The sequence below is a fragment of the Pangasianodon hypophthalmus genome, chromosome 16, assembly GCF_027358585.1.
Source record: "Pangasianodon hypophthalmus isolate fPanHyp1 chromosome 16, fPanHyp1.pri, whole genome shotgun sequence".
NCBI lineage: Eukaryota > Metazoa > Chordata > Actinopteri > Siluriformes > Pangasiidae > Pangasianodon > Pangasianodon hypophthalmus.
Genome location: NC_069725.1, coordinates 6836213 through 6901300, shown reverse-complemented (window position 1 = coordinate 6901300; position 65088 = coordinate 6836213). Strand labels below are relative to the sequence as shown.

The window sequence follows — 65088 nt, the reverse complement described above, 5'->3', positions numbered from 1 at the left end:
TCCTTCAAAGCTTGAGGAACTTCAGTCTGTTTTGTGTTATGAGGCCTGTTTTGAGGATTCTGCCAATTCGCATTGATGTAAATGATGTGTTTGTATGGCTGCAGGCCTCACCATGCAAATACAGCTCTGTTTGCTTTGCTTACTAAGCGTGACCTTTTGAACACAGTTTGGAGTTCCTAACAGAGGTTTGTAATTTTTTTTTCTTCTGGTCCTGCTGATGTGTATGAAATTACTGAACTACCTCACTGTTGCTCATGCATTTATTTAAATACTTATAGCATATATTCAATGCCTTTTCATGTTTTGTGTTTATGTCTGACCAACAACCTCGATTAAACCTGCAGCGAAGAGTTGCATCAAAACTACATGCTGCACTGCAAAAAATTACAGACGGCCAAGTGAGTACTCTGTTAGAGGCACAGGAAAGCACTGCAAACCAATTTCTTAAAATTCTCAAACAGAGATATGTTATAAGCTTTGCTTTAAGACAACAGGACTTTTGTCTGAAATGCCGTTTCTCTGGAAACGTTGTGTACAATGCTTAATTTTGACCATATCTACTATTATTACTGACGTACAGTGAAGCTATGAAATTACTTTCATATCTACATACACAATGCACTATAACCTATATATACGCTATACGTGCATACCATAAAACTGTCATTAGGTCACTGCCCTCAGATGCATGATAACAGTTGCTGTAAGTTTGGGCTATTTCTGCCATCTAGTGGCATTAATATAACAGTACACAAGTGAGATCCCTCCATCCATCCATTTTCGGTACTGAGTCAGAGGGTAACTTGGAGCCTATAACAAGGGACTTGGGGCACAAGGCAGAGGATACCCTGGACGGGGTGCCAGTCCACAGCTGCGATATCACATTAAAGTGAAATAACAGCACCATCAGCATAACACCCAGGTTGTCAGTGAGGTTAAGGGCCTTTCTCAAGGTCCCAACTGTTGCTCTCTGGCAGTTCTGTGATTTGAAATTAGCCTTGCCACCTCAAATACCACTCTAATACTGACCTTGAATTACTATGTGTCATTATGTGGCCATTCATTTTGCACCAAGGAGCAAATCAATTTGATATTTCCCAAATGCAACTAATGCATAATTAGGTGGTACAACCCCCACACACCCCCGGTTGCCAACCCATGTATAAAATGAAAGAATATTCCCAGTAATATGCTAGTCCAAACACAACACCAAGCACTGTAGTGGGCCTCCAGTTTCCTCAGAGAAGAACTTTCAGGACAGGTTGAATTTGATCCCTAGACCTCCGGATTATCCAGCTCACTTCCACTGCTGTGCCATCCCACTGCGTGAACAAGCAAATTTAAACTCAATCCCACAAGCTCTGTATTGAAGCCTTTAAAACAACTTTTATGATTGAGTAGAAGAGTAAAAGGTTCAAGATTCAAGGTTCCGAGGTTAAAAGTGCCTGGTTTTGTTTATACATTTTGTTTGGAAATTTGGTTGTGAATCATGCATTTATGAGCTATTACACTGGCTTGTATATTGTACATTTGGAAGTTCCCAGCTATAAAAATAGGTCGTAATATACAGTAATGGTTTGAATCCATGAGCTGTTTACCCTGTAGCCTGCTCCAGTGAATCAGATGAATCAAAGCAAGCACAATTCGGTTAATTGAATACATCTTCGACTCACTCAAGAATCGACTCACTGAGGTCACGCCCATTGAAATTAGCGACAAGTGTTAGCTCGAATGAAACCGCACTACGGGGGCGAGTCTAAGAGAGAAAAGTCGTGGGGGTGCAGAGAAATATTTTGTCCATTTTCCTCGTCGACGGAGGGTTTAATATTAATATAACACAAACGACTAACGTATTTAAGTGGACTATAAGCACAAATAATCACGTTCTGTTAGAGAGATGTTGTTTGAGCCGTTGGTATTTTTCGAGAGATGGTACACCACCCCTGCCCAGAATGTACACACACATAAGCCAAACACGGAGTGAGCAAATAGTGATGGGAATTCCGATTCTTTTTAATGAGTCAGATCAGTCGGCTCAGCTGACCAAAAGGAGCCGATTCTTTCGCCTTCTAAACGGCTCTTTAGCAGCTTTTTGCCTGGACAACAGTCAAGGTTGTTCATCTTGCCTATCTATCGCTTCCTGTTAACATTATATACATGTAAAACTCGCAAGATGCTATCTATTTGCACTATAAAATATGCATTTCATTTTTATTCAAGATGAATTTAAAGATTTCTATCCATTATTGCTTGGGTTCAAGTCTCCAGAATATTACAAGACATACATCATTATACTGAGCATCTGTTTTGCTGTACGAAACAATTCAGATGTTATTATTCACTGCAGTCATGAGTAAAGAAACCTGGGTTTATTTGTCTAATGTTCATTTACAGAATAAATCGCCTCCTGGTATAGCCAACGCTCAACTAAAAGAGTCGGTTGAAAGAGTCGATACATTAGGGAATCACTAAAATGAACGAGTGAGTGGTTAAAAGCAAGTTCCTGGGCTGTTTTCCTGTCTGAAATAAGTCACATGTTAGGTTAAAATAGCCAGAATGGAGGAGTCAGTAACACACTAACATACAAATACTCATTATATCGTCCACATGTTGTCGAGGTCTTTTTAATTAATAGGATGTAAATGTGACTGTTTTTGGATGCAGTGTGAATTGGGCTGATGGGAAGGAGGCTGTGAGTGAAGGAGAGGAAACGGTGTGTGTTACAGCAGACTGAAACTGTGTGAGCTAGGGCACGTTTAGGAGCTGCATTTCACCGTGTTAGAGGAGGAAAGTGAGCCATCTCCTCACATTTCCTTTAGCTGTGGGCTAAAGCGGATGTCCGTTTAAAATTCGAGCATTTTTGGGGGGGTTTGGGGGTTGCTAAAAGAGGTCAGTTCGGTTTTTCACCGTATTTGTTGCTGTATGAAAATAACATGTAGCATGTTGACAGTCTGACACACAGAAGGTACTTTCACACATGCAGCTACCGGAGATTATTCATTTTCAATGAGAGCTCGCGACTTCCGGCCACATGAGCGACAGTGACTAGATGTGGGCGTGTCAAAGTTGAGAAAAGTTTAACTTTATGCAAATTTGGAGCGACTTGGTGCAGCGACTATCAATGGGAGTGAAGATTGTAGAGCGCACGTGCTCCGTGGCTTTAAACGACGTAAATTAAGCTAAGCTAATTGGCGCTTGCGCGAACACACCGCTACACACACACACACACACACACACACACACACTGGTAAATTTTATATACAAACGCTTTCCCTCCCCCCAGAATGTTTCATTTTAGCGGCAAGAAAACTGGTTTGTTGTCAAAAGTGGAATGCTGATTGCGCCGCCCACTGATAAATGTTACTATGGCAACCAGTAGTAGGAACGCCTACTGGCAACTTAGATCTGCAGTGATAAAAATCGCTGTATGTGTGAACTTACCTAGAGAGAGAGAGAGAGAGAGAGAGAGAGAGGTGTAAAGTGGAAGAGCATGGCATTTCTGCAACAACAAGATGGAAAATGGACTTTAATCTTCGTGTGAATTCATGTTGTGGTCACTAAATGGAGGTTGAGCTGTGTGAACTACACCCTGTCAGAAATAAAGGTATAAAACTGCTCTTTTCCACTTTCCCAGCAAACATGCCCATGCAGGCCCAACCGTGGGCAGGTGTGGGTTTACTGTGGGGCAGTGTGAGCAGGGCAAACCCACATTAATCCCACATGGGCCCCATGTGGGTTAGTCCACACAGGGCCACAGCAGTTTTGCCCTTTTGGTCCTCCATATAGTGACATTTACAGTCACCTACACTGCAGTGTCAGTGTCAGTACCGTCACTAAACGAATGATATCTGGGCAGTGGTTGTACTGTGAAGGTCCCTTTTCACTTGTATCTATAGATACAAGGTAGGTGTGTGTAATAAACTGCCAATTCTGTCTATCCATCTATCTGTCAATCTGTCTAACCTGCTGCAGCGATACTTGAGATAGCTAACCTGAATGATTCGCCTTAATCAAGTTGTTTTAAAGAAAATAATCAAATATTTTTCATTTGTCAACATATGTAGCTATATTTCAACTAGCATACTTTGATCTATCTACCGTATATATAGTCGCATTATTGCATGAATTTGTAAGAATATCTTGTTGTAAAATTAGTCATTCATTCATCTCTATAGTAAGCTCTTTATCCTGGTCAGGGTCACACCAGATCCTGGGAACAATGGACGTGAGAATGCACCCTGGAAGGGACATAGTCTATCACAGGGTACCATGCACACACATTCACACATTCATTCACACCCAGGGGCAATTTAGAGTCAGAAGTTCACCTACTGGAATGTTTATCAATGGTTGTACTGTGAAGGTCCCTTTTCACTGATGCTTGGGGCAGTAATTGCACACCTAAAAGTTACCTATCTGTTATATGTCTATAGATACGAGCTAGGTGTGTGTAATAAACTGCCAATTCTGTCTATCCATCTGTCTAACCTGCTGCAGCGATACTTAAGTTTCCATCACATGGTAATCACACGGTAATCCGGCTCATCAAAGCATTGAGCTCAGATGATGTGCTAAAAGGGGCGACTGTTCAGCAGAGCTGAAAACCGCTGATTTATCATGCAGCGTGTCACTCTTGTATGTCTGCTGAAAAAAAGACCAGCTCTTCACCATTACTTTTTAATGATGCTCCTTCATCAGACCTGAACATTGTATTTTGCTCTAAGCGTCCAGCGTCATACTTTCCAGGCAAACCCATCTGTGCCCTCAACACAATTAGTAAGCCTACAGGTGTTTCTGCCTGCTTGGCATCTGTGTGGAGTCAGCTGTTTCATGTGTGCTGTGTGCTTTCCTCTTCTCTCCCCAGTGTTTGCTCCCCTGGGAGACAGGAAAACAAAAAGAAACACACTTTACACTGCACCTGACCACACTTTCCTACCAGACAGCAGATTTTAGACAGCACATGGGCAAATCCTGCTTAGAAATGTATCAGTCAAGGCAACTTTAGCACCTTAAAGTTCCAGCTAATTATCAGTTAGTTATTCACCTTCAGTAAGGAATAAAAAATAAAAAAGATGTTCTGTTGTAGGAAAATAATCGACAACAGGATGGTGTGTTCTAAGTGTTCTATTCTTCGTATACCACAGCATTTATTTTAAATTTTTTTACAAAACGCCACATTATAATTTTTTATCTGTTTCTAGTTGCATTTAATGTCATCTGCGAATTATGTTTTCACTTTCATAGTAGCAGCTATAAACTGTCGTTCTCTCACCAGCCTTTATTTTTTTCTATCTTGAAGTTAATAAAAATGCAGCTTGTCATCCATTCTCTGTACCTCTTATCCTACACAGGGTTGTGGGGTAGCCTGGAGCCTAGGGGACTCGGGGCATGAGGCAGGGGACACCCTGCATGGACACCCAACCCATTGCAGATCCATTCACAGTTTGGAAATGCCAATCAGCCTGCAACACATGTCTTTGGACTGGGGGAGGAAACCCCCAAAGTGTGAGGAGAAACTCTGCATACATAGGACAGAGGCGGGATATGAACCCCCAACCCTGGAGGTGTGAGGCAGCAGTGCTAACCACTAAGCCACTGTGTGCAGCTTGTCATGTTACCATTAGTTGTTACTATAGAAACGTAAACATATTAATAAGCCCATTGATATAAACCTGTGATTTGCCTTGCAGCTTCGCTACTGTCAGAGCTGCTGCTGTAGCTTCTGACCGGTCAGAATCGAGAATTCAACAGTGCTGTGGTATAAAGGATATTATTCTACTATTAATTATTCAGTAACTACTGTGAAGCTAATAGGAAAGTCATGTAATTACAAGAGTGAGGAATGAGAATGGACACACTGACAGGTTCAGGGAATTTCAGGGGTTATGTAAGCTCTTTAGTTCTGCATACACAGTGACAAGATTTGAAACAAGATTACACTGTAATCTTGTAATAATAATAATAAACTGTAATAATTAGCCTTGTTTATATGGAACACATGATTGTCCAAGACTATAGTGCTGTATGTATGTCTAAAAGGCACTTTGATTGATTACTCAAAAGCATTATGACAACATAATTACAATATTATTGGGTAATTTTAACTTCATTAACCCGTGTATAATTTAGCCAATTGAAATAAGAAAGACAGCGAACCTGAATGAACCTTAATCAAGTTGTTTTAAAGAAAATAATCAAATATTTTTCATTTGTCAACGTACGTAGCTATATTTCATCTAGCATACTTTGATCTATCTAATGTACATATAGTCGCATTATTGCATGAATTTGTTATAATATCTTACTGTAAAATTAATCATTCATTCATCTCTTTTATAAGTTCTTTATACTGGTCAGGGTCACACCAGATCCTGGAAACACTGGACGTGAGAATACACCCTGGAAGGGACATAGTCTATCGCAGGGTACCATACACACACATTCATTCACACCTAGGGGCAATTTAGAGTCACCAGTTCACCTACTGGAATGTTTATGTTGGGAGGAATGAGTGGGAGAGAACATTCAAAACTCTATGGGGACCTCTCAGGGGACCCTGGAGCTGTGAGGCGCGATGCTCCCTGCTGCAACACTGAGGCTCTCTATTACTGTATTATCTTAAGTAAAGTTTGTTAGTGGAACGGTTAAGTTTCATAAATGAATTAGGTCCATACACTGTATATCAAATAAGCAGGAATACACCAGGCTGATGCAGAGTAGGCTGAAATGCTGATTAGTATCAGAGTGGATCTGAAATCTTCCAATTAAATGTATTATTCTGTACTAAATACTGTATTAAATGTAAATGTAAAGATATTACAAGTACATTGTAATACATGTGACATTTTCCCCAAATGTATTTATATTTAAATCTCTAATTACAGCTTCGGCACTATTTAAGGCTACAAATACCTTCCTAATATGTGTTAAAGGGCCCATTTCCTTCCAGCTATGATTTTTTTAAAACTACATTGGAATTAGCCATCTTTCCTCCCTCTTTAACTCCAGAAGGCCTTAAAACTGTGGTCTCATGTAAAATCTATGTGACAGCATTTAGGCCAGTGAGCAAACATGGGGGTACACGCTGATTGAGATCGATACTGAGAGCGTCAGAGAAGCCTGTCTTCCCTCTTACCTCTCTAGCATTAGATAACATTGTGAATTTCTTACTTTGAAACCCCTCTTTTCATGTTTTATTCACATGCACTACGCACATATAGAATCTGAAATGACCCGCAGCTCCTCTTCTCTCTTTGCCTGAATGTCCTATTCTTCCATACCCATATTCTGATTTATTATAGAACTTAAATCTTTAAATATCAAAGCTGGCCTCCTTGGCACGTGTGCACCACATTATATTATCTATCTGTCTGTCTGTCTATCTGTCTGTCTAAAGCAATCAGCATGTCTGACTTTGAATCCCAAGAATGCTGTTGCTGTTTTGGTGTGTTTGAGGGCACAATGATGGGTTTGTTGTGTGATGGACTGTTCAGACAGTTTCTGTGTCCAGCTCTGAGTCAGTTTTGAAAGGCAGAGCCTCGCAGCACTGAAGTCTGCACAGGGGAGCCCTCCACCTATCTGACATGAACACAACAAAACAAGACACCTGGCAACCCAGCGGCTCCTCCCAACCCACACCGCTGCCAATACAACTCACACGATTGGCATTTGAAAGTAGAAAACTCCTGCTTGGCTCCTCAGTGCTGTTCAGAAAGTGTGTCTGAATCCTAAATGTGCAGCAATAACTGCAATAACCAGTAACTTTTATCTGGGTTAGTTTTGTCATTATGAGATGATTTGGGTTGAGTTGTAGTTTTTAAAGTGACACTATGCTTTACTCATTATGTCAGAAGGTTACTGAAGCAATTGCCATCTTGCTGTTTCACTTTATGGGACAGAGCAACAGAAAAGAGAGAGAGTGTGTGTGTGAATGAGAGTGAGATAGAGAGAAGGAAAATTATGTGTGAGAGGAAGAGAGAGCAAGTATGCATTGAAGTGGCTAATGGGGGAAGAGTTACTGGGGGTGAGAGAGAGAGCAAGAGACAGACAGAGAGAGAGAGCGAGAGAGAGAGACAGAGTGAGAGAGAGAGAGAGAGAGAGAGAGAGAGAGAAGGAGGGTGGTAGGAGCGGTAGGATTTATCCTGCATGCATGCTACAGTGCACTTCACTTCTACCCAGGAGAGTGAGCACACCATGACTGACTAGCTGACGAACAAACAGAGAGAGAGTGAACACTCTCTTTTACCTCCAACTGAGTGAGTATGCAAGTGCAACTTTCCACTCTTTTATTTCAGCAGAACCGAGTTTAATGCATCTTTACTGAAATACCTGATGTTTCATAGGTTAGTGAACTTTGCATTGTCACTTTACAGCTGTTACATTTCGATAATTTCAGTTTATAAAATATTCATTGTGATCAATTTTAAATGGACCCTAGCAAAGAAAAGCACAGTGAAAAGCAGCAAGAGCTGGAGGACAATGCAGTCACTTTCAAAATGAAAAACAACTTCATACATAAGTGTGGATAAAGGATTATCATGCTTCAAGGACGGTATATTTTTTTGATTGTTTTCAGTGTAGATTTGGTTAATATGTTTTTCTGGTAATCTAACAGGTCAGAGTAGGGTGAAGTGATAATCGTTTCATATGAAACATCTCTAAGGTGGATTCTGTGGAGTATTTGGAGATCAGTATGTGTTTGTTTCAGTGAGCAGTGTGTGTTCATGGAGATCAGCATGTTTAAGGCAGCTGCAGGATCACTCTTTAGCACTCACGGCTTCTCTTGTCTCGTGTGCCGAGTGCATTTGGAAGAGCCGGACATCCTGCATGGGATCAATTAAATACTGCATGAGACAGCACTAAAAGCCTCAGTGGAGTGCTTTCTGCAAGTGTGTGTGTGTGTGTGTGTGTGTGTGTGTATGTGTGCGTATGTGTGTGTGTATTGGAGGATCAGGGCAGAGTGCCTTGATTAAATTTGATGAACCACCAGAGTTTCGAAGGGGGGAAACTTGAGTTTTCCTTTTCTCAGAATTAGAGTCAGTTTTATTGGACCAGTGAGAAAGACTTAAGAGGAATGTGACTTGGTATCTGCTGACATTACACTTCAGCACAAGAAATAACGACAGTATATTGCAGGACAACAGTAGGACAACATGACAGGGGCTAAACTTGTAACCATTATTATTTTCCTTGCAATACTATAAGGAGCAATAATATAAGGAACTTTTATTGCACTTCCTGATTTTATAAAAAACATTTTTAATACACAGATAACAACCTTTTCTTTTATATTTATTATAGTATAATTATAAGCCTATACTCTTTTAAACGTAGAATCAGAAACAGACCACTTCTAAGTCGATTAATTGAGTGAATTGTTTAAATGCTAAATGTATATAATATTGGCTCTAACTAAATATATACATACACACACATGTACATCACAGCATGATCCACAGCACAGTTCTTGATTCTGATTGGTCAGTAGGTGTGTATATTAAAATATAAGTTGTTGTTTCTATAGTAAGAATTTAAACATGTTTTTCTCTTAATTCACTTCAAGAGAGAGAAAAAGAAAGGCTGATGGAAGGACTGTTTATAGCGGCTATAACGTAAAGGATAACAGAACCTAACTTGTCTCGCAAATAATCCACAACATTAAAATTAACTATAAATGGTTAAAATGCATTGTATCATTTATTAATAGATTAAACATTTGCTGTGGTGTAAGAGGAATAAAACACTTCATGACATGCTGTTATAGGAACATAATTGTCTTCGGAGTGATATCTCAACTCTGAATATACTGGTATATTATCATAGGATAATTATAGATGTACATTCTATAGCCTTTAAAATGTACACTTATCTGGACTGTAACATTGCTAGACATGTCATTTATATAATGTGTAGAGAGTCTAGTTTTAAATTTGGATGATTCATATCATTTATTTTTGCTTGTCATGTAATGTCTCATTGTAATATGCGATAGTCATCCTATTTATATCATTATATACAAATTACTGGTGAAGAGCTCTTGGTGGAACTTAATATCTATGGTACAATGACACAACTATTTGAAGTAACACAAGAGAGCTTATTTTAGAATGAAAAAGGTAACAGTAGCTGCATATGGAAGACAATCCATGAGGCAACTTTAGAGGAAAGGAGAGGAAGTGCCCCCCCAGGACAGGAAGAGCTATCAGTGTCCATATTGCTGCTATTGATTGACTATGATCTGCTCTTTTTGTCTTACCAAAGGATCTGCGAACTAACTGAACTCTCTCTGCAACTGAGACGGAAGGTTGTTGAAGTTCACATTGTTCTGCTGGATTGACTTTCGGCACCTCAGAAAAATGTCTCCAGGCTGATAATCAATTATTCAATATACCACAATATTCAACTCCCACAATATTGGTAAAATATCATCACAAGCTCTGCATTTTTTATTTTTTTTTGTCAGGAGGATGCTTAGGTAGGAAGTATATTTTGGTACCGGGTTATATCTGGAAACATAAAAGGTTCTTTAGTTTGTCTCTTGAGAGAATCCCTTAAAAGTTCTATGTCGAACCCTATAATAGTGTTTTCCTATCAAACAGGGTTCCAAGTAGAACCCCATTATGAATATAAGAACACTTAACTGTCCAAAGAGCCCTTAAGAAACCATTTTTTTCCCCAGCAGCTGTTCTAAGGCTAACTGGACAGTTTTGAATGCAGTATCACATTCGTAGTTCTCAGGAGAAGACCTTTTCTACAGTACAGTGCAGAAGTCTTAGTCACATGCAAAGAAATGCTGTAGAGCAAAAAACAATGAAATCAAATGTTTCTACATAAAAAAAAAGTATAAAGAGCAGTAAATGGTAATAAATGAAACAAAGTCAATATTTGGTGTGATGACCATTTGCTTTAAAAAAATAAATATATAGTCTCAGGTACAATTTGTGCAGTTTTATAAGGAAATTAGCTGGTAAATTTTACCGAGCATCTCGCAGAACCAGCCACAGTTCTCCTGGAGACTTTGAGTGTCGCACTTGCTTTTTTTTTTTGCAGCAAAACCCAGCAGCCTTCATTATGTGTTTTGTCTGAAAAGTGGTCTCTTATGTAATATGCTGCTTTCTTTACTGACCTACAAACATTTTTCTGTAACATTTCATTTTGTGCTGGAAAACTAATGTTTGGAAATCTAAAATGTTTTTGTACTGAATCAATAATGTAGAAGTCATAAAATAAAAATCTACAGCAAAGTTTGTACTAAAAAAATAGGGTGCCTAAGACTTTTACACAGTACTGTATGAAGGCATTAATGTTTGAAAAACATGTTGAACAGAACTGCTGTCACTGAATCCCAAATGGGAGGTGGACAGGGTTGTTGAAGCAAGACAAAGTAGCAATGAGAGTTATTTAAAGGGAGTAGTGAGATTGCACACTGGTGAGTTCCATTAGTAATTCAGGTGACTGAATGGGGTTAGGAGCCCCTCTTCCCCGGCAGTTACTTTGGGGATATTATCTAGTGGACCAGGAATGACGGGGAAACAAGGAAGCCTGGGGATCTGCAGTGAAGTGAGGTTTCTAACGATTCATTGCTGGAAATTTTCATACCCTAGGAATCTTTGTAGGTTCTTGATGATGGGGATGGGGCCACTCTGCCACTGCTTGGACCTTGGCTTTGCACGTGACAGCAACCTCTTGACTTATGATGTAACCCAGGAACATGTCTTGACATGTGGAACTCACATTTTTGTCCTTTGACAAAGAGATGAGTCTGTCCAGCACACTTTTTACATGGTGGATGTGCTGGGTTAGGGAGTAAATTAAAATGTAATCTATGTAGGTAATCATGAGTACGTTTTTAATAAAAACGTGGAAAGAAGTGGGGACATAGGCCAATCCATACAGCATTACTAATTATTCACAGAGACCTGAGGCCGTACTGAATCTTCCATTTATCACCCTTTCTAATTCAAACAAGTTTGTAAGATAGAGCTTGGTGAAGTCCTCAAAGCTTCAGAAATATAATATTCAATGGCCTTCCCTGGCCTTGCATCTAACCACTAAATGCAGTGAGTGTGGTGACTGAGAGCAGGTTGATGGGACAGTCACAGGATCTGAGTTTAGATAAGGTCAATGCTCTGGATTTACTAAACACCTCCTTAAATTCAGCATATCACTCAGGGATCATAATTTCTGTGGTGGTTTCTCAGCTCTCTACAGTTCTGGAGACTATGGTAAATGCGGGATGAGACAGACAGTTCTCATGGGGTTATTAGGGGATTCTGCGACCAGAACAGACATCCTCTCCATATGGATGGCACTTTTGTGGATTTAGATCTCAACAGTTTGATGGGTTATAACCCCCTTAACCCACTTATTTTCCAACCAATGCTTGGACATGAATGGGTCCTTTAGTGGATACACAGGAATCCTGAAATGATGAACTGTGTTGTCATCTATCAGGTTTCCAGCTGTATAGCACCCATGTAGCAGACAAGGCAGAGGGCTAGGCAATACTCAGAAATATGAGGCAGGCAAATGATAAGGCATCTGGCAAACAGGCATAAACTAGAGAAGACTAACTCTGTAAATATGAAGCAGGTTAAACAAGACAGGCAGATAAAGGCTTGGAATTTGACAGACAAACACAATGCTGGAGCAACACTTCACAGAGTATCAATTCGAGTCTGGGTTATTTAAAGGGAGTAGTGTGATTGCAAACAGGCGAGGTTCATTAGTAATCAGGTGACAGGGATAGGAGCATATGATGAAGTTGCAGGACTTAGTTGAGATTTCGGGACTTGCAGAAAGTCCTGAAGTCGGCCATTGCAATAGTAAATATTATGTAGTATGTGCATTAACGGGTATGGCGTATACCTTTTAAGCTCCTTTGATTTTTGAGCTGAAAATAGGTATGTTAGGAGGATAGAAACAAGTTTATGATGTTATGAAGAATCTCCTACATATCTCTGCTGAAATATGACTCCATTTTGCATTGGGATGCATTATGAATTACTAAATATATATATATATATATATATATATATATATATATATACACACACACACACACACACACACACACATAAGCGTGTGTGTGTGTGTGTTCATTCGGCCTTCACTCCAGCCTCTTTCTTTCTTTTCCACTTTCTCTCCCTTTGCCTCTGAGTGAATTCAGTGACTTAATGCATGCCCAAATATAATAGCTCTTATATAAGGTAAATGCATCACTGTATAAATGAAGTATGCAGTCACTCTACTCTGAAAGGGGTTCTTTGGCAGGTCTGACATGATGAATGTGTTGGCTTTTCCTGAGCTTTTATGTTAATTCGAAAATAAAGCATAAAAGAAAGATAACCCCAAGTCATTCTGGGCCAAAATCTGTGGCAGAGGGCACTTAGATCTCAAGCAGCACAGACTGAATAAGCAGGAACACATGCTGCCAGGATAATGGACTCCAAAGTAGGGCTCATGCTGCCAGGGGCCAGCTAGTATGACTGCATAGCCACACAGGCTACACAGATTGAACAGAGGCAAGGAAAGTAATGTGGCGCTGTTGGATTTAACGCAGTCCCACTGAGAGGTTGCGTAGATTCCTGGCTGCTGACACACCTTGAGTTTTTGGGGCGTCATGCATCACCCCGTTGTTATAGTAATTATGCTGTGAGGGCTCTCGTCCCAACAGGGACCTGCTCTGTCCTCAGAACATCTCGGCTCACTAGTCAGTTCTCAGTGGGATCACGCCTCAGGCTGTAGCGGATGCTGAGGTCCTATTAGAATGAAATGCAAAAAAAAGCTTAATGTTGTGGAGCATTCAAATAGAAACCTGTAGCGTAGCCATCACCTGTAGTGTTGAGCCTATCTGCTCACCAGTGGATATAATGTCACAGCGACCATATGTCTCAGATTAGGAAGAGAGCCCCCTGAAGTGTGAAAGAAGCCAAATATGCTAAAAGCCAAATGCTGTTGACTCTTTCTGAATTGTGAAGGTCAAGAAAGTGGAAAAAATGATGTTACTCATCTCAATTAAGCTCTTTTACCAGTCCTAACATCCATATATTCTTAAAAGCAATTGGTTCGTAAAAGAATGCTTAGGACAGGTTAGAAACTGCTCATAAATTACATTCTTTGGCTAATAGTGTACATGGCCAGTGTGTTTACACTGATTTGACTGCTCTAGTATATTTTATGGGCGTCTTTTCCCTTTGGCGTACCATTGGCGTATCATCTGGCTTTCCTTGAGTTTGTGGAGCAACATGATGTCAGAATGATTATGCGTCTTAACTGGGATCTACTCAAAACATCTTCATTGAGAAATTAGTCAGATCAGACATAGCTGATACACGTGGCTATGATTTCACAACAAAAAGAGCACTTTTACACTTCTCTGGGTTTTTTCTGGACCAGAGAACTCTTGCACAAAGACTTTTGTTGAGTGTGAAAGCTGTTCTTGAACCCAGGTGTGGTCTGGGGTTCACTTACTGGAGTTTGGTTCGTACCATGTGTGAAAGTGATCCAGTACCAGGGCTTGTCGTTGAATAATATGATGGTTCAACTTGTTTTTTCACTTCCTGTTCCAAGTTTGCTTGTGGCACAGAAGAAACAATGCATTCTATGCATATGCATTCAGAATGCAAATATATGGAGCAAAGAAGGTTTTCGAACACAAACGAGCAACTGAAATAAATTACATTTTATTTTAATTCTATAAACTGATGTGATGATACAACAAAAGTAAGGAGTTTTTACACTTTTTCTTGGTATGTTTAGTCAAGTATGAAAGCTTTTTTAAACCCGGGAGAAGTCAAGAAATCTCTCTGGCATCCCATGCACCAACCCCCATCTTCTGCTGTTAGAATCCAATCTCCAAGAATCCAATCTTCCTCCTCCATCTCATGTGGCTTCAGTGCCAGTTTGAGGAGCAGGACCAGACAGAGCCTGTGTGCTTGTGTGAGGAGACACAGAGCAGAGGCGGCAGAAAGCAGCAGCAGTGGGAGGGTGTATGTGTGTGCGCGCTCGCTCGGCTCGGCTCCACTGCTGCAGTCGGGCATCAATTTCATATAGGCACTGTGCAGAGAGTTCTCGCTAGCATCAGATCCTCAGCCCTGCTCTCCTCTCCTATCGTCTCTTCTCGTCTCCTCTCCTCCTGTCTCCTGCTGCTGGTCATGGAGGACAGCTCTCAGCCTGCAGCTCTGTCTGCCTCTGAGCCATGGAGGCGAGGCAGAGGCTGTGTGTAGAGGCATGTCGGCATCTGATTCTAGTGCAGCGCTTCTCAGCGCCAAGGTATGGGCCTCTCTCTTTCTCACAATCCTTTTCTTTTTTTCTATGTATCTCCTGTTACTCTCTCTCTGTCTCTCTCTCGCGCTCTCTCTCTCTCTCTCTCACACACACACACAATCTTGCATTCTGTATCTTTCTCAAATCTACTGCAAATGAAATTTTGCATGCAGTCACTATAGGATGTAGTCTTATAATAGCTTTTTTAAATCTTGTTTTTGTAAATGCATGATAAATTATACAAGAAGATGTTTAAGCACTACAGCTGATCTATTACTTATGAATTCATGGCCGAGAGTAGACGTTAAAAAGATAGTTCTGTGCATATGCAGTCATTAAGGTGCTGGGCTGAGACAAGATTAAAAAAAAAATTCAAATATGTATGCACACTAATTTAAACCCAAATATTGTGATTTATTGTGAAGACGTTGTAATCTGAAGACAAATCTTCGATAATGCTCAGAGCTCTTTATCGGTGGTTTGATATCTTGATATCTTTATCGCTTTATTGATAGTTTTTGTTTTTGCTGCACATCTTTTCTCTAAGGTGCTGTTGTTATTGTTTTTTTTTTTTTTTTTACGTGGAAAGGCAGTAGCTACAGTGTACAGTGGTTTAGCAGAATTTTTGGGGCCGTATAAAGCGTTGAGTTTTGCACTGAATTATGTTTTACCAATCTACTTTCTTATCTGATGTGTCCATTCGGATATTTTTCCCCCTAGTTTTATGAAATTGTGCAAATTTTGTGCATTTTTAATACAGTACTGTAATGTCGGCTAATTCTCATTTTCACATCTTCATATTAAAATAGCCTCAGAATGACCATCATCACCACCAGAACCAGATTCTGAATGAAAAAGTGGTTGAATATCTGGATGTAAAATCTGAGAGGTTGACTATATTTCTGCGCTACTTCCTTGGCTCAATGTGTATTGCAGCGTGACATCCAGATCTGTTCAACGCCACTGGAAAGTTCAATACATTTTCCATGACACTTATGAAAAACTTGCTTCAATCACACCATCTGAGTCAGAGCACAAATGCTCCTGAATGCTTCAAATGCTGCAGTTGTTCCCAGATTTTTCTGCTCTGTGTGAATTTCAGTGCAGTATTGAAAAGCCTGCACGCAGTGTGCAGAAGTGCAGATGTATAATGGGTGAAATGCAGCAGTTATGGAAGCACTTTTAGCGGATGAAGTTGCTGTGCTGTGCTGCGTGTCTTTTAAGGGATTGCATTACGTTATTGATCGCGCTCTTGTGCGGCTAAATGCTGAGTCTGGCGGGTCATCTGAAAAAAGGTTGGCCGTTAATGCACAGTATATGTGTATGGAATACAGTGGGCTTGTGTTTGTGTATGTGGGTGTGTGTGGTCTCAGACACTGCTTTATTTTAAAGTGCTTGTTTGGACAACGTGTGCCTTCCGCTTAGCAGGATTGCACTCCTCTTTTATGGGGTTATGCACGAGTCGTTCTCGTAACATACACTAATACCCCTTTCTGCTCTAATCAGGTTTTTGATAATATGACTAATCTCTTTCCACTGGCTTTATTAATGGCTTGCACTGGTGACGCTAATGGAGTTTAACTTAAAGCAAGACACTACAGGTGAATAGTGTAATTGTTTTTTAAGTAGTAGATATCACAATCAGTCTTTGTTGCTGATATTCTTACAACTGTTTTTTTTTTTTTTTGTATTAGAACTTCTTTGAAAATGTAATTGTTTTAAGCAACTGAGGCTTCATCTAATTAAAAATGAATACATTTACATTCTTGATAAAAACAAAAATGTATTGTTTTGATGTTGGTAGAATTAAAATATTTATTTCACTGTGAATACACCCTCAAACAAAAGACTGCTACAGAACTTTTGTTTATTGTTTAATGAAGAAAATACTATTGCACTGTTATAAAAAAGTATTTTCTGCCATTTTCAGCATAAAGTCTAAAATAAATCCAACAGTAATCAACATTTTAGAAATAAATCTGTAAAAATTTGAATGAATGTAGATCATCTCGAAACTGAAATTTTTGGATATAGTGTATAGAAATATAGAATAATCATTTTGAGAAAATTTGGTTTTGAAAATACAATGTAGTTTGATGTTTGTTTTGTTCTACTCTAGTAAGTGTGCTTTATAAAACTGACAAAGGAAATCAAAGGACCAAAAGTTTGTGGACCTGACCGTCACGCCCATATGTGCTTGTTGAACTTCCCGTTCCATATTTAATCCCACATTGCTGTTGTAATAACCTCTACTTTTCTGGGAAGGCTTTCCTCTAGATTTTGAAGTGTACGTGGCTGTACAGATTGGTGATCATTCAGCCACAAGAGCATTAGTGGTGTCAGGCGCTGATGTTGGTGAGGAGGTCTGGGGTGCAGTCGGCATTACAGTTCATCCCAAAGGTGTTCAGTGGGGTTGAGGTCAGGGCTCTGTGCAGGACACTTGAGTTCTTACGCACCAATCTTTTCACACCATGTCTTCATGGAGCTCACTTTGTGTAGAGGGGCATTGTCATGCTAGAACAGGTTTGAGCCCCTTATTGAGGGGAAATTGTAATGCTACAGCATACAAAGATAATTATGTGCTTGTGGCAACAACTTGGGGAAGAAGCACATATGGGTCTGATGGTCAAGTGTCCATAAACTTTTGACCATATAATGTATATATCAGGAAACAAGATTTTCAGGCATACGTGACATGAACTGACTGTGAAGTGGGTGGAGCTTAAAGCCTTCTTTAAAGGCGTTTAGTTTCAGATGATATAGTGGTTGCTTGTTGAGTGTACAAAAATAGTGAAATAAATATTTTTCTGTTGCGTATTGATAATTTTATTACCACAATCTAAGAGAAGATATATTATAAATTGGCAAAATGATTGATATGACCAAAATTGTCATTTACATGTCTTGCTTTGAAAAACTCTTTTTTTCAAACACAGATTAAGATAAAGTTTGGATTTAGATACATGCTTAAGGATTAACTATTAAAAACAGATCTGATATAGGAGCTTTTAAGTATCTTTTGTGTACAATTTGTGTTGCTCTGGCTCTGTACTTGAGCACACTGGAGGTTAAGGTATGAATAGATCAAATGTAGGTCTGCATGATATGGACAAAAATAGCATTTTACTGATCTAGAATTTTCATATTGCAGGCCTCTGTACTGCAGTACTGCATCATGATGAACAGCCATATAGGAATCACGGCACCTTTTATAAATAGTTTTAGGACAAATGTAATTAGATACATTAACAATCTTAGTGGCCCAGTTTCCAAAAAAGCACCGTAAGGTTAAGATCAGATTACTTAGTAGAGAGAGAGAGTGCTCGATGTGATGCTCACTGTAACATTAAGTGATGATCTTTGTGCTGCAGTGAATTTTGGGAAACTCTGTGGGAAGCCCTGTTTAGTGCTTAGATATCTGTAACACATGGACATTTCCAGACACTACTGGACGTGTATTTTTAGTTTATATTCAGTTTCTAGAATTCTGTACCCAAAACAGTTAGTGCTCAAGGCACTAAAAAGAAACCGGAGACACTCGCTACTGCATTAAATTAGACTCAGTTTACTTTTATTAGAGCATCTTACTCAGCTGAATATCATTGTATTGTGGTTTTACTCTGGTTTTTTTTATTAATATTTTTATGGTCCTACTTTAGTTTATTCTTGTTTCTGATTCAGTGTTATTTTTCCTGTAAAACATTTTGTAAAACTGATCACGAAGGTTCACTGTGCTACAGCATATAAGTGTATGGAGCACAAGGGGAGACACATAGCTGACATGATTAACTGTGTGAATTGTTAACCCAGATTTTAATAGTTAACCCATATTTTAATCCATATTTTCCTTTTTTTAACAGTTTTTTTCTTCTGTTTGTATTTCACATTTATTGTTTTATGCACTTTGCTAATTATTATTATTAATAATAATAATAATAATAATAATAATAATAATAACAATAATAATAATAATATAAATAATAATAATAATAATAATAATAATAATAATAATAATAATAATAATAACAATAATAATAATAATATAAATAATAATAATAATAATAATAATAGTAACCCCTGTGAAGTTGACACCCATCCAAAAAAAGAATTTGAATAAAACTATATTCATAAAAATTGTAATAAAATTATTTTGTGTTACATTTCTATTTACATTTACATTTCTACAGTCTGAGGTCAACTGTGGTCACAGTGCAGAAACTCAAAACACAGCTCAACCAACAACCCATTTAACCAACCATTAACCATTTAACATTTAACCAAATTTGTGTAATTACTTTGTGCTTTGTTGAGCTGTGGAAAAAATATTTTGCACCCATTTTTTTTAACATATTACACGGTGCCAGAGATAAACTACACTTCCCATCAGCACCAGCAATTCACATGACCCTGTCTCGAACCTTCCTGATCACTCGCACCTGTTTTGTGTTTCCCCTAATTAGCACCCCTATTTAAGTTCTGTGTTTTCTGTGTTTCTTGGCTAAGCTTCTGTTGTGTATAGCCTGTGATGCCTGCAGTATGTTGTGTGTTTCATGCCACATTTCCCTAGCTCTTATTTCAATGTAATTATGATTATGCTCTTATAGGAAAATAAACAGTGAAGGGTGGGTGATGTGGTAGGTAGTACATTACCACCCCAAAAAACTGATTATTTTCCTATAACAACACATCCTAAGTGTTTTATTCCTCTTTTATCACAATAATTTGCAAATACATAACCTTGTCATATTTGTATCTGTTTATACTGTAGTTATGTTTAATGTTGTGGAAGTTATTTCCTGTTATCACATACGTTATAGGAGCTATAAACAGTTGTTCGATCATCAGCCTCTTTTTTTGTTCTTTCTCTCTGAGGCTACTAAGAAAGCACTCTCTATCCTGAGTGATATTTAAGTTTTAGGAAACTTAAAGTTACAGTTTCAAAGCCCTGACACTGGAGACTCCTTCCGAAAAATGCTAAACAAACATCTTCTTACAGAAATCCACACAGTTTTTAATCTGTTTATGTTGACGTAAACCATATAAGTTCCTGCACAAGTTTCTGTTATAGAAATGATATAAACCTCACATTTGAGATATACTGTTATAGAAAATGAATCAACACTTTCTGACCAATCAGATTGGAGAAAGCAACATTGCTTGTGGTATAAACTCTATATCTGCAAACCCATAATGGCACAAATGATCATTGATATGGCACAGATGAGAATGGTTTTATTTAATTTCTTTTTGAATGGTGAGTACTTCACAGATGTTATTGCATTATTGGACTATCTTTATGTATACAGTATGTAAGCGACAGAAATTAGACAAAAAGGTTCCATTTTTTTTTTCCTCCTGTAACTCCCAGTAGAAACATCCAGAACAGATACATTTAAGAAATGAACTATTATTCTGGTTAATCATTTTTGACTCTCTATGTTATTAATTCCTCTCATATAAAAGGGCAGTGTAATAGTCATTACTCTTCCAGTACAGTTTGTGATTTCATTAAGGGAATTAATGAAATTATAATGATTTTATTTTTTTTTTATTTAATAATTTCCTCTCAAATTATACTATGAATAACAGCATTGTGCTTTTGAAGTGACCTCATCAGTCAATATGGAAAAAAAAAGAAAAGCAAAATTCAATTTTCTTCTTCTCATGATCTTCAGGAAATTTGGATGATGCAACTTCCTGTTGACCATGTGACCTGTGGAATATTTTTTTTTACATTTGGAAGGGAGATATATATATTTAATCCCACATAAGAATCGCATATGTTGTGTCTAGTTAATTATGCTTTGTCTGAGGCGCCTGAGCTGTCTTTAATATTTTAATGATATCCACAGGCTGCATGGAATGATGAAGGGATTTTTTGGAATTGAACAGAAGAGGAAGAGGAGAATAAAACAGTAGGAGGAAGAGAGAGGTGGAAGCAGCTCAGGAAAAATAGCTGCAGCTGTTAGGGCACTATATTTAGGAATGATATGTGGGTGCTGCTGCTTGCTTTGTAAGGAGTCATACACCTTTGTGCTCTTCTGAGAATGCGGGTCTTTTGGGAGTGTCTGCAAGGCAGAGTAACTCTGCTGAGTACACACAAGTGAACCAGGATGCAGTGTGGCGAAGGTTTGACAGGATGCTTATGTGTATCTCTGCACTGAGTGCGTAATGAAAAGTGATTTATCTGGACCCATGAGACACCGACTATCTCTTCTTATCTCAAACATTCTTTCAGAGGTTTATTTAGTTATGACTAGGTTCTTACCGCGTGCTGTTTAGCCCTAACTCTTAAACACGAAACAATGTATTTTTCAATCACTGAATCTATGAAAATATGCATTTAACCATTCAGAATAAATGACTTAACACATCTCAGACAACAGTATTGTTTTACAAGGTTTCTTTGCTGATACAAGCTACACTTTGCTTTTAAATAAGAAACTGGGTTGAAATCAACAGATTTTTTAACACCGTTTTTTTGTAGCATAGAATTAGCAAATACAAAAAAGTGGTTGACTAGCATCCATGCTAATGACATGAGGACGTTAATGACATTCTAATGATTTAGTTACTTTTTTTAAATTCATAATTTATTTTCAGTCTATAATTTGGGTTTTACATTCAAAGTGACCTCATTAGGCAGTATCACTGAGTATTAATATCACTGAAAATAAAGAAAAAAGAATGAGTGATTTTAATTTTCTTCTTCTCCTGATCTTCAGGAAATTGGGATGATGCAACTTCCTGTTGAGCATTGGGGAATATTCCAAATATTTAATAGGGGTGAATGAGTTCAGGTAACAGAGTTAAGTGAAAATGAAAATGAAAACCTGAAATGGATGACTCCAGGACAAGGATGTTTCAAGCTGGGGAGGTTAAATGGATTTATACATTAATACAAAAAATAAGATTATTTGTTTAATTTTACTGACTTTATTTCAATGTAAAGTTTAGTTGTAGTGGGTTGGACCAGGCAAAATGTTGTTTTCTAAGTGCTCTAAATAGGTTTGATTCATATTTTAAGTTATGTATCTGAAACATGCACATAAGTTGCTGTGAAGGACACTTAACCTATGCTTAAAATGTCTTTTACTTTTACATAAATAATTGTACATTTGTAAATGTAATGTCAGTGGGGCACAGTTGGCACCCCAATCATGGAATAGCCCAACTGCTATTTAGTATGGATTGGTATGTCGGGCACATTTTATATTTTTTAAGATTGCATTTTTGTTTTGGCTATTATTGTGTTTAGTACATTGGTGTTTCTATAAATGAGTGATTTTGCTTTTGCAGTGAAAACATTAGCGAGCCTTCATATTCCCCACGACCGCCCTGGCCCTGTATGCCTTGTGGGTTTTTTTCTGTTTAGCAAAAACAGGCAGAGCTGAGCAGGTCTATTTCAACGTAGAGATGAAGCTCATTTCAGGACAGAAGACTGAAATGCTCTTGGGGGAAAAAACAGTCCGATCCATTGCCTGATAATATTGTGATTTATGCTATCCTTAAAATTATTATAGGCCTAGAAAATCTGCACCTTTAACCCCAAATATCTCTTTCATATTATTTAATCGCCAATATGTCTTTTGGTACTTTGAGGAAAATGTTATCTCTGTCACATGCTGCACAGTGAACACCTCTACTAAGAATCCACATCTGCAAGATATAAGTTGAAAGCAGAACAATGTGCTAAGTCACTGCAGATTAAGAAGAGAGAGATACAGAATGTGCTCGACCAGCCAGTTTGTCATCCTCACTGAGACGTCATCAATAATACATTACACTAGAGTGCTTCCCCTCCCTGACTGATTAGCAATGCTATTCTTATAGCTATATAAAGCAGGTAAGGTTGGTCAGGTCTATACCCTGAGCTCTACCTCTATGAAAGTAGAGAAATGTTGTTTCCTTGCTCAATTCAATTGCATTACTATAGCGCTTTTAGACTTTGTCACAAAGCAGCTTTACAGAAAGGGAGGCTTAGACGATTAATCCACGAGCCAAAAGTGACAGTGGTGAGGAAAAAACTCTCTTTACATGATATTAGGAAGAAATATTCAGAAGAGCCGAGCTCAAAAGTGGAACCGTCGTTTTCAGGGCGACACAGGATAAAAGGATTTTAACTTATCTTAAAATATATTGTCTAGTAGGAGACTTTTTTCTTTTAATTCTGTGTTTATAAGTGTACTCTGTATTTGTAATAAAGATTAAACTTGTTGACAAAATTGAATCACATCAGCTTACATTTCTTAGTTTTATTATGTTATTTCAGAAAGATAGTGTTCCTGGTGGGTGAATGTGATTTACACCACATCGCTATTAAATTCTTGATTCTAATTTTTCAAAAGCTGTTGATTAATTTTCTCTAAAAGCGGCTCTGTTAATAGTTCTGGCTGCAAGCAATATTAACTTATTCTAATATGTTATCATTTCTGTATAAACAACTTAAATTTTTTTCAAAAAAGTTTAGATGGTGAAGATTTTTGTGAGGATGCATTTTAGCAATTTAATGCTCAGGGGTAAAGCTGTTCCTTTCATTCTTCTGACACAAGAAATCTTCAAGATAGAAGGCTTTAATCTTTGCAGTTTGTAACACGACAAGCTGCATTTTTTGTCTTATTAAGTTCAAGAGGGAAAAAAACAGGCTGGTGAGGGAACGACTGTTTACAGCTGCTATAGTGGAAGTGATAGGTACTAACTTGTTTCGCAGATGTTCCACAGCATTTAATATAACTATAAATAGATTAAAAAGTGTGATGTCTTATTCTTTAATTTTTTTTAAATGTTAGTGATTGTAAATGTTGAAATGTTAGTCAAATTGCTGTGGTATAAGAGAAGTAAAACATGACAGGATGTGAGGTTATTGGGAAATAATCAACTCTTATGTAGTTACTCCATCAACTCTGCTGTTATATATTTTCCTATAACACCACACCCTGTTGTATTGCTTACTGAACACTGGCATGCTGTAAGGAGGCAGTGGGAGCAGATACCTCGAGACACTGCCTCTGATAGCGCGCCGGTGTTCAGTAAGCAATACAACAGGGTGCGCTATCAGAGGCAGTGGGAGCAGATACCACTGACACTGACAAAGGTCCAGGGGCTAATATAACTGAAGCATCATCATCATCATCATCATCATCAATTGCCACTATAGCAGCCTTCCAATGATAGTCTATATATCAGATTCAGAAGATAAAAGACACAAGAACTGAGAGTAGTCTACATGATGTTTTTAGTCTGGATGTATACTGAACATTCTCTGGAACAATTCTCTTAAAACAATTAAAAACATTTCTCCCTCTCACCCTCTGTCTCTGGCTTTCTATCTCTCCTCTCCTGTCTCTTGTTCTGAATCTCGGGGTCTCTCACTTTACTCGCTCTATTTCTCTGCCCCTTTCTTTTCTCTTTCTACCTTTGGCGCCTTCTCTTTCCCTCTTTCCTTTGCATTCATTATGTCAACTCTCTCTCTCTCTCTCTCTCTCTCTCTCTCTCTGGCAGGGTTCGGCTGATTCCTACACGAGTAGACCCTCGGACTCCGACCTGTCCCTGGAGGAGGATAAGGAGGCGTCTCGGCGAGAAGCCGAGCGCCAGGCCGTGCTGCAGCTCGAGAGAGCCAAGGTGAGCTCTCATCTTCTCATCATCTCTTCATCCTCTCCTTATCGTCTCCTCTTCTTTCATCCTGCTATGTTACACTGTATTTCGGTTACACCTGACTCAGGAAGCTTGTTCTCCTCTTCTTTACAGTCCAAACCTGTGGCTTTTGCAGTGAAAACTAACGTGAGCTACTGTGGAGCTCTCGATGAGGACTGTCCTGTGCAGGGCGCCGCCATCAACTTTGAAGCCAAAGACTTTCTCCACATCAAAGAGGTGTGTGTGTGTGTGTGTGTGTGTTTTTTAAACCAGCAAAAGAATAGACAATGATGGGATGCAGACTACTACTACTACTAATAATAATAATCATCATCATCATCATCATCATAAAAAAATGTACTGTATAAATAAATAAAATCAAAAACACGTGAACAAAAACAGTTTTTCTTTAAACAATTGCATATTGTACGGTTTCAAAATATAAACAGTGCGTTAAAATATTATATCCATAATGCTGCATTGTAAATAATTGTTTTAACACTGTCTGTTATGTTTTTAAATTAATTAACTAATGCTAACCTTTTTAAATTTACCTTGTCGTTTGACACTTACTTTCACTGTTTCGTTCACTCTTCTTTCAACTGACAGTTTTAGTTCCTGTAAAATTCCTTTCTGATTTTTTATGATGCAGACTAACACCTCATCATAAGTCTTTGGTTTTGCCAGTTTGTTTATTCCTGTGTGTAAAAAGACATAAAGAGTCTGGAGTTTTTCATTTATATGGACCTTTAAACTTTTGGTTGATCTAATGGTGATTGACATCAGTGTTTCTGCTCCATGCAGAAGTACAATAATGACTGGTGGATCGGACGGCTGGTAAAGGAGGGGGCTGACATCAGCTTCATCCCGAGTCCAGCTAAACTGGAGGCCATGCGTCTCAAACAGGAGCTGAAAGCTGCCCAGAGGTCTGGATGAACATTTTACACATCAGCACCCCAAAAGCTGCTAGCAGTACTGAACAGAGAGTAGCACAACATAGCCTTCCCCTGGATGTATTAGGGAGGATTTTTTTTTTTTTTTTTAATACAACTGTTTTTAGAAATCTAAAACAATCTAAACTTGGGGATGTTTTGTATCCTTGTTCTTATACTATCTGTAGGAAGGCAGGAGGGAATGCACAGTCAGGAGGCTGGAGGTCAACTCCTCCTTCATCTGGTAAGAATGTTTAATTTACTCTCTAAATATCACTTGTATCTGTCTCACAATCACATAGTGGTGGTGTCTTGATTCATATCAGCTTTCTAATAGGGAAACAGCCTAACTTTGACAATGTTTGTTCTTAAATCTTCTTTTCTTGCCCTCCAAAAGCCAAACAGAAGCAAAAGCAGGTAAGCTGCTTATGCTGCTCTATTAATATTGCACCCTCACATTTCCTTCCTCTAGAGTACATTCATCAGATTGGGAATGTTGGCTTCCTTTTCTGTGTATCAATTCTGCCAGTGGATCCCAAACTTGGTTTATTCTATTCGTAGTGTTACCCCTGCTCTAACACACACACACACACACACATATCATCTTAGGAAGACTCTATTAGTTAGATAATTAGTTGGATGAGTACTAATAAGCACACTTGATTGACATCTCTTTGTCAGATAGTCTTTGTTAGGGCACTCAAGAAGAACTAAATAGAATAGAGCAAGCAGTGGAGCCATAATTGTTCAATAAAGTTGGCAAACAAATTAAAGGTTGTCATGTTTTCATTTTGACAATTCAATTCCGTTTTATTTGCATAGCTTTTTTATTAACAATAGTAGCTTTCAGAAAATTGGAACTTTAGATCCATAACGATCAAGTCAGAGGCGACAGTGGCAAGGAAATCTCCCTGAGACGACATGTGGAAGATTCTAAAAGGAACCCATCCTCTTCTGGGTGACACCAGATACAAGTGTAGAATAGTAAAGTCAAATAGTACTAAATATGTTGAAAGGATGTTCAATGTAAGTGTATTGTTAATATGTGCCCTGGGATGAGCACAGGACAGTCTTTATGATTACAGCCGCAGTTTATAGGTACAAGTTTACATTATCCAGGTGAGATTATCCACTGGAGCAAAGGTGAGAATTGGACACAAACTGTTTTTGGGACACACAAATACTTCGGGTGTCCTTGTGAGACCACCCACAGCAGAAGACGAGTTATCTGTTAATGTATAAAATGCTTCTTTTATGTGTTTTGGACTCACTAAGGGCCCTCAAAATGATCCTTGGTGATGATCCTTGGTGCTTAAGGAATACGTTATGTGGCCCTGCCCATCTAAATCAAATTAGCAGTTTTACTTGTGTATTTCTTGTGTATAGATACAATACAATGTCAACAAAATGCTAGCTTGTGTAAATAAAGACTTTAAAGTTTAGGACGTTAGTCTACCACATTGTTTGTAGTACTTGAAATTGTAGTATTGAAAAAGTACTGAAAAACCTCTGACACATTGTGCAACAAATCTACTGAATCCTAACTAGGTTAAGTTTTAATCACTAATTTGGTCAGACTCAAAGAAACCTTTCGAGCGGTACCAAATAATTTTGGAAGTAATGCTCTAGTACTCTAATGCAAGCTTGTTTTAAAAAGGAATTCTGGCAAAGTACAGGTAGATGGTGAAAAGTAGCCAACTATTCATACTTTGGACAAGCATATTGAGTGCCCACAACATTTACCTAATTAAAAAACAGTCATGGATTTAGATTCCCTGGGGCTTTAATGGCAAGTGGAAGTCAGCAAGGGTACTGGAACACAGCCAGTCCACACCACTACTCTATTAGGCATCAAACAGACTTTGTGTATGTGTGTGTGTGTGTGTGTGTGTACGCGCTTGACTGTTTCAGACAGAGCACGTTCCACCATATGATGTCGTACCCTCCATGAGGCCGGTTGTGCTGGTTGGACCCTCGCTGAAAGGCTACGAGGTACAGGAAATTTAGTTATCTCATATAAGAAGTAAAAAATTATTCAGCCGCCTGGTATTTCAGCAAGAATGCCATCTGTATTTGAAAAAGTCACTTGTGAGCTGCTTTGTGTGCTTGTAGCTTTTACTGTATGAACAATATGGATGTCATTTTTGTGGGAAAATTGCTTTTTGCTGTAGTTTCGAGGATATTATTTAAATTTTGTAGTGTGTTATAAATTTATTTTCATGGCTGTAGATAGCATGTTTTGGGATATTAGTCTCACTAGGAACTGGAACTTTCTCAGTTACTCCTCACAAGATTCGTAGATATGTTAATGGACAAAATATAAATCACAGGTACGAGCTGAAGGGCCCTCAATGTTTAGTGTGATCCTTTCACTGTTTTCTCAACCTGTTAGTAGACTATAGTTTTAAAGAGCACAAAAAACAGTAAAGTACACTGACCTTCCACTTTATTAGGAACACCTGTACAACTGCACATTCGTGCAGTTATCTAAACAGCCAATCATGTGGCAGCAGAGCAATGCAAAAAAAAGAAACCTTGCAGATACAGGTCAAGAGCTTTGGATAATGTTCACATCAAACATCAGAATGAAGAAAAAGTGTGATCTCTGTGCCTTTGATCTCTAGAGTTTACACAGTAAAAAGCCACATGATTGGCTGATTAGATACCTGCATGAATGTGCAGTTGTACAGGTGTTCCTAATAAAAGGGACAGTGCGGGTATATATCATGACCAATCCTTATTTGTCCATTTTCTGACCACTGACAATCCACCGCAGTGCCATTCAACTGTTTACGTAGGTTAGGCCAAGAATGTAGGTGAAAGATATCAACTGTGCCAAATCTCTTTTTAAAGGCCACATAGAAGTTACAATATACTAAATATTAAAGTTGAAAATTAAATTTGTAACATGTCAAAAACTATTTTCTGTTTTTTCTCCTCCTGTGTAGGTGACCGATATGATGCAGAAAGCACTGTTTGACTTCCTAAAGCACAGGTTTGATGGAAGGTGAGGTTAAAATGTTAAGGGCTTGTTGTCATTGCTCTTACTGGCTTGATTAGGATACTTTGTGAGAGCCTTCAGCAGGGAAAAGTGCTGCTAGGTCCACTCCACAGTACCATTATTCACTCTTGGTGTCAGTCTTAAGCAAGTTCTAATAACCATACAACTGGAATCTTTGATACTGGGCTGGTGGCCAATAAAAAGACTCTTGTTCTGCATTTTCTTGGCAGAATCTCTATCACACGTGTGACTGCGGATCTATCTCTGGCCAAAAGGTCTGTGCTCAATAAGAAAGCCATTGTGGAGAGATCCAACACACGCTCCAGCTTAGGTATACGACATTCTATAACTTTGGACTAACAACTTGAAATGGGCACTAAATGGGATCTAAGTGACTACATTTAAAGGTTTTTCTTACATGTTCTCATTGTGTTATGTTTTTTTAGATGATTAAATTCTTGACTTGGCTTTTTATTTTGTAGCCGAGGTCCAGAGTGAGATAGAGAGGATATTTGAGCTGGCAAAGTCCTTGCAGTTGGTGGTACTGGATGCAGACACCATTAACCACCCAGCACAACTGTCAAAGACGTCCCTCGCTCCCATCATCGTGTATGTCAAAGTGTCGTCGCCAAAGGTAAAAGACAGATCAATCAATCTCTCAGTGAAGGCCAATGAAGGACACCTTAATATGTACAGTTGTCTTTCATGCACCACTTTGTCCTCTTATATGATAGGCTCACTCACTTCGTTTCAGTTACTCAACATGTTCATTCGTAGGTTCTCCAAAGACTTATCAAGTCCAGGGGAAAGTCTCAAAGCAAGCACCTAAATGTACAGATGATGGCAGGAGATAAACTCGCCCAGTGTCCACCAGTGGGTGTCGTTGCATCAGTACTTTGCATATACACTTTTTTCCCTGTTCATTTTTTGGCTTCATTCCCCGTGTTTTGCTCTGCTTCAGGAAATGTTTGATGTCATCCTGGATGAGAATCAGCTGGAGGATGCGTGTGAACACTTGGCCGAGTACCTGGACATCTACTGGCGTGCAACTCATCTGCCAGGCTCCGCCCCTGCAAACCCCCTATTGGAGCAAAAGGTGGTAACCCCACCCTCAGGCAACTCCAGCCAACAGGTGAGGGTGCTCAAAAAGAATATTGGTCATAATCTCTTTTTGTCAGTAATACATATAAAGTAGGATCCAATATACCGTGTAAAAAAATGCAACTTTATCAAATGGTTTTATACAAAAGTTTGGGAATGGGAAGTACAAAAGTACTTAAAAACTAGGCTGCTAGTTTGGAAAATAGACTAAATTCAGTAGAAAATATCTCTGTGTGAGCAGGATTTAAAAAAACAGTCCAGTGCACATCCAGTGCACTCTAGTAGTTGAGACCAGTAATGACTTTGAGTGATGTAGCTGAGGTTGAGGAACTGTCAGAGCCAGAATTCGCAGAGCATGCTGACACTGCTGGCATTTCTTCATTTGGGTTTTCCCAGGGTGTTTTCCAGAAAAAAACCTTCTGTTAGGCCATGATTAATACTGATACGAATATTTGAAGCACTAAACAGATAGAGATATAGATAGCGGCATTGCGCTACATCCCTATAACTGTGGAGGCAGGCAGGCACAGATTTAAAGAAACAGTCCCACGCACAACTCTACTTTTAAGGGATTACATCATTTAACACTGTGCATTAGGAGCATGCAGTATAACCAATAATATGCTGTCACAGCAGTTTTAAAAATGAAGCAAAAGATTTGGCACATAATTTGCAATGTTGTAAATAATGAATTCTTTGAATAATAAGCAAATGAGTAAATTTAGATTTTGTATTAGTTTTTGATGAAGGTTTTTGGATTCTACCATATCTCACAGCTTCTCATTCTGATACTTTCTTTCCCAGTTCTCTGAGACACAGGAATTGATTGAATGAGTGCTGTCAAAGCTCTGGGTAGGTACCTGATTTCATTTCAGTTCTTCAGTTTCAATAATGCATTTCGTTTCTGTAGCTTCCCTGGGTGAGGATAGAATATTGAGTAAAGCACTGCAGCATCATCAAGCTGTGCTGTGCTCATGTACTGACTGCAGTCTATCCTCAGCTTACAGTACATGTGGTGGAAAGTTCCAGAGCCTCCCTCAGTCCGTCTCTCAGAGGTCAGCCCCTCTCGGCCCCTGAATGGAGCAGCTGCCCCCTGAGGCGGAGGAGGATGGAGAGATGAGGGTATATTAGGAAGAGGACGAACTCCACCATACCAGGCACCGAGGAGGCACCACGTCGATCTGCACCTAGCACAGCCGTGTGTGCCCTGTCTCCACGTCTCAGGACCGCTCCACTGCAGCACAACTTACACACACAGACGCAACACAATACCTGGCAGCACACACTTGAGAGCCCTATTCGGATAGGATTAATTCTACATGGGCCGTTGATTCTTCACAGGTGCTACTCAGTGATCTTATTTTTGTCCAGATTGGCAGTGTTGGTGTATTTCTCTGTCCTCCCCTGAGAAAATTCCAGCCCAAAATACCTACTGGTCTGATCATTTTAGTGCTGCCCAAAGAGACATTTCTACAATTTCATCTTTTGTGTTTTTTTTTTCAATCACTTGTACATGCTTCTACATGTGTTTAGTCTTCTATGCACAGACACACTTCCTGCAGTTTCAATTAGTGGATAGTTTGGGAGAGGTTCACCAAAAAAGGTCTTTCAACCATCATTGGTTGCCCATTAGACAGTAAAAGAAAGTCAATCAGTGTGTAACGATACAGACTGATTCAACTGCATATCATAATGAAAGATATAAAGCTTCATTTTATTTTCATGCCACAATATCATGACTGTAGTTTATATAAATAACTCCACTTTATAACTATTGGTAAGCAAAACTCCTCTACTGCCCAAGGTCCTTGGTCCCCTTCTTTTCACCATATATATATATATGCATCCCTTGGCCAGATCATTCACAGACATGGTCTTAACTTTCATAGTTACACAGACAACACTCTCAGAGATTTATCTCAGTACAAGTCCACTACTGGTCTTCTTCCCACCTCTTTAACTGAATGTATTCATGATTACATGATATAAAATCATGGATGGACAATTAGACCCTGGCAAGACTGAAATCTTACTTGTCACCCCTAAAACACTTATCTCTAAAACTGCAGAATTCTCATTTGACATTGATGGAGTCACTGTTAAACCTTTTACAAATATAGATATTATATTTTGAAACACATAAGGTCACTAACAAAAGTCCTGCTTCTCTGTTACAAAGCACTACGTGACCTCGCCCTGCCTTATCTGTCTGAGCTGCTACAGCCCTATACCCCTGCCCAGACTCTCAGGTCCACCAATACTGGTTTGCTAGTAGTGCCCAAGACCAGACTGACATCAATGGAAGGTAGATTGTTTAGTGCTGTAGCCCCCAAATTACGGAATGCCGTCCCCCAGGACCTTCATGAATGCACTTTCTTCCCTCATTTTAAACATTTGCTTAAATAATTTCTTTCTTCCCCAATACTTTTCCCTTCTTTCACCCTAATAGGAATTTCTTTCTTCTTTTCTTTTTTCTTTCGACCTTGAGTGTAAGAAAGACACTATATTAAATGGAAAGCATTATTATTATTATTATTATTATTATTATTATTAATTCATGATCCAATAATGTGATCATTTTACCATGTATCCATGGGAAATGAAATGTGCTGCAAACTTGGACATCCAGCATAAATTCACAGTCATCCTGATGCAAATGTTTTCATGAAGGAGGCATACAAATATTTTATTACAGACATCAACCCGAGAAACCCATGCCATCCGAATAGGGCTATTCAAACTCCTTCCAGTCAGCACACATTCACATACAAACAAACACACATAACCACATACACAAACACACACACCCCAACCCTGGTCTGAATGGTCACACTGAGAGCTGGATTGAGAGCCACAGGGCTTTTCCCAGCTCCTGGGTGAAACCTTCTGTCAGCTGATCTCTGCCAATCTGCCACTGCTCTCTGTGGTGAAGTTGGCACTGGCATCAGAGGGTCACCACATTTTCCCACAGAGAGGAGTACCTATCACATCCTCTTAATGCACTGCCGGTCTGGTCACACACACACACACACATACACACACCATCTCCTGCCCAGCTACTGCCCTGCTGCTCGCCCAGGCCATCTTCCTGCTCACTATAATTTATTTATGTGCTGAAATTGCCCAACACAACTGGCTCTTCAATAATAATGCATAAACCTATATTTATTCAGCACATCCACAGAGAGGATACAGCAGTGATAAGAACCCAGTCAGTCATTGTCTTTGTCGCAGAATCATTTATGTAAGAATTTAAGTTCGCAGAAGTCTCCAGTTCAATGAATGATACAATTATATATACATAAATATATACAATATCTGAATCTTAGAAGGAGCTAGAAAGCCCCATTTAAACAAGAAAAGTCCATTCCTTTTTCTCTCTCTTCTAGACAAAGAGGCCATCCATTATTATTGTTACTTTACTCTTTTATGTTGTTTTAACATAAGCTGGAAGTACATGAAGCACCATAGTTGAAATAATTTCATTGTAGCTTATAGATGCAAGTTGGTCAAAAGAAAAATATCTAAAGATGCGACAACTTTTAAATAATAATGCGGTAAGGAGAAAATTCTCTCAGCAATCACCTGGTTGTTGAATGCACTACCTATGCTAGCCAGCTAATGGGAACTACATCTTTGCCATTAAAATCCAATCTAATTCAATTCAAGTCAACTTCTCTGTCATACTTATGTTCATGTTCAGGTTAAATGATTTTTGGCTAGATGTGTTAACACACTAGCACATTCAAATGGGAAAATAATAAATATAAACAACATTAAATACTAGAACTAAGCATTATATACACGATAATTAGTTATATGGCAGCAGTGCAAGTGTTGCTGTATATCTAAGTAATAAGCTTAGTGTGTGTCTATGAGAGTATCTGTACTTTAGGGTTTTTAAATATATTAATATGTAATTTTTATCAAAAAATTTTATCAGTATTTTTTTCCTTGTAGGCATTTAAGTAAGTACACAATTCCAGTTTTATAAGGCCTTCCTTATATGGAGTTACACGTTACTCATGGTTTGGCTCTAGTGCAACCAGCTACAAGGCTGTAGTGAGTAATGAAACCAACTGCATTCCTCATCTTTCTTTTAATAACCAGCAACCATTTACTTCCCAAGCAAAGGAACCATGTAAATCTGGTAATTAGTTTTTCCACCAGTGAATAACAAACCAAATGTATGATACAAATGGGCCTTCTCCTACCCAGACACCCTAAAGGCTAGAAGAGGAGGTGGTGGTAAGACTCCAAAATGGCCCCATTACAAGCCATTGAAATGATCTGCTCCGTGTGAGCAGCATCTGAAATTAGATTAAATGCCAGTGGATGGTTACCTGCTAGCCCAGTTTTTAGTAAAAGGCTCACCATTGTCTGTAGAATTCAGGGTGCCTGTGGCTCTGTGAGTTGCAGCGCATTGAAAGGTTTTGTAGCAGCTGGGACATTGATGGAGCTGAAGATACTGAGTGCCAAAACTCCAGTGTCCATGGGAAAGAGAGTGAGGAGGGGTGGCCAACGTATCCAGACACAGAGGGCGTGCGGTAGCATCAGTAGTTGTCCACTAAACACATGAGGATATTATGGCAGTTGCATAGGGTATTGGGCGGGGCTGAAGGTGCACTGCTGCTGTTGAGGCTCACATCCTATTGAGCAGAGCTGCAGGAGGCCACAGATGGCCTTCAAGTCAGCTGGTACTCTGAGCCAGGAATTGCTGCTTGCTCTTAGGATTTGTTGAGGACTACATGACGTTTGGTCTGCACTGAGGAAATCCAGTCGCATGCTTGCATTTTTCTGATCCTGAGCTGCTCATTCAGCACTGGTAGAAAGAAATGCTCTGGAAGAAGTGTGCAGGAGTGGCGAAGAGTTCTGCTGGCACTTTGCGCAGGTTCTTCTTCTTTTTAGAAATCTCAACAAGAAATATTTTAGAGTTCAGTTGACCTGCATTGTAGGGAAGTAGCACACTGTCTATACATGGCATGAGATTTTACAGGTTTTGTGTTCTTCATGAAGTTAATATTGTCTGGACAGAACGGAGACTTTTCTTGGCCTCCTGGTGCCACTCATTGAGCTGAAGGACCTGTCTTGAGTTATGCTGGCAGTCAAGCATGTCTTGTCCAGTACATTTAGAGTCTTCCAAGGTACTCTTCCAGGAGTTGTTGCATTTTCTAATATTGCAGACCTCCACTTTTAGCTGATCCACCTTATCCTCCACCTGTCGTATATCTGCCTCCAGCTTGTACAACAGCTCTTCGATGTCTTGTGCTTAATCATTGATACTTCATTAGCAGGTGCCTTATGTCATTCTGATGCAATTCCACATCTCCAACACCATAGCCCTGGCTGACTGCACAACTGGAGAAGCAGCAGTACTGGCACAATTACTGCATATCCTCGACATCTATGAGCAGATGCCTGGAATTTGTTTGCTGAAGGTGCGTTTTAATGTGTGATTGGCAACAGGGTGCATTGCAGCACAGGCAAACCTTCTGCACTGATAGCACTGGTCCCATCTTCAAATCATGGCTGGTTCTTTTTTTGGTCTTAATGGCATTGAACTTCTTGAAGATATTGGTTAATTTTAGTTTGATGTTCTTCTCAAGACTGGGCCTGTTTGTAGGCCTGAGAAAACTCTTGACACTACAAAAGGTCCACATCTTTGACCCAGACCTCTTTAATACAGCTCTGGCAGATGTTGCACAACAGCTGCATGAGGTCTACAAACACAACCAGATATATGGGGCAGATGAGCTCCTCCTCAGAACAATTCTTTGAGGTCTCAGCTATCTCAGCTGCCTGGGTAGAAGACATACAGGCCAGTTTTATGGTAGAGGCTTTTAAACTGTTTGAAATAAGTCCCTATTCAGTTGGCATGCCATTTCAATTACTCTCGTACACCACTCATACCACATAAGAAGCATGCAGGTCTGCATAAATAGCTGTTGATAAGCCTCCATGAATGGGTTTATGGAGTGTCTCTTCCACCCATGTTCAATCAAATTCCATAGCCAAGCCAGAAATCAGGGATCTGAATGGTGCAATCAGATTACACTGGACATGTTATTGAAAACCTGTGGTGCTTTATAAGAAACTAAACTGGAATCCTAACTCTCCAATATGAGAAGGCTCTCATATTGGCTCTCCAAAAAAAAAACTATTTTGGCTATGAGAGTGCTTGTTAAATGAGAAAACAACTGCAGAGATTATTACTCTGATATCCCAGGCAATTTTGTAGACCATAAAAAAAAACCAGACAACCTAGCACATAATAAATAGCCAAAACATTACTGTACACATTTAAATAATGAGTCTAGTATTTGAATAATTGGATTATGATCAGTAGAGGTCACTGAAATTTATTTTACAGTTAAAAGGATTCCTGGATGCAAAACGTTTGAAAACCCTTGCTTTATCAAACACCAATCTAACCTCTTTAAAGTTATTCTCTTGACAAATATTAAAGGGTTTTCCAAAATATACTGCCTTTCCATAGGGACATTCTAAAATGTTTAATGAGAAAAAAGCTTAACATGGCTTAATGTACCAAAACAACGATCATGTGACACAAAATCTCTCATACACTTGCCTTGTCATAAACACTATCCACTGCCCAAAGGACAAAACAGTATTCAAAAAGAGAACACAATCATCTTCACAAACCTGTATGCAGGTTTAAGCAAAAGTCCAATGGTAGGAACTCTTCCCACAGCTACATAACTGTGTGGTACACATGACAAGAAAACTAAATTGTGATATTGAAATAATGGGACAGAAATATCTATATAATAATGCATGGCCTCTCTGGACTTAGTAGTTTTCATTCATTATTCAGAACAGTACATATAACCTTTATTGCTGAATGAATAATAAAGGTAAAATATAGTAGAACTTTAACTTCTAATGTGGATTTATTACACACAATGACCCTTTTATTGGTCGCTGTGGATTTCTGGTAATACTGAGGCAATAGGAAAACCATTTAAAGGAATAGTGGCAACACATTACAATACTGATCAAGTACTCTAAGCAGGAGCAAATGAGTAGTACTATATTAACACATAAGTCACCATTATTAACTACTAATGAATACTGGGCAATTACTTAGTAAGTAATAATGATGGAATGGTTTGGTAGTTAATTGTGTACTAAGTAATAATTACCAAGTCTTATATTTGTTCTGGAGAACTACTAGCTACTGGGCATTAGTTATCACTATACAATATACTTTTTTTTTATTTTATTGTGATTGGTGATTATTCAGGAGGAACAATGACACAGAAAAGTCTGCAGAAAAGAATGATGAGAGGTACAAACTCCATTCTACTAGACCCTAGAGCTTTAGCTAGAGTCTCGTTTGTAGGCATTTGTGCAAACTGGCTCATACTGTTCCTGCTTAGCCCATGTAAAGCTATCTAGGAGTTACTGAACAGTATTGTAAAGTGTTACCAAAATAGTTTAACAAAGATTTACACAATTTACACAATTTCCCCAAACCCCATATGTAATATACCAGCCAGGACTTCATCTGCTTCTTTAGTTTTATGCTGGTTCTACAAGAAGCTAACAAGTAAGGGAAGTCTATCTCAAACAAAATCTTTTCCATAAATACATGCTCAAACCTTCATATACTTGCTTCAAATGACATCATTAAGCTAAATCAAGCTACTATATACCACAGCATCACTGAATTCTTGAATCAGAAAGTGTTATTTAATTTTTTTATACCCTCAGCTTTGACAGTATTTCCTGAGCTCTTTCTAATATGTTATCGTTCCTTTAGTAACAGCTCACACACAGAGACTTGGCTTTGCATAATTTAAGGCTAATAATAAACAGATTTTTAAAATGTGTTGCTATTTTCAAAAGAAAATGTATAATATTTGATGTGATTACGTTTTCTGTTATGTACCAATTAAGGAAGGAGTCTCCAGTGTCAGTGCTTGTAATAGTCAGTTACACAGTTCTCCACAGGAGAGTCTTCAGGATAGAGGAATTTGCATTTTCTGGTTTCCTGTTAACATATCAAGCTGTGTTTTTTTTTTATTAACTTCAAGAGAGAGAAAAAGAAGAGGCTGGTGGAGAAATGCCTGTTTATAGCTGCTATAACGTAAGTGATAACAGGAACTTATTTGTCTCATGGATGTTCCATAACATTTAATATAAACTATACCTATAAATTTTTAAAAAGCATGTTGTTATAAACTATACCTATAAATTGTTCAAATTAAAATTTTTAATTGTAGGCAAATTGCTGTGGTATAAGAGGAATAATACACTTCAGGCTGTGCTGTTACAGGACAATAACCCACTGCGGATTGGTAACAGTATCACACTACCCCAGTCTGGATTATTTTCCTATAACAGCATGGCCCAAAGTGTGTTAGTCCTTACTTATCATCCATACAACTTCCAATTTAACTGGTACAACTCTTGTCTTCAAACTTTGCTAGACTGAAGGTGAAGTGATGATGCCAAACTTCATTAAGGTGAAAACTGATTCCTGTTATTTATCTTTCTAGATTACAGTAAGCCATGGAAAAGATTTTGGATGAGGCTTACTTGCATGACTTATTATCTATGTTTGCCTCATACAGCTACAGTGTCACACAACATATCATATTTAATGGACTACATTTAGAATAATTGTAAAGTTTGGTAAATTTGATTTTTTTCTTTTTTTTTACTGAATAATGTTTAATGCCACTGCTTATAAATATCATAATCATTCATCTTCAGTAAGCACTTTATCCTGGTCACGGTTGTGGTGGAGCTGGAGCCTGTCCCAAAATTCATAATTCTTAATTCTATCATGTGTTTAAATACACTGTCAGTCAAATGTTTTTTGAACGCTTGGAGTTTTTTATGTTTTATTACAGTTTAATCTCAGTCCAAACAATATGATACAAATAGCAGTTGAATAAAGAAAGCTAAATCTTTGTGGAACTTGTTAACTGTTTGCTCAGATCGTAATGGGACTCTAAATGAGTGTTTTATTAAAGGCAGGCACACTTGGAGGGTAAATCTGTTTAAACTCTATAAAAAAAACAACTTATAGACAGTGCTAGTATTAACTGTAAACCATAAATATGTGCTATGCTATGAGTGTAATGATTTTAGACATCTCTGATTTGATTAGATATAGATTGTTTCAATAGAATCAATAATCCATTTTTTTTTTAAAAATTCTCAATTCCCTAAGCATTTCAGTTCTTAATCCTATGGTCCTGGTTAGATTTTCAGACTTTAGAGTATTCATAATAAAAACTACAAAAACTTATGGCTGGCAGTGTATAGTTATTTGTTTAAACACAGAGATTTAAAATGCCAAGATTGTCCACTCGTACCTCCGTATGCTGATCTTTAGTATTTCATTTACTAAAGCTCAGCATATGGAGATCTTTTTGGATATGTATGCTATAAGTCTTAATACTGAAGGAAAATTCACAAATGTTGCTTGATATCCAAAGTCGTAGACACATATCTGCTGCTCTTGTTCGTTCATTCTTGCCTGCTTCATTCTGTTCATTCAATCTTACCTGCTGTTTCCACGCAAAGCAAATGCACATCAGAGGGAATGTATCTTAAAATTCACAGGATAAATATATTACTTGCAAGACAATCTTTCAGCTAATCTACCACTAATGTAACCTACCGTATACATGTAGATCTGATCATTCTGTATAGTATAGTTCATTAAGAGCATGCATTCATACTTCACTTATTCCAGGGGTTTTGCAGGTTTGCTTCACGCCCCACATGTATAGAACAAGCCTGCCAGGATCATCAGAGATGACTCAGTACAAACTGCTTGTGTATATACATTAAACTGTTAGTGTTAAAGGAATATTGCACCCAGAAATGCTATACTGCTTAAATGATTCATGATTTCACTTTTTAACTAAACATTCTCCATTAGCTTTTAATTCATTGTCATGTTAAGCAATCATTTTTAGCATTCATGAGTAAAAATATTCCTTTAATATTTTTAGCACATGTATTTATGCATATAGGCACATCCAAAAAAAATTTATTCTAAACTTCTTCCTACACATGTACTATATCATTATTTATCTCTGGCACTAAAGTTGTTTGGGACCATGCAAATCTACTGCTAGTTCTTCTTATGAAATGATGTATGTGGTTTGAAAAGCAACATGCAAGTGACACTTGAAGCACAGCAAAATCTGTTCTTCCTACTAGATGGCGTCTACAAAAATACCACAAAGTGATGTCTTTTGTGACACAAAATGCATTTGAAATTCTAGGTTTTTGTTTTGGTTATCTATGTTTTTCCACACAGATAAATTCTGTATGCAATACAAAGACAAGCAGAGATAGATGAATAGTTAAACTAGATAAAGAGATGGAAATCTATACAATTGCACTGTTTTCTTTTTTAAAATTCTGCTTTACAATGCAAGAAATGCACTATGTATATCTATATGTATATCCTCTTCTGATAGTTTGTACAGTGTATGACAGAAAAGGCATCAACTAATAACCACTTGAACACAAATTCAGATAAAATGCTACTACCCTAGACCCTGCACTGTATGGATTCTCTGCTCTGAAAGTTTAAAAAAATATATAAATAAAGATGAAATACAAAGTGATGCAGTTTTCATTTGTCTGGTCTTTTTTTGACTCCTCCTTTTGATTTTTTTTTTTTTTAATTACAGGGAGCTGTTGAGAAATAAATGGCTTTCCATTCTCCACCCATCCACTAGGAGGCAGTGTTTGCACAGTTTAGCATTGCATGGTTGTAAACAAGTTTGCAGTGTGTATGGGGGGATTAAAGGAAAACTCCACCCTGAACTATCATTGCAATATTTATAATTAACATGCGATCATCAACGAAATCTAACATTTATTTAGTAATGAAATTCTTTTTTTTAGTTTGTGCCAGTGGGATTTATCCCTCGCTTCATCTCTACCTGAAGAGAGCGATGCAGCAGCGCTTTAGTCCTTTAGCCTGTCCAGCTTTCTTTCCTCCTCATTCGTACACTCTGCTCAAACAGACGAGGTTCCAAAGCTTCAACATTCATGTTAATACCACTGTCAACGCCATTGTGCTCATCATCTCACAGATCGCTATTGAGCCGAGTCGAGTCTTTGTTGTTAGACAACAGCGCAGCTGTATCATATAGCTGCATTGCATTTTGGAACTTTGACTCCAACGTTTGCACCACTGTCTCCACTAATTTTACGCTGGATTTCTCATTAAGAATACATTAAATGTTGCTGGACAATGGGGAGTGAGAAAAGAAGCTCCTGCTCTTTTGTGTTTAAATGCTAACGGCAAAACCTGACCATTATCCCTTATGTTTGAGATTGTTGAAATTTTTTTCTCCTGTTAAACGTCATTGTAACTGCACCAACAATGTCTCCTCTGTGACATCCACACGGCATACAACCACAGGAATAATGAAACTACAGCCCCAATTAACAAATAGCACCAGAATCACTAAACACATCACAAATATTTCAATAAAAACCTTTCCTGTGTTTCAGTGTGGACTTTTCCTTTAAGTGTTACATCTTGCACTCAGAGCACTGTTAGGGATCGTGTGTATGTGTGTATTCAGATTTGCACTTTTTGTATCAAGCTCATGTTCACCTTGTTTGTTGTTCTGTTGACACGAGTGAAGCAGGGGGATCGTAGCTCCACTTTTTTGCTGCACAGTGTGGAGTGTGTCACCCTGGCACAGTATCTCATTAGCAAATGCTAATTAACTCCCTACTGCGACTCTGCTGGAGCAAGTGAAAGGTTGAAGCCAGGTCAGGGGGTACTGCTGGGATCTCTCTCTCTCTTTCTCTCTCTCTCTCTCTCTCTCTCTATCCTTTTCCCAGTTGATGCAGTACAGCAGAATCTAATTTCCTATGCCACACTTGCACTCCTCCCCATCACTAACTACTCAGCCGGGCTGAGGGCAGAACTTGATAGTGAGATTCATCCCCTGAAGAGAAAGAAAAAAGGAGAGAGAGGAAAGATATAATAATGCATTGGACTCTTATGCTAATCTTGCACACTTTTACAGCTTGGGTTTATTGTTAATTTCTTATGTTTTTCCATGAGAACTCAGAGATTGCCTACAGGTTAGAAAACCCGTCATGTCCAACACATGTTGAACAATCCATCTCTAGATTTATGTAGCCTCTACCTTTAAAACCATATTATGATTTTCTATTGGGCTTTTGAGTTAGGTTTTATTATATGTAGAGTAAAGCATATTTTGGTTTATTGTACATATGTAAAAAGATTTACTGCACTTATGCATAGGCATCAACTTAAGTATATTTATTTGGCTTAGAAAGATCTGTTTAACATAAGATCAAATTAGATCAAATTAGCTCATGGTTAGTTCTAAACATAAAATATTAATTCTGTTGTCTGTCTTTTTAATATCTTCTACTTATTTTATTGGTTTCACACATTTTTATCAGTTCACGCTTTCACTGCATTAAGTACCTGAACTTTTGACAAGGATATACTGGAACTGTACTTTTTTTTAATAATCTACCACCATTCCGGTACCAATCACCTACCCAATACTACCTGTTGTTGATTGGAGAGATAAACTGCATCAGTGTGCGACACCATAAACACAGAGCAAGACAGAGCCACCATTTTTAAAGAACATTTTAAAACCCTGATTATTTTTTCTTGTTTGAAAATAGAGGCATTGTTTTCTTCTCAGCCATTACAACCAAATTGCCAGACAGACAAAGAAAAAGTTAATCCAAGCACTTCTTCCATGTTGATGGTGTTGATGGTGTATTCACACCACATTGTAATGACGACAAAGTTGCTTTTACAGTCATCAATGTGATCGTTCACTGTTTTTGTTTTTGAATGGTGAGTGGAAACCACACCCGGAGGTCCCATCCACCCCCTCGCCCTTTACTGTGCCAGATTGTATGTGACACTTGAAGTTGTTGATTATTCAGTTCCACCTGGCCTGTGTGTGATGCTCCGGTGGTGGCAAGATGGGAATTCTCACCTCACAGTGTCCTTTTATGAGCTCTTTACCAAAGGCAAGCAGTACACACATCAGGTTTATCCATGACACTTAAATATGTTTGAGACATGCATTAATTTTCCTTAGAACCATGTATTACCACCCAACTACCTCACTTCTGCCACATTTTAATGCTCCTGGTCTTTCACACTTGGCTCAGTTTATTAACACGCCTTTCAGGAGATTAAAATTAAACTGTGTTAGAGAAGGGAAACACTAAAATGTGCACTCCAAGAGCAGGGTATGTTGTGTATTCAGTGCTTCAAGTGAGCAATAAAGATTTTGTTTCTGTTTCCAACTGTGTGGCTCACCAATAGCCACTGCATTGTCTTTTGTCGTGAACACAGCAGGGTACAGACTTCTATACCTTGTAATGTTTGCAGACATGGCCAACTAATGGCAGTTAAGAGAGTAATTGAATAAGTGAATGGCTCTGGAGGAAGCTCTTTAATTCTCCACTGAGTCTCTCAGGGGTGTTTCACATACAAAGATAACCTTGAAAGTGTCAGAGAGCACATCTTCCTGATCTAACAGGCCACTTGTGCTGCCCAAGCATTTGAAGTAGACTACACAGTAACCTAACTGATCAGATAAGAACTGTGATATTTAGTGTCCACTGTAGTAGGTCTTTCATATTAACATAGCAAACTTTCCTAGCCCTGGTTAATTGGACTCTAATAAACAAAAGCGTTAACTAATTTGATTTAGTTTGATTCAAACAGTCCAGTTAAAAGTGAAATTATCTTGAGGAAAGGTGGGGAATTTTACCGGCAGTGTAGTCTAGCCAGCACCATGGGGTCTCAATGCACTAATCGTCTCACACAAGTCACTAGACTATAGTGTAATGTGTCTAGCTAATGCAAAGACATGCAAGATGAGATTTGTCAAATATTCCAGTGAGTGATGCAGATAAAAACCCATATTTCGTAATGCCGTGAATCATGTGACTAACACAATAGCAGGGTTCCCTGTCAGTACACGACCATAAAGAGAATTTGCAGTAATGAAGAATGTAGTTGTGGTGGTATTTATTACATTACAAAAATCCACAAACTTCACATGACTGAGGTGAAGTTAAAGCATGTTTGTTTGTTTGTTTGTTTGTTTGTTCAGTCAGATAGTTATTTGGTGTAGTATAGAGCCTAATATACAGTTCAGAATATTAAAAGTAACATAAGGATGAGTATTAGGTCCCAGGAAATGTAGAAAAAGAGCTTCCACAGATTTGACAATGATGTGATAGACAGTGATTATAACAAGTGACTCTCATGCAGCTTTCAAATATTAGTTTTTATGGAAGGCTTGATTTTTTTCTTGCTGATTTTTTCAGGATGCATATGATCTGGTAAAACAGAACCACAGCTAATAAGGTACATTCTTAGAAAAAAACCCTTTAAAAACCCTTTAAGGGCTCTTTGGTTGTCCCTCTGTGGGAGCACAAAGGTTCTATGTAGAACCCTACAACAGAGTGCTTCCCTAAGGGATTCAAGCATCTTTATTTACCCAGTGAACCCTTGAAGAAGCCTTTTTTTCTAAGAGTGTACCTCTCCAGTTTAGGAAAGTTGAATGTGTATTAAATACAAGCCAGCTGCGGGCATTTAAGTGACAAATGCTGACAACAACATGGTGCTAGAAAGTGGTGAGAAACTGCACAGACTTGAGACAGTATTAAAGAACTATAACTGTGTCTTATACTTATTTACTTTTTTAGATAATTTTTGAGTATATATTACTGTTCAGTGTCTTCCTATTGATAAACATGAACAAATTAACATGTCCAGCTTTGAGGGCAGGAATTGAAACATCTCATACAAACTAACAATCTTAAGGAGAGTTGATCTATGTGTAAAACCCTAAAATTAATTATTCTATATGTATGTACACTTGCCAAAATATTACTAGTTTTATTAACTATTGTGCTTCCTGAACCAAATCTATATTTTGCATTTTATTGGCATATTGTTTAATGGATAAACACTGTAGTTACAGAATATGAAAAGGAAATAGTTTGGGCAGCTTTTTGTCATTTGTGATTTAAACAGTCTATGTCACAAAACACATACGGTACACACCAGAATTACTGGCACAATTAGCAAAAATTATTGCATAAAATAAAAATTACACTACAATTCAAATTTCCATTCAAACAATAAGAAAAACTGTTTAATTTGTTCTAAAAAAAATTAATTGTTCACTTAAATAATAGTATTTTCTCTCAAAATTATATACCAAAATTATTGACAAGCCTAAGGAATATTTTTATCAAATGCAAACAAATTGTCATTCTTGAAAAACGTTTTTCTTTATTTTTATTAGTTCTCAGAAAGCAAGAACTCTGTTGTTTCCATGTCCTGTTTTTCTTGGATATGAATATGAGGTTGCACACTTAAATAAATAAAATCCCTTTGTCGTCCATTACCATGGGAAAAACCAATGCACTTGTAGACGCAGTAGACGCAGATTGTTGTCAAGCTGCACAAATCATGTAATAGATATAAAAAAATACACAAGTGGTGACAAATACCATTAAGCACAATTAACCAATGTTTTTATTCATAATAAAAACCTTGAGATGTCTGAAAGATTTGGAAATTTGCCAGGAATTGGATGCATGAGTACGCTGTCCTCCCACACTAAGGACAATGATGAAGGAAGGAAAAACTAGTCCAAAGATCACAGTTTTAGAGTTGAACAGTTTAGTTGATTGTCAAGTTTCAAACTCAGCTGTTAATTGCCACTTTAATAACAAGCTGTGAGGAAGCACTACAAGAAAGGAGCCTTTGCTTCACAAACTGCAATGTTTCATCTTCACCAAGCATTATTAGAACTACGGTTGGTATCATGTGTTGTGGTCAGATGAGACCAAAAAAAAACTTCACATCAGCATGTTTGGTGACAAAAGAAGGACTGCATACAAGGAAAAAGCTCCTGTAAAATACGGTGGTGGATCACTGATGCTTTGCACTGCTCCTGTTTTGTACCTGGGGATTTAGGAGCTCTTGTGAAGATAGATGGCATCATGAATTCTGCTAAGTATCAGGATATTTCAGCCCAAAACCTAGCTGCCTGTGCCAGGGAGTGTAGACGTGGCCAAAGGTAGCACTTTCAACAAGATGATGAGCCAGACATAATTCCAAATAAAGACAGAAATTGTTAAAGAAGCACAAGTTTAATGTTCTTTCATACTGAGATTGTGTTATTGTCTGTGTGGAGTTTCATATGTTCTCCCTATATCTGTGTGGGTTTCTTCAGGGTTCTCCAGTTTCCTCCCACCTCCCGAAAACATGCTAATAGGTGGACTGGCGACTCTAAATTGCCCCTAGGTGTGAATGAGTGTGCAGATGTGTGTCTCAGGGTGCCTTGAGCTGGATTGGTGTCTCATCTAGGGTGTATTCCCACCTCACGCCCAGTTTTCCGTGACCCTGACCAGGATGAAGCAGAAGCTGAAAATGATTGAATCATTAAATAAACAAATGATTGTCCACATGCACAAACATGTGAATATAAAAGAGCTTACAGTGTTCTGCTGGAGTGGATCAGGATCGCTCTGTACTTCTGTCTCTGACATTACAGAGAGAGAGTGCTGTTATTCACTCCAGGACATGCGTCACAAAATATTCATTTATATTCATATCCTTTTGAAACCAATGTTGTGTAGAAAAAGTTTACTACCTATAAAAACTTTGAACAAAAATATGTTTAAATAAAACTATAGGATAATGTGCCTGGTTTAGTGAGCTCAAAATATCACAGTAAAATATTGTGTGCTATTGTTTTTGCATATTTTCTACATTTTTTGCTCATTTTTCATGAAGGGTGCCAATAATTTTAGAGCGCACTATAGTACCTTACTATATGTCAAAGTAGTACACATAACACCACTAGCTGCAGCATGTAATTCCGCTCGCGTACTATTTTGACATACTGTTTAGTACGCTAGTATGCGGTTTGGGAGTTAGCTTCATTGTTACTGTGGTAACCAGCGTGACAAATGAGCATGTGCCTAAAAGTGAACCGCGTCACGTAAGACAAGAAGTCAGAAACAGTCGAGAAAGATCATAAGGAGTCCCTAATAAAAAGAAAATATGCTGCTATTTGATGAAAGAGTCCTATTTTAATCGTCTTAGCACCCTATTTAGCACGCTATGCTGTTTTGGATGTCGCGACAGGTTTTGGGGCAGTGGAGCAAAGGCGAGACGCTCGAGCAGAGAATGGCGCAATCCCATTGGCTGTCGAGACCTGTGCTGCACGCTCATTGGCTGTCGGGGTTCCTTATAAAATCTCCGCAGCCGCTCAAATCAGTCGCATCAAACTGTGGAGCAGATCAGAGACGCGCACTTGCGCAGTTTGGATCCGAGTCTTTCTGCAGGCATTTGCGCTCTTTTTTCTATTTACAACTCTCTGTAAGCAGTAAGAATGAAGGAAAGGAGAAACACACAGCCACTGGTGATTAGATGTAAACTGGTTCTGGTTGGTGACGTGCAATGCGGGAAAACAGCTATGCTGCAGGTCCTGGCAAAGGATTGCTATCCAGAGGTTAGTCTTTTTTTGTGTGTTTGTGTCTTTAAAGAAATTAATCTAGCATTAATTTAACTATGTCCTGCATCTGTTATGAGCATTCTCTGAGTTGTGACGCACAGACTGATTAATATCTAATTAATGATTTCAGGAATTAGTGTGCAAATTTTTCTAAGTACCCTAATGCCACCAGGAATGGGAAGGGTGTACTTATTTTTGCTCCTTTGGCAGAGAGTAGTATATTGCACATGCACATGCACACATATGCACATGCGTGTGCTGCCCATTCCTCAGCATGAAGCCTTCCTTGTGATGCTTTATCATTATGCTTTAATATATATCTATAATACAGTGGTATATAAATGCATTGACAATATTCTGAAAATTGTTATGCATGATATGATGTGTAGTTTTTATTCCTACCCAGTATTGTCAGTGTTGCCAGTGGTGCTGATAGACAGGGCTGTGTGATGTGTGTCCACAGACGTATGTGCCCACCGTGTTTGAGAACTACACAGCATGCCTGGAGCTGGAGGACCAGCGTGTGGAATTGAGTTTGTGGGACACGTCAGGTAAGAGCTGACTTACAGCCTGGGGTTTTTGAACAATAGGGAAATCAACTGTGCACTGTTATCGCTTTATCAGCTGATTATGCATGCAGGGGTGCATTACAGCGAAGCTGCATGATTGTCTTGCATGTTGTAGATGATCATTAACTCAGTGGTATCTGGTCACAGTACATGCATAGTGCAGGGATGGGGATGGACTGCATGTAATATCGGCATCCTCACCCCGCTGGATCAGTGTTAGGTCGTCTACTTGAAACTATGATGTGTTGTGATGCATGTGAAACACATGTAAGACAGATATGTTTTCAGTGGAAGAATTTATTTATAAGTCTGTCTGAATATTTATATATCACAGTTAGAACTGGGTGGTATGACAATATAATAATGATACTATGATTAATTATGTCATAATACACTTTTCTGAAATTTGGTGGGTATCACGAAATTTTATTAACAGATAATTTGATAGGATTTTTTCCTGGTTTAATTTTTTTAAATCGTAAAAGTCAGAATTTTTTTTTTTTTTTTTACACATTTGTGTATTAAGTTGTAGACCTTAAATTTCTCAATTTTTTAACGCAACACTGTTTTGCTGTTACTTTGTTAGGAAGTGTGCATTGTGTGCATCTACTTCTAATAACATGAAGATCATGAGACAAATTGCTATTTGCCTCAGGTCTGAAGTTATACAGAGTCTAACTTTGTATAACATTTTTGTGGATCAGCTCACATAACAGCTAAAGTGAGCTAGTATTTCATAATATTTTAACATATTTGACATAATATAGACAGTGACTCAGACATGCTTTGCCATTCTAATTACAAATTCTAAATTTCTTTCCTGGATTCAGTGCAACAGCCTTCTTTGGTTATGTTGATTTCAACTAGACAAACTGGCTTACAGCACAGGTTCGACCAGCAACATTAACTCTGTTATCTATGCTAATCCTAGTCCACGGCTGCTGGCGAGTGTCAGCTATACACACTCAATAGGTGCTCAAAGGAAAATGGGAGCTTATTTTCATATGTATAATATTAAGAAAAAGATATTTTGAAGGTGGTTTAAATTGTGTCTTAGAATGATATACCACATGCCACGTTGTCACATAATTAATAAATTACCCTGTTGATAATGCTCTATCATAATCAAATAGAACCAAACCCATAAGAATGAATGATGTTATGTATGTAGTCATGAAGAAAGATCACATGGCTGCTGAGTCAGTTTGAATGTCCCAATGTAGCCCATTGACCTGATTTACACCTGATTTAACTGACTCTGTTGTGGTTTTAATATGTGATGTATCTGGACACTGTGTATCCTTAGCGCCGAGTGGTGTCTGGCTGCCTGCAGGCTGCGAAAAAGGTTTGAAAAGCTTGTGTGTGAGTGTTTTTCTCCTACTAATTTGGTGTTCATCTGCCAATATTGGAAAGGCTGAATGAATTTTGGCCCGCAGGGATCATCCTCTATTTTATATTGGCAGACACTCTTTGATCTGTTTGGTGTGTTTGGAGACTAGCCAGTGGAGGGACAGAGTGTGCTTTAAGGGATGCGCCTGAGTTTGAGAGGACGCAGCAGGGATTCAGAAAGCTTCCAGCCATTCATCCGCTCTATGGGGACAGAATTAGAGCAGGTTTCCTCACTGGCATTTTGTTACTCATCCAAATATTTTATAACTCCTGTCCTGCGAGACATACATATCAGCTCAGTGCAGCTAGCTCTTTAAAATACAGTTACATTTTCTATTCATTTTCTCTGTCTGTGAAAGAGATTTGGTGGTGGAATAGAGCAGCACACAGCAGGGAAAAGAACTGGACTGGCTATATTTGGAAGGACTGTTGGTGCTGGCTGATGGGTGATCTAAACAAATTTCTGGTTTTTGTTCAACACATGACTCTAGAACAGTGGTTCTCAAAGTGGGATCCTTGAAGCATAGCCGGGGGATCCATGATTTTTAATTTAGTTACAATGGTGGAAATCACAACAAAGCATTAGCAAAGTTGTTTTTTTTTAATGTTCTTATAGTTATTAGTCTATTTATCAGGTCCCTCAAATGGAATGGGTTTAATCTAAACCTCAATAGCTCAAAACCTCATAAGACTATAAATAATGTCCTAATGTGGGCCTAATGTCAGTTGAAAGTTTAGGAATAGAAAGCTCTATGGCTCTATACATAGATATAATATTATATACATTCATTGTTCATGAAATAAGCATTGTAATCTGTGGAATTTATTACAGCGCAAGGCGTCCGTGGTTCTCAAAAAATGTTTGAGAACCCCTGCTCTAGAGAGTGGTATAGCTTTTAACCACTAAACCTTCAATACTGATTAGAAATTTGAAGTCCATTACTGAGGCAGTTGAACCTGACTTGAAATTGGCATTGGACTTTTGTTTTGGTTTATATCAAAATGGACATCTTGTATATGACTAAATACTGCTCTACTTTACGTTTTTGAAAAGATGTATAAAAAGCTTTTAGTGTGGCAGAGATTTAGGCATCCCAACACCAGAAATGTAGATTGTCCAACACCAAAAATGTGGACTGTCCTATACCAGAAATATAGATTGCCCAACACCAAAAATGTAGACTTCCCAACACCAAAAATGTAGACTTCCCAACACCAAAAATGTAGACTGCCCTATACCAGAAATGTAGACCTCGCAACACCAGAAATGAGCCATCTCCTGTGACAGAAAAGGCTGGTAAGTTATTCATCATTGGTTCAATTCTTGCACACTGATGAAAATTACTACCTTATCAGAATAGCAGCTGTAGGGCAGTAGTAGTTAAGGCTCTGGGTTAGTGATTGTAAGGTTAAGAGTTCGAATTGCTGCAGCACAAATTTAATAATGTTGGGTCTTCATGCAAGGCCCTTAATCCTCAGTTGTACCTTGCAATGTAGCTTGCAAGCTTGCAGTGTGTCCTGCATACTAGTGCTGGAATAAAAGTCTAGAAAATAAAATAAAAACGTAAGAAGTAGAACTATTTTATTCCAACACAGTACCTTATGGGCTTATCTACAATGGGATGGCTGTGATCGTGTTGTGTATCTGCTGGAGTTTCCCAGTGAACTAATTATATCGACCCAGGAGATCCGCTCTCCCATGTCTGCTGGGATTTTAAGAGGAGGATTTCTTATTAAGCTTCTTCACATTGATTGGGTTGACCTCATCATCAGGCTTCCAAACAGCTCTCTCGGGTGCTCAGCTCGGATTTACAAGCAAAAATCAATTCTCTCAATCATGGTGGCCAATTGGACCCGCTGCCGGAAGATGGCCCAGGAAAGTGCAGTTTGCTGTACATCACTTGCAACAAGGTTTTGGCAGCAGACAGGCTCTTAATATGTTAAATGTAACACATTGCTGTGGATCCAGTCTTGGCAGATGTGGCAGGCGATTATGTATGATGACCTGGCAGAAGAAGACTATTAGCGCATTAGAGTGGCGAGTGGATTAATGAGTGCTTTTCTAATGGAGGTGTGGATGGGATGAGAGGGGGAACTTAAGAGCAGCTCCCATATGACCCCTGTGAATGGAGAAGGCCCAAAAGGTCATGGATAGCTGCTTCTCAGCAAGAGGGGCCATTCTTTGTTTAATTCCCAGTGGGGACCCTGATGGATTCTTGGCCACACTGTGTCTTGGTGAGGATAGGGAGTGTATTTGGGGGGTGGGGAAGTTTCGTGGAGGAATGTGTCAGGGCTTGTTCCCATATATCTTTAATGGGAATGTGGGGGGTGTGGGATATGCTCACCATTTTGTTCTTTTTGCTCTTGTACCAAGCTCCTTTGTAATCATTGACCTCTCCCAGCCCTCTCATCCTTACTTTGAGATCTGGAGTGTTGATAAATTCAGAGATTTCGGCCCTTAAAGGTGTTTAGGTTTGACTCTTGTCCATCACTTTGTCTGTGTTCGATTATACTGTTGACTCATCTAATAATTTCCTAGCAGAGTTTTGTTTGGAACAGTAGTAGTTGGTAGCCAAGGTTACTGGGATAATGATCAGAAGGTTGTGAGTTTAAACCCTAGGATTGCCAGAGATCCACTTTTGATCCACTGTAGATCCACCTTGACGAAAAAAAACCCTTACTCCCCAACTGTTCACCTTTTTTATTGGATCACATTTGAGTTGTTTGTTACTTACAGATTTGATTTGTTGGAATAAGGCATTCCCTGGTTTTGGTTATAACAAAGTTAGACAGTTTCTTAATTCTCAGCAGTGATACCACACTGAGTTTCAAGTATAAGCATTATGTGTACCATTGGCCATATTGAGCGCCGATGTAAACAAAACTGTAACATGCAATTGTTTGGGTGTTTTATTTAGATCGCATACTGCTCCTTGTTCGATCACAGAGCAAACAGGGTCATTTGAATCACCACTGTAGCAGTTTTTCATATTTGCTGTTAGATATTAAGATGGAACTTGTGCCATTGATTAAAAAAAATAGTACTGTTTATTGAAAGTGTTATGCTGCTTACACATAAGGAAGAGCACTGAATGTGGAAGAACATCTTTGAAGGTACCACAATGAACATGCTGAACTGGGAGCTACACAAAAGTTCAACAAAGATGGTACAGCCATCAGCAGTGTTCAGTGCCAAAATCCCCCCTACTGAAATATGATCAAGCAATAACAAAGGCCTGATTCAAATCTGATGAATATTAATTGCACCATGGTATGAAACTCCAAGCAGATCACATTTCAGTACAAAGATGTATGCAAAAACAAAGATCAAAATCAATGTGAAGAGCTGGGTAAGGCAAAATTTATTGCAGTTACGACTGACAGATGGATGTCAGTTTTTTCCAAGCCGAACCGTGATACAAACCAAACCCTGGTCCAGAAAATGAGGACTGAAGCAAACTGTGAAAGAGGTGAATCATTACACCTCTAATCGCTAGCATAATGTTGATATAGCAAAACAACCTGTCAGTAGCTAATGGAACTTTACAACTAAAGTTGCTTGAAGATGGACAGGGTCCTGGAGATTTTACCAAATATGACCTCATTAGCTTGAAGAATGTCAGTGTTGAATGAAAGGGTTGAGCAGATGGAGTGCACTATGATAAGCCTTGGCGTTTCTACGTGCAGCACACAAAAGCAGAAAACAGCCCACTCCATCTCCATCTGTTCCTCACAAGGTTCTTCCTTTGATCTCGTAGAAGGATCCTGCATATAATTGTGCACTTTTGCAAATGTCCAGGCCACTGCTGCCATGCTATTGGCACTATAGTTGGTCCTGCGTGGTTTACTTTCCTTACCGTGGTTTCTGATGGCTCACAAACTTTTTATGGACACTATAAAAGTAGTGTCTTGTTTAGCTGAGGAACACAGCAGCAGGTTGGTAGTGGAGTTGTCATTTGCCCACCAGGTTCCAATGCTTATGGGTGTTGGATACCACCTCCTTGAAATCCCAAAACTGCAGGAGCGGGCAGTTAATACCAGTAAAACACTTACTGCCTCAGTCAAGTGTAACCCTCCTTTCTTGTACTTCTCTCATATTTCTGTAGCAACTGAAGAGCCTATACTGCATTATCGTTGGCTTTGGAGGGTTCGTATAATTATTCTCGCTGTGTGAGCAGGTCAGCCATGTTCTCGGACTGTCTCCAGCATCTTGGATGTGTAATTTGTCTACTTTAATTGAAAAATGGCTCCTCCGTATCCCCGGTGTGCATGTCTTATCGATTGCTGCATTAAGACCAGAGGCAATTGAATGCGTGCTCACACTCAGGCCGTGAATGTCCGTGACTTATCAGAGAGAAAGAGGAGGAGAGATGGTCAGTGGCGTGATTTTCAGAGATTCGTCGTCTCTGCAGAGTGTCTAAATCTGAAATGCCAGCAGTTTCTGAGTGGTTTTTGAGCAGATTTGCAACTCATTGATTTGCAAAATTGCTACTGCAGTATCAGCATCAAGCTGCAGTGTAGTTTTATATCAGTCTCTTGAAACTCAAAAAATATGACACGATCAAGACATACTTTGCAACAAAAAGTGCACTATTTTGGGTTCATTGTAGAGGTGAGCTTAATGGCATAAAATGTATTTTTTATATTTAAAATGTTTATCAATAATATAAAATTATACATTTATTTAAAAAAGCATAATAATTAACATAATGGGGGAAAAAACTAAAAACACCACATCAGCTGCTTTGAGTCCATTTGTAACTAAATTTATTGCATTATAAAATCGTATCCTGATATCCATAATATCTAAGAAAAGCATATTGTAAATTAATATATCAGTATATCGATGTTATTTCATCATATCACCCAGCCCCAGTCCACAGATATTTTAAAAAAGCAATGTTATAGTCATAGAGGTACCAGATTCTGTTTAGCTACATCACAAGGCAATGCACAGATGCTTGCATGATTGCTGAGATGTACATTTTGAAGCTCTAATTGGGTGTATCATTGAACCAACATTCCCGTCTAATCACCACCATGAAGGAACAGATGTGTGGATTTTGTGGAATCTATAACGAGTTATTTGGACCAAGTAGTACTTCTTTGCCAAATCAGTCTAATCAATATGTTAATTTGTATGATTGATTGAGCATACTCAAAGATGACACCTCGCAGCGTGTCGTCATTTTACCAAAGTCAAAATAATTCCTAGAGGACTTTGCTTTTCTCTTTGATTTTATTTTATACACAGTTCAAACAGCTGAAGTTGAATTTCCTTGGACAAAGGGCTTATGCGCAGTGAGGTACATTAACACTGTTCGACCCAGGCATTTTATTCAGCACTAACTGGTGGGTGGGCATGGCTCTGTGTCTAATGATTGGCAGTTGAGGGAAGCCTTTATGGAGGAGTGGGTGGAAGACGTTTGCAGATGGTAGATTCCGAGGCTGTTGCTGTGGAAACAGGGGGAGCAGAGGTATTGCGCGTGTGGGACACACACACACACACACACACAAACGGTGGTGGGTGGCTTACTTAAGGATTCTGAGAAAGAGTGGGAGCGACTGCCTGGCCCCAAACTCGCTGTTCCCGTTGCATAATCCATAGAACCAAGAAAAAAGCAAGATGGATCAATAAGGCTTTAGGACTTAATTGTCATTTTCCTGTCCTTTAAAATGCCAGTAGTGCTTTAGTAAGATGAGCTGAGCTATGTGTGAGCAGCGAGGACTAGTTGGGATAACCTCGGCTTGATCCTTGGCTCCAGGTCTCAAGTTGGCCATGGCATTCAGTTCACTGGCTTTCTTCATATGTGTCTCTTTTCAGGTTCCCCTTACTATGACAATGTGAGGCCACTTTGTTACAGCGACTCTGATGCCGTGCTCCTGTGCTTCGACATCAGCCGTCCAGACACTGTCGACAGTGGACTCAAGAAGGTACCGCACTGGCGCTCTGAAATTCCCATCAACATCATATGACTCAGATCTAGCTTTGGTTTCAGTTTCTTTATAATATGGAACAAATCTCTGAGCTAGCAAAGTGGTTCCTTTGAAAGACACACTGGTACTCAAAAAGGCTTAATCACACTTAAGACTTATTCATTCATTCATTTTCAGCTGGGAGTACACACTCACAGGGCATCATACACACACACACATGCACACACTCATTCACACATAGGGAAAATTTAGCATAGCCAGAGGAAGACTTTTGCTATCAGGAAATAGCAAGTATATTCTCTTTTATGAATGCTAGGGAAATTCTGATTGAATAATCTTGAGTAAACATGCATATTTCTGTGTCGGTATTTGTGTAGTGGAAAACAGAGATCATGGACTTCTGCCCCAACACCCGCATTCTGCTTGTCGGCTGCAAAACGGACCTGCGCACAGATGTGTGTACACTGATGGAACTCTCTAATCAGAAACAAACGCCCATTACTCAAGAGCAGGTGTGATATTTATCAAGATATTTCATTTATTCCTATTACTAGATTTTGTACTCATTTTGAAAATGTGGTAAGTAGTTGATGACAAAGTTATGAGAAGACGTTTCAGTAAAGATCAAAAAGGTCTGGTGTGGCTGCAGGTCTTGTTTCAGCCAAATAAGAGCAAGGCCTTATAGATTTTTTAAGATCAAGAGCTTATTAAAGTGGATTGTTGCTTGGTTTAAATGCAGCCTTGCAGCCAACCTCACTTATTTTGGATAGAATTGAAGACCTCCAATGGAAAATACATACTGAAAATACATCTCTCCTCTCCTTTGTCCCAGGGTTCAGCCATGGCCAAGCAGCTGGGGGCCGAGGCGTACCTGGAGTGCTCAGCCTTCACATCAGAGAAGAGCATCCACAGCGTTTTCCGCACCGCGGCTCTGGCCTGCGTCAACAAGCTTCAGCCGCTGGCCAAGTCTAGCCCCAACCGCCGCCTTTCCAAACGCCTCCTCCACCTGCCCAGCCGCTCTGAGTTGCTCTCTTCCACCTTCAAGAAGGAGAAGGCCAAGAGCTGCTCAATCATGTGAGCAGCGGGGTTACTCTCCTCACCCCGCAAGCTTCTCCCTCTCCCGTGCTTTAGTCCGGGGAAGGGGGGTGGGTTTTCCGATGTCCTCATCGCCGAAGGCTTCGTCTGGGAATCCTTCCTCACCCCCCAACAAAATGCATTTCAGAACAAGTGGACACTTTGCTGTCCGCTTTGTCCTGATCTCTACACCAGTGCATACCTGTCTTACACAGTACAGTATCTTGCTTTTCTCGATCGAGGTTTGATCATCAACCGTCATCTCTTCATCCTTTGCTGTGTTAAGAGAATTTGTGGTCCGACTTAGTAAATAAGGAACCAGTGTTCAGCATATGAGGTTCAGTAACATGACATAAATGTGACAATAATGTAATATTGGCTCTCGAGTGTCAACTATATCTGATATTTAAAAAAAAAAAAAAATTCAAACATATAGAGTATGTAAAAAAAAAAGAGGGTACCGTGAGAGTAAGGCTCCAATTGGTGGAGCATAAGGAAGCTGTGTAAGGCCCAGGTTGTTATAGAGGTGTTAGAGAAAGAAGTTGTTGGCCATGAAGGCTTATCTGGCATTATAATGCTGATTGAATTGGCTGCTGTGCAGACTGGATACTGTAATTCTGTTGGAATCTGCCTGTAATGTTGGGCTTTCTTGAATAGCCAAACATTAAGATGGTCGAACGTTGTAACTGATGAAGTAATGACAGAGGGTGAAAGCTAAAACAAATTTGCGGCCAGTGATTTTCAAAAGGCAACCAAAGACAAGCTTACTATCCCCTCTGATTAAATACCACCTGATGTAAGTGCTTCTGCATTTAAAGAGACAATAAATAATTGCCCAAGTGAACAAGAGAGAAAGAGGGAGGTGTAACTGCTGGCCCACTGGTACATGAGTCTCCTACGTAGTGATGATAGAGAGCCATGTATCTGTGAGCCTCGGGGGAATTCCAAATCATCCAACATAAAGCTGAATTGGACTTCAGAAACAATTTATTTTCTCGAGGATGATTTTTCAGAAAGCTGTTGTAGCACCATGTTGATATTTGCTCAATCAACAAGGATTTAAAATAAATCTAAATGTATGCAGACAAAATTGTCTTTTGATCAACTTTTATTAAATCTACACCAGACTGAAATCGAACCATCTTCACATGTCATTTATAATGGGTTTTATACACATTTCCTAAGAATCTTGATGTAGCACTCCATCTTCTCTCTCCTGTGTACAGGTTTTTCTCGCCTTGTTGCCCGATCTGATATACAGAAGTCTCGAGACAGGCTTTTGCGGGCAGTTCGGTACATATCTAAATATGGCTCCTTCTAACTAAATCTTAAGCTTGGACAGTTTTTGTGTGCAGTGCTGCTCTTGAAAAATCTGCTTTTAACCACAAAGCAATAATGATTGACGTGCTTGTGACGCAAAGTATATAGAGTGGCAATAAGAAAAAAAAATTTGCTTTGTGATTATAACGTCATGCGACAGCTTTGTGGTCGTGCGTGGCCGTGCCTCCATTACCGCTGTAAAAACAAGCCAGTCTTATCGTAATTCTGTTGTAGCGAGGGTTTTTTTGTGGCGTAAACCTGTGTCACAAAGTAATGTTGGATTTAAGAACAACCCAACCATTCAAGTGCAACACTTTAATGTAACATTTCTGGTCAGGAAGGCTTATGGGCTTGGGATAGGTGACAGCTTTCCGCATGTTGACAGGCAGATGAGAGGAGCATGCAGGGTCCTTCATGGGTCTCTGAATTTAGACAGTTTTAACGTGTGGAACAATTGGTAACACTATCTTGGAAGCCCATTTTCATAAATCTGTGCTTCTAATTCTTTGTAATGATTCCTTGTAAGCATTTTTGTGAAGTGTAATAATGCCTAATAAAGCATAATGTACCATGCAAGTGTCACTATTATAATAAAAAAATGGGCCGTGCAAGTGTCAATACTGTAATTAAAAAATAAATTAAATAATTAATAAATAAATAAATAATAAAATAAATAAATAAAAACGTAGTGTATACACAACATTTAGAGCTAATAATGTAATATGGAAACACTTCGATTAATCCCAGAAATGAGAAGGACACACACACATACATAGCACCTAGCTACATAAAAACGTGCTATACTTACAGTTGTACAGAAGTGCTTTTCCGAAGTAAAAACAAAACTTGCTCTTTTCCACCGCAACCCTGCTTCATCCAAGATCACTAACGTAGCTAGCTAATGCACTTCATTAGAGCACATCAATGCACATCAAAGAGCAAGCGTAACATATGTAAGAGCATATACTCGGTCTGAAAAAAATGGTATTGAGGCATCCCTATTTAGTGCAGGTGCTGCATATGTATGTCCTTGTCTTTTTTGGTAATTCGTCTAGAATTAAAGGTAAAATAGTCAAATTTTTACGTTTCTTACTTGTACAAATAACCTGGAAGCTATGTAAAACATGATAAAATAAAAAGCTTTAAGCCGTGGCCTCAGCATAAGTGTATTAAGTGGTTGAGAAAATCCATTTGGAAAACCAGATTCCGGTCCAGAATGCTTGTTTGTGTTTGGATGTGCCTCCTGTCAGTCATTTTTAGACACTCTACTCTATAGGCCCTTGTAGATCCTGAGGGCGGAGCTTCGTGAACATGGGCGGGAATCACTCAAATGTTGAACCCACCTAAGTGTTTCCATATTACATTACAAAAATAAAGTTAACAGTGACTTAAAACTCATTACAAAAAAAATGTGAAGGAATTGTTCTGGCACATTAGAGCTTTATGAGGCACTGAGGTGTATAAAATGCTTTCAAGGAATGATCACCAACTTACAAAATAATGATAAGCACAGTTATAATGCCTTGCGTATGGGCTTCATGGAAAGTATTGACTACAGATGAGGCTTAAGGGGCTGAAATGGAAAAAAGGTGGGGGATTTTTGGATAAACCCAAACAGGCTGGTCCTGTTTAACAAAAGATTGTTGGATTTGAACCATTGTGAAATTCTTTTATGTCCCTTTTTGGTTACCCAACTTCTGTAATTCCTGCATGGTCCATTCCCAGTCATGTGTGGTTTCAGGAGGTGATTGTGCGAGCTATTATTCTTTGGTCACACACTGAATTACTCTGCATTGCCTAGCAACAGTTCAAGTAAAGAAAGCGCAGATGCCTCTTTGAGAGACTTCACATGACTCGCTTGGACCTATAGCCACACATACACAATTTTATTGATTTCCTGATGGGACATTGATAAGATTTTTTCATGATAAAGTCTCTTTTTCAGCTTTGGGTTGTTAAGAGATGCCCTCATTCAAACCGTATTGTTTCCTGATGTTCCACCATGACGCTGCCGTTGTGTACTAGTGGGCACAATTATACTTAAAGCATGTCTTCTAACAATGACCAGATGTACATATCTTCTTTTATAATCTTTGTAAGACATCGAAAACAGTGCCATGATCTAAATATTTGTTCTTGTTGTTGGTTGACAAAGATGTGTTGTGATTGATGTAAAATAACTCAGTCCTATTTATTTGAATACAATGCTGATATTTTTTGTGTTTTACATGTAACTTTTTTTTTTCCAGAGAGTTATTTTTGACATCAGTTCCTCTTCATTGATTACTTGTCTTTCCAGTAATAAAGCTTGCCTTGGATGGCATTCATGAAACTCGGCTTTGTTTTGATCTGTACTGATCTGATTATGTGTGCTCACCTACTATTTTGTAATCAGAGTTTCATTTTTTTTTCTGAGAATCCTGACGTGCACATTTATCGCAGCTGGCATTCTTAATGACTTCAAACAACATGTGTTCGTGAGGTGCATATGAAGCAGCTGCAATTAATGACCAGGCACATTTACTTCAGAGAGAGAGACTATGAAACACAATGCGCTTTTAATCATTTTTTAAAAAGAATAAATCAGAGAAAAAATGGGAAAAAAAATGAAAGGGATAATTAGGTGAGTGGCAAGTTCTGAAACTGAATTCTCTAAAAACAACCGATAAACTTGACACTGGAAATCCAATATACTTAATTAATTACACTTAAAATGGAAACGTGGAACCTGACCTATTTGAAATTTCACTTGCTGCCCCAACCCAACCTTGGAACCGACATCCACCCAAAATCCATCAAACCCACACACATTACATTGCTGTATTCGATTTTACACGTTATTGCTTCCAAAAAATGAAAACCTGCCAATGGGTCTATAATTTGCAAGTCATGGTTTTAATTAAATCATCAGCAATTTTAAATTGCTCCTACATCTTTATTTTTGATGTGAGTTCACTTGGACAAGAGAAGGGGAGTGATGCCAGGGGAGGGCATGTGATTGATTAAAGCCAATGCTGTGTTTTAATGAAGACTTGTGCCATGGCTGAATACATTCTCAATTCACCACATAGTGCACTATTTGCAATTTTTGATGGTCGCACACTGACATTGTGAAAATGGCACTTCCCAAAAACAGTTTTTAATTCAAGTCTTACCCTTGCTTCAGTGGATAATCTCACTTGGATACTGTAGACTGTGCCTACTGCTGTAATCATAAAGACTGTCCTGTGTTCACACCAGTACAATTATTCACAATATGCTCATGCTAAACTTTTACCTTGACACTGTAGAATCTAGGAATTTAGGAATTTAAATCTAGATCCAGTTTTCTGTAACACTGCTTTTGGACTAGGCACTGTACTGATGAAATGGAATTGAATTAAAGCATTTGTAGCCATTTTCTAGAGTTACATATAATAATCAGTGAATAAATTCTATTCGCTGGCTCGTTCACTACATTATTACCCATAGTGCACTGTAAATCCGGTGTACAGCGGCTATACTCTACTTCTGCACTAAGTACTAAGTGCACTAATGTATAGTGGGTTTTTTTGGCCTAAAATTTACTTGGCAGAATGGCTAAAGGCGCTAAATTCATATGTAAATGCAAATAAAATGTTGTTTAACAAGTACTAAACACAACAGGTACTTAGTAGTGGTGTATTTAATATAAAAAATCACTTTTAATACTTCTGTGTTTTTATGGTCTCAGGTTGACAGGTAATTTGCAAGGTAGGTTTATTTATTTATTTATTTATTTATTTATTTATTTATTAGCAGGTTATGTAATTGAGTAAGTGCTGTCTGAACCTGCTACCTCGCTGCTGCCCAACTCACCTTAAATTTGTAATAGTTATATACATATCACATGAAACTCCTTGCTTACAAAGGAACTAACATGACTTAATGGTGGCAAGAGTTACCTTTTAATGCTTAACCATTAAAGATTCATTTATAAGCTGTAAATATAGTAAGTGGTTATGCTTTTTTTTTTGTAGTGGCACTTCACGCTACCACTTTTGACTAGTGCCATGGACTCTGAACAGATGAGACACATATGTTTAGAATTTAAAGTGGGGAGAATAAACACATACTTCTCTGTCTATTCATCTTTAAACATACTGTTTTTGTCTTAAATATTTGTCAGGTTGTGAATCGGCCAGAGAGGGTAAATAAAATGAAAAATCTGTGAAAACTCTCCCTTTTTTGAGCCACTGTCTCTACCCCAGTTGCTAGTTTCTGCTCTGATGAGTTGCTTTCAGCTAAATAATTAACATAAATGCGTATGATTGGATAAACAATGGGTTAAACCGGAGCTAATGAACTATGGCCATTTTTTTCATACACTGATCTGCTCTGCTACAGTATTTTTTTGCAAATTCTCAGTTCAGTCTGCCATTTGAAGACCCCTGGTCTATATAGTAAATAGTGAAAGAGTGAGTGAAGGAGTGATTTCAGACACAGTGTTGCACTCCTGCACTCCTATCATCGGCACAGATGTGTTGGGGGAGTGGGGGCGGGGCGAGAGCAGGGTAGGGTGACAGGCGACAGATAATAAGTAGTGTTGCTGCAGGATGCTGAGCTCACAGAGACACTGCGCAGTTTCCAGAATGCCTGTGTAGAACACAATGTGCCTATCCAACTGGCTATGCTTCACATATTTTTCACATGCAGAGTTTTCGCATGCTGTGCATGTACATGTGTGTGCATTTTTCCACATTTTTTAAAATGATGATTAATTGATTTCCACATGTATGGCATGTGATCACATTATTCACATGATGTCACAGGTGTTTACTTGAGATCACATACAATGCACCATCACGTTTCTCACATTACATGTGAAATGTATGTGATTTGTCCACAGTATGCCTGCAGCTGGAACCAGTTCATGGGTAGAAACACAACATTTTCAGCATGTTTTTCTATTACAAGATATTAAAATCACAGTACTAACACAGGATATAGCCATCGCTTCATATATTCCTGTATTTATTAAGTTTTCAGAGTGAGACACTACAGAAACGTGGTACAGGTGGCCAGGGCCTTGAGGGCAAAGCGCTGTGTTATTTTGGCAGACTGATCAATCCTATCAGCCAGCAGGAGTCTCAATTTCACACTCTCTCAGGCCTTTCAGACACGGTGGGACAAGAAACACATCTGTCTCAAGATGTGGCATCTGGAGGGGAGTAGGCTGCTGGAAGTGGCCAAGGCAGGAGCGCTGCCAGCAAACATGTGGCTAAAGTGAAGACCTCATCGCTGCCAGCCAGAAGTGTCATACTTAACCCACAGAGGAATTGCACAGATCAAACACTGTGCGTGATATTCACATTTAAATCTGTTTCTATGGATTTCAGGAGACTGAAAGTTGGAGACTCAACTGTGAATAATCACAGCCATGTCAGTCTCAGATCTATTTAAGCAAGTATCACATGTTATCCTGATCTCTACACCAGTGCATATCCAGTACAGTAGCTTAATATACTTGATTGGTGTTTGACAATTTGCTGTCAACTCATCATCTTTGCTATATTAAGAGAACTGTTTGTTTGCCTCACTGTTACTTTCCCTAATCCATTACACACCATGCCAAATGTGGCTGCCCGTCCTACACCATTGGCACTAGTTGGCCCTTGTCAAAATCCATTTGGCCAATTGTGCATGCTAAATTAAACTGAAGTAGAGAGAAGGTTCCCAAAATAGCTGTTCAGGCTAGTGAAATAGTGCAGGAGAAAAGAAACAGAAATGGGCAAGATAAGAAAATGAGGGCACACAAAGACTCAAATTTTAAAACTTCGGTTCATTTGATCAACTATTTCATGCATATTTGATGCAACTAGCTCCATTTTTCCAACAAAATGACCTGTTTAACATGCTTAAAACATATTTAAAGCCAGAGGGTAGCATTACTAACAGAAATATCCTAGCAGGCAGAGGAAAAAATAATTTCACCACAAAAACGCTAGTGTACACTACAAAAAAATGACATCTTAGCAAGTGGAAATATCTTGAATATAGTCAAATTTATCTTGTATTTCCTATTTTAAGATTACAGTAAACTAAATATAAGATTATTAAGCCTATTTCTAATTTCAAGTTTGAAATAGTTTTGTTCTATTGGCAGATAATTTTGCTAATTTTAACCATTTATATCTAGAAAGAAGTAAAATTATCTAGCAATAATAAAACAAGAAAAAAGTCAATTTACAGCTTGAAATTAGTAAAAAAAAAAATTTTTTTTAAAAGTCTAGAAATAATTTGATATTTGGTTTATTGTAATCTTATAACAGGAAATGCAAGATATTTTCTCTTGCTGTCATTCTTTGCAGGGTATGTGTGACCAGTGTCAGTTGGTGAAAACCAAAAACTTGCAAAACCGAATCATGAATTCACATCAGAGATCTCCTAGACAAAGTGTCCACAGAGAGAAAATGACCGATGCCAGAAATGAATGTGTGTCTTTCACATTCTGTGCCCTTTCCCTTCAGTGAATTGACTTTTATACCAGGAGAATTTTATTTGCATGTGGTTTGACCACTACTTTAGCTAAAAAAAAGGAGAAAATGGTCAAAAAATGTCAATGCTGCAGCTAAACCATAGATGTTGTAGACCTCTGTAAAGTGTAAGACTGTTCAACTTTTGGCAGAAGACATGAAGCGATCTTCAGTTGGACTCCCTTGATATTTATTCTTTAACACTGGCTTGGTGCGTCAAGTTTCACAACACTTAATAAAGTTCAGGAAATGAGCCTCAGTAATATTAAATAAATTCCCTTCAATATTTTTTGAAAGTGTTAACACCATGTAACAGGCATTGCAATGCATCTGCAGCTGACAAGGTTGAGCTATCACATCATGAGGTAGACTAAACAAATTCTCTCTGCTGTCATCCTTGAATACGCACTTGCTAGGATTATTCATAAGGCAAGATTGCTTACAGGTCTTTGTAGATGCCAAAACATTGAGTACATGCGAAATAACTTCCCCTGCATTGTTAGGAATATTTTAATCCATTCTGCACAAAAACTGAGCAAGGAATTTCCCAAAGCAAGCAAACAGATGCCACCAAATGCCCTACATCAGCTGAGAGCTGGGCATGCATGTTCAGCAGAAGTAGATCAGAAGTACTGATCTTTGGTACAGCTATGATCAAGCGTGCGCACACACACACACACACTCACACACACATAGACACAGGTGATATCTGGGTCAGGGCTAGCTTAATAGTAAACATGAGCAAGCTCACCTATTAGTCACACACAGGGTGAAGAAGAGGCAATGGAGCACATACGCCAGCAGTCACAG

At 38.6% G+C, this 65088-nt stretch overlaps 2 protein-coding genes and 1 pseudogene across 2 annotated transcripts; 2 read left to right on the top strand and 1 right to left on the bottom strand.

Annotated features, from left to right (window-relative positions):
- Nucleotides 1–13192: 13192 nt before the first annotated feature.
- On the top strand, nucleotides 13193–32463 carry cacnb3b (calcium channel, voltage-dependent, beta 3b). The gene is made up of 14 exons (XM_026920821.3): nucleotides 13193–15273; nucleotides 24769–24888; nucleotides 25015–25137; nucleotides 25705–25826; nucleotides 26021–26076; nucleotides 26230–26249; nucleotides 27744–27824; nucleotides 28781–28839; nucleotides 29064–29164; nucleotides 29316–29467; nucleotides 29611–29706; nucleotides 29795–29965; nucleotides 30739–30786; nucleotides 30935–32463. Exons 1-13 carry the CDS (start codon nucleotides 15232–15234, stop codon nucleotides 30766–30768), a joined length of 1173 nt encoding a protein of 390 aa, XP_026776622.1. The 5' UTR covers nucleotides 13193–15231; the 3' UTR covers nucleotides 30769–30786; nucleotides 30935–32463.
- A 2287-nt stretch (nucleotides 32464–34750) lies between these two features.
- On the bottom strand, nucleotides 34751–35748 carry LOC117599253 (E3 ubiquitin-protein ligase TRIM8-like; annotated as a pseudogene).
- Nucleotides 35749–47265: 11517 nt separating this feature from the next.
- On the top strand, nucleotides 47266–60116 carry rnd1b (Rho family GTPase 1b). The gene is made up of 5 exons (XM_026921198.3): nucleotides 47266–47492; nucleotides 47959–48046; nucleotides 55278–55387; nucleotides 55768–55902; nucleotides 56223–60116. Exons 1-5 carry the CDS (start codon nucleotides 47373–47375, stop codon nucleotides 56466–56468), a joined length of 699 nt encoding a protein of 232 aa, XP_026776999.1. The 5' UTR covers nucleotides 47266–47372; the 3' UTR covers nucleotides 56469–60116.
- The last annotated feature ends 4972 nt before the right edge of the window (nucleotides 60117–65088 follow it).

Excerpts from the sequence above, each read along its gene's own strand:
- cacnb3b (XM_026920821.3), top strand. The coding sequence starts at position 15,232 with ATGTCGGCATCTGATTCTAGTGCAGCGCTTCTCAGCGCCAAG. Across the intron at positions 29,707-29,794 it reads AACTCGCCCAGTGTCCACCA|GAAATGTTTGATGTCATCCT; the intron begins GTGGGTGTCGTT and ends GCTCTGCTTCAG. Across the intron at positions 29,966-30,738 it reads CAGGCAACTCCAGCCAACAG|TTCTCTGAGACACAGGAATT; the intron begins GTGAGGGTGCTC and ends TTTCTTTCCCAG.
- rnd1b (XM_026921198.3), top strand. The coding sequence starts at position 47,373 with ATGAAGGAAAGGAGAAACACACAGCCACTGGTGATTAGATGTAAACTG. Across the intron at positions 47,493-47,958 it reads CAAAGGATTGCTATCCAGAG|ACGTATGTGCCCACCGTGTT; the intron begins GTTAGTCTTTTT and ends GTGTGTCCACAG. Across the intron at positions 55,388-55,767 it reads TCGACAGTGGACTCAAGAAG|TGGAAAACAGAGATCATGGA; the intron begins GTACCGCACTGG and ends GTATTTGTGTAG.